Genomic DNA, 72,089 nt, shown 5'->3' with positions numbered 1-72,089 from the left:
GCAGATTCAGTGGTACCTCGTCTGGAGGTAGAGATTCATATGGTAGAGGCCATCCTCCTAGGCCCTTTCAGTCAGCTCTCCATGTCTCTCATGGTACTTCAGGTGGTCGTGGTTCTCAAACACATTATTCTGATCAGTAGCCTTATAGTGCATCGCCAGCTCCCATCAGTGCACCGCCGCTTCAGAGTTTTCGAGGTGGTCATTTAGGTCGACAGGGCCAGCAGTTTCAGCAGCCGAGGACTTGTTATACTTGTGGTGTTCCCGGTCACATTGCCAGGTTTTGCCCTCGAGCACTAGGTAGCTCTCAGCATCAAGGTTCTCGTGCTATGGTACAGATACCAGGCATTCCACAGCCCGCCCAGGCAGTTAGAGGTGGGGATAGAGGTGCTATAGGTGGAGGTAGAGGTCCTAGAGGTGGAGCTCAGGCCGCCAGAGGTGGAGGCCAGTTAGCAGCAGGCCGTCCCGGAGAGGTAGTTCAGGGTGGTAGGGCCTAGCCCCGATGTTATGCCCTTCCAGCTAGGCCCGAGGCTGAGTTAAAGGTACCATTATGGTTTGTGATAGAGATGCTTCAGTGCTATTTGATCCAGGGTCTACGTATTCATATGTGTCATCTTATTTTGCACCGTACCTGGTCATGCCTAGTGATTCATTGAGTATTCCTGTTTATGTGTCTACACCAGTGGGTGATTCTATTGTGGTCGATCGAGTCCATCATTCTTGTATTGTGGTGATTGGAGGTCTTGAGACCCATGTTGATTTGTTGTTGTTAGACATGGTCGACTTCGATGTTATATTAGGGATAGACTGGTTATCCCCGTACCACGCCATCTTGGACTGTCACGCCAAGACTGTGACCTTAGCCTTACCGGATTTGCCCCGTTTAGAGTGGAGAGGGACTCCTAGTCATTCTACTCGCAGTGTTATCTCGTACGTGAAGGCTCGGCGTATGGTCGAGAAGAGGTGTTTGGCCTATTTGGCTTATATTCATGATTCTAGTGTTGAGGTTCCCTCTATTGTTTCGGTGCCCATGGTTCGTGAGTTTTTTGATGTTTTCCCTTCAGACCTGCCGGGTATGCCACCCGACAGAGATATTGATTTCTGTATCAATTTGGTTCTGGGCACTCAGCCCATTTCTATTCCGCCATATCACATGGTCCCGCCAGAGTTGAAAGAGTTGAAGGAGCAGTTGCAAGACTTGCTTGAGAAGGGTTTCATTAGACCTAGCATTTCGCCTTGGGGTGCGCTGGTGTTGTTTGTCAAGAAAAGGGATGGTTTGATGAGAATGTGCATTGATTACTGGTAGTTAAACAAGGTCAACATCAAGAATAAGTATCCACTACTGAGGATTGATGATTTGTTCGATCAACTTCAGGGCGCCAAGGTATTTTAAAAGATTGACTTGAGATCTGGCTACCATCAGTTGAGGATTAGGGCATCCGATGTCCCTAAGACAGCTTTTCGCACTCAGTACGGACATTATGAGTTCTTGGTTATATAATTCGGGTTGACAAATGCCCCAACAACTTTTATGGATTTGATGAACTGAGTGTTCAGGCCTTATTTGGACTCATTCGTGATAGTTTTCATTGATGATATTTTGATATATTCACGTAGCCGGGAGGAGCACGAGCAACATCTTAGAGTGGTTCTTCAGACCTTGAGGGATAGTCAGTTATATGCTAAATTCTCGAAGTGTGAGTTTTTGTTGAGTTCAGTTGCATTCCTGGGTTATATTGTGTCAGTAGAGGGTATTCAGGTTGACCCGAAAAAGATTGAAGTAGTCAAGAACAGGCCTAGACCAGCATCAGCTACAGAGATTCAGAGTTTCTTGGGATTGGCAGGCTACTATCGTCAGTTTGTGGAGGGGTTCTCATCTATCGCAGCCCCGATTACCAGGTTGACCCAGAAGGTGCCTAGTTCAGATGGTCGGACAAGTGTGAGGCGAGCTCTCAGAGGCTCAAGACAGCTCTGACTACGACACCGATGTTAGTATTGCCCCCGGGTTCAGGGCCTTACACAGTCTATTGTGATGCTTCCTTTATTTCGCTTGGTGCAGTATTGATGCAGGATGGCAAGGTCATTGTCTATGCTTCGAGGCAATTGAAGATTCATGAGAAGAACTATCTGGTTCATGATTTGGAGATGGCAGCCATTATTCACGCATTGAAGATCTGGAGGCATTGAGGTGTTCACTGATTACAAGAGTCTTCAGTATTTGTTCAAGCAAAAGGAGTTGAATTTGAGACAGAGGAGGTGGTTGGAGTTGTTGAAGGATTATGACATCACTATCTTATATCACCCAGGAAAGGCCAATGTGGTGGCCGATGCTTTGAGTAGAAAGTCAGCCAGTATGGGCAGCCTTGCTTATATCCTAGTCGGTGAGAGGTCGCTTGCTTTGGATATTCAGGCCTTAGCCAATCAATTCGTGAGGTTGGATATTTCTGAGCCTAGTCGGGTATTAGCTTGCACGGTCGTTCGTTCTTCGTTATTGGAGCGTATCCGTGATTGGCAGTTTGATGATCCCCATTTGTGTGTCCTTAGAGACACGGTGCAGCATGGAGGTGCCAAGCAGGTTACCCTAGATGATGATGGAGTTTTGAGATTGCAGGGTCGAGTGTGTGTGCCAAATGTGGATGGGCTACGAGAGTTGATTTTAGAGGAGGCCCATAACTCCCGGTACTCTATTCATCCGGGCGCCGCAAAGATGTATCAGGATTTGCGACAGCATTATTGGTGGCGGAGAATGAAGAAGGATATCATTGCATATGTAGCTCGGTGTTTGAATTGTCAGCAGGTTAAGTACGAGCATCAGAGGCCTGGTCGATTGTTTCAGAGGATTGAGCTTCCCGAGTGGAAGTGGGAGCGGATCACTATAGACTTCGTTACTGGACTTCCGCTGACTCGGAAGAAGTTTGATGCAGTTTGGGTCATTGTTGATAGGCTGACCAAGTTAGCACATTTCATTCCTGTGGCAGTCTCCTATTCATCCGAGAGGTTAGCTGAGATCTATATCCGGGAGATTGTTCGCCTTCATGGTTTGTCGGTATCTATCATTTTGGACCGAGGTATGCTGTTTACTTCGCAATTCTGGAGAGCAGTTCAGTGAGAGTTGGGCACCCAGCTTGAGTTGAGTACAACATTTCATCCTCAGATGGACGGGCAGTTCGAGCAGACTATTCAGATATTAGAGGATATGCTCCGAGCTTGTGTTATTGACTTTGGAGGTTCGTGGGATCAGTTTTTGCCTTTAGCAGAATTTGCCTACAACAACAATTACCACTCGAGTATCCAGATGGATCCTTTTAAGGCTTTATATGGTAGGTGGTGTCGATCTCCGGTTGGATGGTTTGAACCGGGAGAGGCTCGGTTGTTGGTTACGGATCTGGTTCAAGAGGCCTTGGACAAGGTCAGGATCATTTAGGATAGACTGCGTACAGCCCAATCCAGGCAAAAGAGCTAAGCAGATCGCAAGGTTCGAGATGTGGCTTTTTTGGTTAGTGAGCGGGTATTGCTCTGAGTATCGCCTATGAAGGGCGTGATGAGATTTGGGAAGAAGGGCAAGCTTAGCCCTAGGTTCATTGGTCCGTTTGAGATTCTTGATCGAGTGGAAGAGGTGGCTTATAGACTTGCGTTTCCGCCGAGCTTATTAGTCGTACATCCAGATTTTCATGTGTCCATGCTTCGGAGGTATCATGGCGATCCATCCCAGGTGTTAGATTTCAGCACTATCCAGTTGGACAGGGACTTGTCCTATGAGGAGGAGCCGGTAGCTATTCTAGACCGGCAAGTTCGTCAGTTGAGATCCAAGAGTTTCCCTTTTGTTTGTGTTCAGTGGAGAGGTCAGCCTCATGAGGCATCGACCTGGGAGTCTAAGTCCGATATGCGGAGCCGTTATCCTCATTTATTCCCCGACTCAGGTACTTCCTTCTTCTATCTGTTCGAGGACGAATGGTTATTTTAGAGGTGGAGAATGTGACGACCCAAAGGGTCATCACCTGTTTTCTTACCCATTATGTGCTTTCGAGGCCTTGAAAACCTCATTTAGAGTCGTCTCGATTTGCATGCGCAGTCCGGGAGCGTAGCCGGAAAGCTTAAATATGAAATTTTGTGAAAAATGCTAAATTTGATGTTAAAATGAATAAATTTAACTTCGGTCAATATTTTGGGTAAACGGATCCGAACCCGCGATTTGACGGTCACGGAGGGTCCGTATGAAAATATGGGACTCGGGCGTATGCCCGAAATCGAAATCCGAGGTCCCTAGCCCGAGAAGTGAATTTTTTAAAGGAAATTGTTTTTCTAAAAATGTCTAAGGAAATTGAAATGAAATTTGATTAGAACGAGTTGGTATTGGGCCCGTATTTTGGTTCCGGCGCCCGGTACAGGTCTTGTATATGACTTGAGTCATTCTTGTGAAATTTGGTTAAAAACGGACGTCGTTTGGCGCAATCCGGACCTTAATTAAGAAATGTGATGTTTAAAAGAGTTTTGAGAAATTTCATTAATCTCGAGGTTTAATTCGATGCTCGTGACATTATTTTGGTAAATTAATTACATGAATATGTCCGTAGGATGTTTTTGAGGTTGTGTGTATACTTGGGTTAGAGTTTCGACGGCTCGGGTGAGTTCGAGTAGGTTCCGGGATGCCTTAGCCTTAGAAAGTCAGATGTTGCAGGTTCAGGAAGTTGCAGGCCTCTGAACCCTTTAATGCGGTCCGCGAGAAATCGCATGCGACCGCGAAGGGGGCAGCACGGCCACGGTCTCCTTTGTGCGGGACGCGGTGGAGGCTGTGCGGCCGCAGTCGCCTTTGTGCGGTCCGCACAAGGTGCTGAACTGTAGGTCTTCAGAGAGGCTTGTGCGGCCGCAGTTCGTTTAATGCGGTCCATGGTGGAGCTCCGTGGCTGCGGTCCTTTTTAAGCAGTCCGCGGTAAGGGTCTAAGATGGGTATAAATAGACGGGATTTTCAACTATTTTTCACTTTTCAAAACCCCAAAAACATAAGAGTCAATTTTTCAAACAACCTTTCTTCTCCAAATCAATTGTAAGTCATTTTTAACTAGTTTTCTTCAATCATTAACATCTTTTAACATGGTTTCAACTTAAAATCAAAGATTTTCATGGGGGATATTGGGTGTTTTGGGTAGATTCTAGGTCTTCCAAAAAAAAAATTGGGGATTTGGATCTCAATTTGAGGTCCGATTTCAAAACAAATTATACATTTGGATTCGTAGGGGAATGGGTAATCGGGTTTCAACCACGTGGGCCCGGGGGTGATTTTGACTTTTTGGGTAAAACTTTGGGAAAACTCATTTTCATGCATTGTGGTTGATTTATTTAGCACTTTTTGATGTAATTAAGTAACTTGTGACTAGATTCGAGCGGATTGGTGGTGGAATCAAGGGGGTAAAGCTATAATTGAAGCTTTAGTGGTGTTCAAAACTTCGAGGTAAGTGTTTGGTCTAACCTTAGCCTGAGGGATTAGGAGTTGAGTCTTATTTGCTACGTGCTAATTGTCGAGTACGACGTATAGGCATGGTGACGAGTATCTATACGTTGGTGTCTAGCATGACTGTGAGTCTTTATATTACGGATATTCTGATCTTGGTGTATCTTTCATGCCTTATTGATGATTTCTATATGTTGTAAAAAGCATGTGAAAGAAATTGTGATCTTTGAACTTCGAGAAGCATTGGCTCGAGTGGTAATACGAATTGTGAAAGTATATGAGATAAATGGAACCCTTTGGAGCATTGGCTCAAGTGGTAAAGTGAGTTATAAAGTAAGAAGTGAAAGAAAGAGAAAGAGTTATTCAATTGTTCCCTTGCCGGGATTCTTGTTGCTTTGTTGATTATCTCCCTTGCCGGGATGTTGAGATTTATTGATATTGTTCCCTTGCCGGGACTTGGCTGTTTAATTGTATTCCCTTGCTGGGATTTCTATTATTATTATTATTATTATTATTATTATTATTTAAATCCCTTGCCCCTTTGTTTGTGATTGTTGTTTGGGAGAGGAAGAGTGTTAAAGCACGAAGGGTGATGCCGCATTGTTTGCTATTGTGAGGAAAGAGTGTAAAGCATGAAGGGTGATGTCGTGCGTACGATGTACCACTCCGTACCGATATTCATTGACTATGTGGTGAGAAAAGAGAGTAAAAGCACGAAGGGTGATGCCGTGCACATTATTATGATACGATTGATTTGGTGAGAACGAGAGTAAAAGCACGAAGGGTGATGTCGTGCAAATCGTTGAATTCTGATTCTTCTGGATATTCTGGCTTTGTTGTTTCTTTCTTTTATTGAGGTTTTCTATTTGGAACTGTTACCTCCCCCACATCATGTTTCCCTTTTCCACATTGACTGATTATTTCCTGTATTTCTTTTCCGCTGTAGATATAGATATTTGAACTGCACAGGTTATTTGGTAGTCTGGTCCTAGCCTCGTCACTACTTCGCTGAGGTTAGGCTAGGCACTTGCCAGCACATGGGGTCGGTTCTGCCGATACTACACTTTGTGCTCTTTTGCACAGATCCAGGTATTGGACAGCAACAGTAGCGCGGGAGCCAGCCTTCAGTCTACCGAGACACCGAGGTAGCCTTGCAAGCGTCTGCAGGCCCGGCGTCTCCTCTATCTTATATTTCATTCTGTTATCTCATATATTCAAGACAAATAGTGTTATATTTCTTTCAAACGGTTGTATTTAGTACTCTTAGTAGTTCGTGAGTAATGTGACACCAGTTCTTGGGTAGAGGCATATGTTGACTTTCGCATTATTGTTTAGCTTATTTAATTTAGGTCTTCCGCTTATTTATTTAATTCTGTTGTTTTCATGCTATCACTGATAATTGTTAAATGAACTAATTTGTTAATGAAGTAGCAGTTAAGAATTGGTTTGCCTAGCTCACATTAGTAGGCGCCATCACGACTCCTGATGGTGGGAAATCCGGGTCGTGTCACGACCTATCTGCTGCCTTAACTTTAGAAAGATCATTTTTGTTCAACATTTTTTTTCTAGAAGTAGGGAAAGTAAGAGAAGAGTGAATGAGATAGACCAGCAATTCAGAATGTTCAAAATGACGTGTTGCGGTCAAAGTTCTACTCATTTTATTTACTAAAACTAAACGGACACCACCATATGTGGTATATTTGATCCTTTTTAATCTAAATATTTTTAATAAAACAACTCTTAAAACATAAAATTTGTGTAGAAATAAACAACTAATCTCAAATAAATTTTACTAATTTAAAAGTCAAGCTCTACAAAGATTTCTTCAACAAAACTCTCTATAATATACAAATTCTCTCGACTCTCTCTTTCCTTTGATTTTATGCTTATTTTTATCAGTAAAAATTCTAGTATTGTCTTTTCGTTATTTTAATTTTGATTTATAAAACAATAGTTCTATTAAAGTTTTTTATTGTTTAGCTAAATATTGTGTAGTTTGATTTAAAAAATTTGAGACACCATTCTTCGACAAAAAAATTGTTGACTTTTTTAAAGTTTGAATACTCTTGGTGGAATTGCACTTATCGCTTTCAACAATTAAGCTTTTATATATACACACACTAAAATACTATTACGATCATGGTGTATTTCACTCATGAAATAACCAATGGAATGTTGATTCTTTAAAGTAAATTAAATCACACAAATCATTTTTGTTTTAAACATACTAATTATTATTTATCATTTTAGTAAATGATAAAACAAATACATAGATAATCAAGCAAAGCAGTAGATTATTTAATACATTGCTTATTTAGGTAGTAGTTCTTTACGCTATATATAGCCAAAGCTACTACCAAAACACACACATACTTTCACCATATATGTGATAGCATCAAGTTTAACATAAATTTATTCCTCCAAATCCTTAAGAGCCCAGTTGAACTTCTGGCTCTGGCTGTACTGACCAGGGTGGCTGCCACCATAACCATGACTATGATAATTCGTCGACCCCATGCTCATGGTCGATGAGGTATGGGCAGATTGCTGCATTCCACTACCATAGCCACCATCACTATGGACCATACTGGTGCTGCTTGAAAAGTTGGTGGAGTCATGGGGCATATGCGCCCCATGACGTCCATGACTACCATAGTGTCCGCCATGGTGTTGGCCACCATGACCCATCATCATGTGATTTTGAGTGGACTGACCATATGGCATGGTGGAATAGCCCGAAGGCCTTGTCATTTGCATAGAGCCGCCATGGTTGCCGTCGGAACAGTAGTTTTGCTCGTGAGCGTAGGATTGGTGCTTGTTCAACCCAAGTTGAGTTTGAAGAACCATCTTGAATATTGATGATAATCCTAAAGATGTGAATATTTGAGTTTTTGCTTGGTGAGAATGTGATCTTAACTTAGCTATATTTATGGAGTTTTGGGCATATCACGGCTAGAGGAATGTATATTACAATCACTCCTCTCTATAACAATATCCTTATATAATAACCATTCACTATAAAAGTTGAGTTTATCTCGGAACTGATTATTATGTTATGTTATATTATATGTCCTTTATAATATTATTTCACTATAGTAGCCAAAAAAAATATCTGAACAAACGAGTCTATTATAGAAAGGTTTTAACCGTATATGGAGTAATAGACTAGAAGGATTCTATAAGATAAGAAAGACATCTCATTCCGATTTATGATATAGAAGTTATAAAATGGCGCATATTTAATGGTCATCATCTTTTATTCTTATGCATTAAAACCAGCACCAAACTTTATTCCCCAATACCAACTTGACATGCATGGAATCCCTCTTTTGCTACGTACTAATCATTGGTAAACCCCAGAAGTCAGGAATAGCAAAATATTTTGAGTGGTGCATTTTAATGATGGAGTTGATTTATCTGAAGTTTACTGAACTAATGGAAATTGGTTTGGAAAGTGACTTGACTTTGTTTTATAACCGAAAAGTCACTCAATCTTACCTTTTCTAATTGAAAAGTCACTCAATCTTACCTTTTCTAATTGAAAAGTCACTCTATACTTTTAGGAGATATTTGATATTTTTTTCACACAACTATTTAAAAAATTAACAGTGTCCACTAAAATCAAACGGAACCCGTCCATGACCCGACCCGCTAGACCTTTCTTTTTTATTTTTAAGAAAAAAAAACATAACAAAAATCACACTTCATAAAACAAATAACCCAGTGAACACTGCAAACATATTCCTTTAACATATGGCAATTGGACACTACTTTAATGTTTCACATAACTATACTACATTGAAAGAAACATTATATATTCTTTAGCACAAAAACTAATATATCAGAAATAGAAACAAAAAAAAAAGGTTACCTTCTATAACATATCCATAAGAAATAATCCCATCAAAATAAATGTCTTGTTATGATAAATATCATATTATGGTGGATGTCTACTCTTCTTCCATGATCTTCATCTCAAATGCTTAATGACATATTCAATGACATATTCTGTATGTTCAATGACATATTCCATGACATATTTTCTTCACTTTTTATGCCTATATAAAGGCCTTGTAACAGATAGGAAAATACACACAATTGAAGAAGAAAATCTCTTCCTTCTCTCTATCTCCATTTCTTGTTCATGTTTTACTAAATTATTTTTATTTCTTTGTTTCATATTGTTACTTTGAGTTATATTTCATAATACGTTATCAGCACGAGTCTCTAATATTTCATTTATATCATCATACCTACGGCATTTCATATGTCATGTTGATAGTTTGCTTATATTGTCTATTTTAGTCAAATTATGTTTTTCACTAATGTTTTGGTCATCTTCAACTTCAAAGTAAGCCACAAAATTAGGCATAAAAGTTGAAGTGTTGCAGCAAAATTTCGTTGGTCTTTCCATATCTCTCCATGAAAATGAAAAGGAGTTATATGCTAGTTTGGAGCGGATGAAATAAGGTAGGACCATCAGATGCTAATATTTGGTCCGTTAAATAGCCTTTTAGTGGTTCTATAAATTATAACATAATTACTACAAAAGTTAGACATGTATATTAGGTAGATAATAATTATTACTATATCCTAGAGGTCCCATAAAACTAAATTTCAAGCATGTTAGAGCTAAACACTGTTAATCTGGAAAAGGTGATTTTCTTACTCGTAATAATTATATCACATGATCATGTTGGAGGAATGGCCATATTACTTCAAGGATTTTAATATGTTAGTAATATTATGTTGAGATTTTATTCCGATTTTGTTTGGCTTCGTGATGTGATTCTATTGCTTCTTTGAGAAAGAAAGAATTTTGCGAGTGAAAAACTGTATACTTAGGTTTTTATTTTGGTAAAGGCAATGTTTTTCGTTAATCTTCTGCTTTAGGCACAGGAAAAATAATGTCAATTATATTATGATCCATACTAATCTAATTAGATGCAACATATTTTTTTTATGTTGATAGTTGGCAAAGTGATATCATTATGTTTTACTAGTCTATTTTGACATCTTCTGTTAACCGAATATGCTACCAATAATTATTACTCATGATTATTTGCTTTCTGAAATTGTATATTTAGTTATGTGTTTCAATTCTTGTGTACGTTTTATGTAATCAACATGCATTAGTTTGCAGTAACATATCATATAGTAATAACGCTACATGGTAACTTTCTGCTTTGAAATGTTTATATGTAAGATACTAGTGCACGAGTTTGTACTCCATCATAGTTTTGTTGATAATAGTTCTTATCATTTCTATTTACTTATTTGTGGCTACATAAAATTATATGGGTAAGACATTGGGTTTGAGTTCCACTATACCATATTAATGATATATAATGAGTAAAGAAAAATAATATATTTTTCATTAAAGGCATGAAGATTGTCCCACTTGATTTGCTCCATTCTTGAAGTGAATGTGGTGGCAGTGCATAATAAGTTTAAATGAAGAAAAGTGGTTGAACAACGAACGTAGGCATTTCAAAGATCAAAATAATAATAATCATCACTATGATTATAAAAGGAGAACAATAAGGGCTCTCAAAATAGTCCTTCAAAATGTGAAGGCAATGTTTACAATCAAATTGGTATGAAAATAATAAAGCACGTCGCTGATTATGATCCATTCCTTGAAGAGAATGTGACTTGTGATAAGCATTGAGAATGTAAACTCATTCCTAAAGTTGAATGTGGCAATATGTGATAAAAGCAATGAATAAAGACATGCAATTCATGATTATATGAATACCACACAACTCACCTCTAAAGGAGGTTTGAGTGAAATAAAGAGAATAAATATTATTGTGTGGTTACCTGAATATGTCATTGGTCACGTACATGTGATACGCCAGTTATTATTTTGTCATGCCTTATAAAAGTTATTAAAGGCAAAATTAAAGCAAGAAATAATTTTGCTTATGATAATTTTGACCATGACAATTTATTATGATATAAGTTTCTCCGTGAAGGAGACATTTACCATATGAATGGTATGATAAAAGATCTTGTAGTACAAAAGTTATTAAGAGCTCCGAAAAAACTAATTTGTTACTATCCGGATGAATAAATTATTCCTGACATTGATATTGTAAAGTCTCAAAAGAAACTTTTTGAGTTTCAAATGTATAAGTCATAGTGGTTGGCATGTTGAGACTATAAATGAAAGGAAGATTGAATATCTTCATATTTCTATAATCACACCGGGTAAATATGAAAGGTTACCCTATATTCTTTCTTTTTGTACTACACAAATATAAGCATAATAATAGAATCATATGCCACAAGTAAACTAGAGGTTTACTAAAACAAATAATAGTTGGCATAACCGGTTGACCATCCTAGTTCAATTATGATGCGAAAAATTAATTGAGAATTACATTGGCATATATTGAAGAATAGAAGATTCTTCAAGAATTATCTTGTGCTACTTATTCTCATGATATACCAGTTATGGTTGGGATTGAATCCCTTGATTTCTGGAACAAATAAAAGGTGATAAATATATGGGCCCAATCACCTGCCATGTGGACCGTTTACTATTATATGATTTTAATAGATGCATCTATTCTATGGTCACATGTGCATTTGTTATCAACTTGCAGTTTGGCTTTTGCAAGATTGCTTGCTCAAGTTATTAGAGCACAGTTCCAGAATATAAATTATGATGATTTATCTTAATAATACTGGTTTAAATCCAAGTTGGTTTAACAGAAATTGTATACCTCCAATTATAACTAAATTATTGGTTATGAGAACAAATCTCCCAAAAACAAAATTTGGTATGAGATATATTATTTACTATACAACAACACTTGTACTCATCTAGCCAAGTTATAAAAATTTCTCCCTATCGCAATCGGTTCAGAGTCAGGAACCAAATAATTTCTATATATAAATATGGATGTGCTATATGATTTAATTATGTCACCAAAATGCACAAAGATGAGTTCCCAAAGAAGGTTGGGAAATGTGTTGGTAATCCCAACATTAGGGGGACAAAATGGGCAGCTGAGAAAGTGATACGTGAAATGAATTATTATGAATACATATAGATCCTCGTACAAGAAAATAAGAACTTGAAGTTCAAGTGATAATTCATTTACAAATTATTGCCAGACGCATTTGCTGACCCAAAGCTAAATCTGCTAATGCTCTAAATAGAATAAAATCCATGAGGGACAGAGTCTATGGCACACATGAAGCGTAACAGACCAATCGGTTCCAAAGATAAAACTCCTTGAAGAAGGAGAGGGGAAAATATTTAAAATGTTCATAGTAAAGAGGCAAGTGCACTAGAAGAGCACCACGACATAACATTTCATAAGACCACATGGGAGAGGCTCAGGTACCTGAAAATAATGAGATAAAGGGATCTCAATAAGTTATGTCTTTATTAGGTAATAATGGAACCGACGTAAAGTGATCGTCGACAATATTGTTAATATAATGTAGCACTCAATATTATTAATATTGACGAGGATCTTGAGCTCAAATCTATCCTGAAATTTAGACAAATAAATGATTGGCCAAAATAAAATAAAAAAATACGCAATCAAGATTGATTTCACCTGAAAAATGTGAAGATAGACGGATAGTCCAAACACCTAAAAGTATAAAGCCAGTGGAGGTATAAATGTGTTCTTGTGCGAAGAAAGACAAGTCGATAGACATAAAGACGACTTGTGTCACAAGAAGATTTGTAAATATCCTGGCATTTCAGGTTTTAATCTAGCAATACATAAAAACTTGATATGAATATAATGGAAATCATTGAAGGATTTAGATTGTTCTAAAGCATATTAAGGTTTCCAAGAATTTATTAAATAAAGCTTCAATAATCCTTATACAGATTAAAACAATCAGGGCGCATGTGGTATAATCACCCGAGAGAGTACTTGTTGAAAGAAGGGTACAAGAAAAATTTAATTTGTCCTTATGTCTTTATAAAAGGATCTGGATTTGAATTTGTTATAATCACCGTGTATATCATTAGAACTCCAGGGGAGCTTCCTGAAGCAATCGACTGTTTAAAGAAAGAATTTGAAATGAAAGATCTTGTAAAGACAAAAATAAAATTTTGTCTTGGTCTACAAATTGAGTATATGAAAGATGAAATTTTTGTCCATCAATCAGCATACACTGAAAAGATTTTAAAGTGAATCTATATGGATAAAACACATCCATTGAGTACCCTGATGGTTGTAAGATCACTCTATATAAATAAAGATCCATTCAGACCTCATGAAAATAATGAAGAAACTCTTGGTCTTGAAGTACCATATCTTAGTGCAATTGATGTACTAATGTATCTTGCTAACACTACAAGGCATGACATAATTTTTTCAGTTAATGTCTTAGCAAGATATAGCTCTGCTCCTACAAGGAGACATTGGAATGAAATCAAACATATATTACGTTATCTAAAAGGGACTACCGATGTGGGCTTATTTTATGGCAATAATTACAATCCCGGTCTTGTTGGTTATACCGATGCGGGGTATTTATCTGACACATACAAGGTTTATCTCAAACATGCTATGTGTTTACATATGGAGGGACTGCCATATCTTGGCGATCGACTAAGCAATCAATCGTGGCTATTTTATATAATCATGCTGAGATAATTGCTATTTATGAAGAAAGTCGAGAATGTGTACGGTTGATGTCTATAATACATCTTATTCGAGACAAATATGGTTTGAAGTGTTGCAAACTACCTACAATTTTGTATGAAGACAATATAGCATGCATAACTCAAATTGAAGGTAGGATTCATAAAAGGAGCTAGGACAAAGCACATTTTACCAAAGTTATTTTTCATGATCTTCAAAAAAATGGTGATATCAATGTGCAACAGATTCGTTCAAGTGAAAATATGGCTGATTTGTTCACCAAATCTCTACCGACGTCAACCTTAAAGAAACTAGTATACAAGATTGGGATGTGAATGATCAAGGATGTGAATTGATATTCTCATCAGGGGGAGTTAATACGCGTTGTACTCTTTTTCCCTTACAAGGTTTTGTCCCGCTGGATTTTTCTTTGCAAGGTTTTTAACGAGTCAACCAAAAGGCGTATTTCTAAATATGTGTACTCTTTTTCCTTCACTATGATTTTTTTCCCGTAGGATTTTTCCTAGTAAGGTTTTAACGAGGCACATTATCTATGGACATCCAAGGGGGAGTGTTATGATAAATATCACATTATAGTGGATGTCTACTCTTCTTCCATGATCTTCATCTCAAATGCTTAATGACATATTCAATGACATATTTTGTATGTTCAATGACATATTCCATGACATATTTTCTTCACTTTTTATGCCTATATAAAGACCTTGTAACAGATAGGAAAATACACACAATTGAAGAAGAAAACCTATTCCTTCTCTCTATCTCCATTTGTTGTTAATGTTTTACTAAATTGCTTTTATTTCCTTGTTCCATATTGTTACTTTGAGTTATAGTTCATAATATGTCTCTTTTTTTTTCTCAACTAATATTGTTGAAAACGGCAAAGTAATGGTTGGAAAGAATCATTTATTTTCCTTTAGACTTTTTTTGTTCTTATTGCCAAAATTCTTTTTTTTTCCACTTTTCTTTTCTAGTAACGACATAAATTCCAACTTTTTTTTTTGATAGAGAGCTACGATACCATGAGAACATTTGTGATCTACGTAGTGGAGGGGTATCAAAAAATATTTAAAAACCGACTATATCGATCGAACCATACCGCATTGAATCGATTTTTAGTTTTTTTAATAAAATCGTAGGTTTTTGCATAAATCTATAATTGTACCGATAATTGGGATAAGTTTTTTATTTTATGAAAATATACCACATACCATACATTTATATGTGAAAATATATTCAAATATTACGTTTAAAAAAAATAAAGTATTAACTTTTTCCTTGGGCATTGAAAATTAAGCTCAAAATCCTAATTCCCATCCTATGATGTTACTCCTACTGAAATTGAATTATTTACAGTACCTTCACTAGCAAGACACAAAGTATTATAGAGATTATGAGTAGAAAACTACAATGTATTGTATATGTTTCCTTTCGTATGATTTAAATTTATATTTTTGAAAATTTAATCTTTTATAGATTTTATTCTTGAGTCCCAGCTTGGTTAATATCTTTTCACTCGTGTGGTTTATATTCTCTTTATCTTTTCTTACTATTTTTTTACGCTGGTGTAGAATAGTTGGTGGATTTACACTCTAGCCATCTTTCATGTTTTTCTAATTTATCACCCTTAAACAATAATAATATCTAGAGAGTTTTGCTAAGTCTTATAAAAGTACGTATGTTATTGCATTCTACTTCTACTAGTAACTTTACATGATATTTAACAAAATATCGAAAATTAACCGAACTGTACCGGTACCGAAGAGAAACCGACATGATTTTGTTCACGACCCGGATTTTCCACCCTCGGGAGTAATGATGGCGCCTACTCGTAGAAGCTAGGCAAGCCACTAAACATAAAAAATTTCTAACTCTTTCATTTTTAACCCTTTTTAACAATCTGAATTAAAAGGTATCCAACATTTAGATATTAACGATAAATGAAATCAAGCGGAAGACTTAATCTAATATAATAACCAAGACCAGTACGATAATGACAACATATATTTCTACCCGGAATCCGGTGTCATAATATCACGGACAGACTAAGATTACTACAACAAATGTTTGAAAGAAATACAATCTGTCTCGAAATCTAATGAAAACAGAGTACATAATAAAGTAGAAGAGAACGCCTAGCCTGCGGACGCCTGCAGAACTACCTTGGGATCTCTGGCTAGACTGAAGGCAAACTCCCCAAGTGCTACTATCCAAAAACTGTTCCAGAATCTGCACATAGTGCAGAGTGTAGCATCAGCACAACCGACCCCATATGCTGGTAAGTCCCTGGCCTAACCCCGGCGAGGTAGTGACAAGGCTAGGACGAGACTCCAGATAAACCTGTGCAGTTATATAATATACAGCGGAAAATAAACAGGAATAAACAATTAACATGGGAGTGGTCCAGCAGAAACTTAAGAGAAATATGAGAGAACAATTCAAGATTTACAACAAAACCATAATAACACTGTTGTGGCGCGCAACCCGATCCCTATCATTTAACACTATTGCGGCGTGCAGCCCGATCCATTTATATTACTGTTGCGTCGTGCAGCCTGATCCAATATAACATTGTTGTGGTGTGCAAACCGATCCCTATCATTTAACACAATTGTGGCGTGCAGCCCGATCCATTTATATTACTGTTGCGGCGTGCAGCCTGATCCAATATAACATTGTTGTGGTGTGCAACCCGATCCAACATAACATTGTTGCGGCGTGTAACCCATTCCATATATAGTATTGTTGCGGCGTGCAACCCGATCCAACATAACATTGTTGCGGCGTGCAACCCGTTCCATATTAGTATTGTTGCGGCGTGAAATCCGATCCAACATAACATTTATATACCTTTAGCAACAACCATACCAAGAGTCCCAGCAAGGGATCAACAATAAGCTACACTATCCCGGCAAGGGATTCGACAGTAAAAGTAAATACGTCCCAGCAAGGGAGAAAAAGCTATAACCAATCTTAACCCAACTTCTACTCATCTCGGCTAACACCAACACTCAATCATAAGTAATTTCCACGAAAACAAACTTAATCCTTGCTCAATATCGAGAATCATCAATTAAAGCACCCGTAGTACTATTTAAGAACACAAAATAAATTGCAATTTAATACTTAACGTATAGATACTCGTCATCATGCCTATACATCGTACTCAACAAGAAGCAAATAGCAAATAGGACACTACTCCTAATACCTCAAGCTAAGGTTAGACCGAACACTTACCTCGATCTTCCACGGCCAACTCAAGCCTCAAACACCGTCTTTCCTTTTGAATTTGACTCCAAATCAATTGTATCTAGACATAATCGACTTAATAACATCAATAAACGCTAAACAATCCAATTCCAATGCTTAATTATAGCTTTCCCATCATTCTTCCCAAAAAGTCAAAAATTGACCCCGGGCCCGCTTGGTAAAAATACGAGGTTCGGACTAAAATCCGATCACCCATTCACCCACGATCCCGAAAATATATTTTGTTTTGCAATACGACCCCAAAACGAGGTCAAATTCCAAATAATTAAAAGTCCTAACTCTACCCAAATCCCCAATTTTCTACCCTTAATCTCATGTTTTAGGCCTAGAAATCTAGTGGGTGTTGATAAAAATGGAAGAAAACGAGCTTAGGATTACATACCTATGAAGCTATGGTGAAGTTCCTCTTCAAAAATCGCCCAAGAGGTGTGGAGAAGATGAAGTTTATGAAAAATGGTGGAATTCCCATAATACATTCTGTTTTTGGAACTTAAAATAACTGAGCGAATTTGCTCTATGCGTTCGCGACAGGCTCATTGCATTCGCGATGAGCTAGGCCTGAGAGACCTTCGCATTCGCGAAAATGGGCTCGCGTTCGCGGAGAACTAACTCCTCGAGCCTTCGCGTTCGCGTCCAGATGGTCGCGGTCGCGTAGGTATAATACCCCCTGGCCAGGCTCATAAACCATCGCGTTCGCGTATGCTGGGTCGCGTTCGCGAAGTGTATCCCCCCTTAGCCTCACATTCGCGTCACTATCTTCGCGTTCGCGAAGAAGAAATTTGGTAACTGGGAGATTTGCCTTGCGCATTCGCGAATGTGCCCACGCGAACGCGAAGAGAAAAATCTCTGGGCACTGAACAACAAAAACCTGCAACTTTTATAAGTTCAAAAACCTTCTGAAACACATCCAAAAAACAACCGAGCCCTCAGGGCTCCAAACCAAACATTCGTACTAACTCAAAAATATCATATGAACTTATCCGTGCGATCAAATCACCAAATTAACCCCTTAAACAACGAATTAAACCTCAAAATCAATGAAATATCTCAAAATTTCTTAAAACATTAAATTTTGCATTTAAGGTCAAAATCATGTCAAACGGATTCCGTTTCTTATCAAACTTCACAAAATTATCTTAAATCACATATAAGACCTGTACCGGGCATCAGAACCAAAATACGGGCCCGATACCAATATGTTGTAATCAAAATTCATTTCCAAATCCTTTAAACAATTTAAGAAAATAATTTTCTTTAAAAATTTATTTCTCGGGCTTGGGACCTCGAAATTCGATTCCGGGCATACGCCCAAGTCCCATATTTTCTTATGGACCCTCCGGGACGGTCAAATCATGGGTCCGGGTGCGTTTACCCAAAACGTTGACCGAAGTCAAATTAATTCATTTTATAGTCAAAATTTATCATTTTTCACTGATTTTCACATATAAGCTTTTCGCCTACATGCCCAGACTATGCACGCAAATCGAGGTAATGCTAAAAGAGGTTTTTAAGGCCTCGGAATGCAGAATTCAGTTTAAAAAGTCATCACATTCTCCACCTCTAAAACAACAGTTCGTCCTCGAACGAACAGAAGAAGAAAGTACCTGAGTCAGGGAAAAGATGGGGATAACGGATCTGCATATCGGACTCGGACTCCCAGGTCGATGCCCCAGCAGGCTAACCTCTCCACCTATCATGAACAGAAGGAAAACTCTTCAATCTCAACTGACGAACCTGTCGGTCTAGAATAGCTATCGACTCCTCCTTAGAAGACAAGTCCTTGTCCAATTGGATAGTGCTAAAATCTAACACGTGGGATGGATCGCCATGATATTTTCGAAGCATGGACACATGAAACACTGGATGCACGGCTGATAAGCTCGGCGGAAATGCAAGTCTATAAGCCACCTCTCTCACTCGATCAAGGATCTCAAACGAGCCAATGAACCTAGGGCTAAGCCCTTCTTCCCAAATCTCATCACTCCCTTCATAAGAGACAAAGCAAAACTCGCTCATCGACCATAAATGCTAAATTACGAACCTTGTGGTCGGCATAACTCCTTTGCCTGGATTGAGCTATACGAAACCTATCCTGAATGATCCTGACCTTGTCCAAGGCATCCTGAACCAGATCCTACCCAACAACCGAGCCTCTCCCGGCTCAAATCACCCAACTAGAGACCGACATCGCCTACCATATAAAGCCTCATAAGGAGCCATCTGGATACTCGACTGGTAGCTTTCATTGTAGGCAAACTTGCTAAAGGAAAAAACTGATCCCATGAGCCTCCAAAGTCAATGACACAAGCTCAGAGCATATCCTCCAAAATCTGAATGGTCCTCTCGCACTGCCCGTCCGTCTGAGGATGAAACAATGTGCTCAACTCAACCCACGTGCCCAACTCTCACTGAACTGCTCTCCAGAAGCATGAGGTAAACTGCGTACTTCGGTTCGAAATGATAGACACGGGCACATCATGAAGGCGAACAATCTCCCGGATATAGATCTCAGCTAACCTCTCAGAAGAATAGGAGACTTCCACAGGAATGAAATGCGCTGACTTTGTCAGCCTATCAACAATGACCCATACAACGTTGAACTTCCTCTAAGTCTGTGGGAGTCTAATAACGAAACCCATAGTGATCCACTCCCACTTCCACTCAGGAAGCTCAATCCACTGAAATGACCATCGGGCCTCTGATGCTCGTACTTAATATGCTGAAAATTCAAACACCGAGCCACATATGCAACAATATCCTTCTTCATTCTCTGCCACCAATAATGTTGCCGCAAATCCTGATATATTTTCGCGGCGCCCGGATAAATAGATTACCGGGAGCTATGGGCCTCCTCTAAAATCAACTCTTGGAGTCCATCCACATTAGGCACACAAACTTGACCCTACAATCTCAAAACTTCATCATCACCTAAGGTAATCTGCTTGGCACCTCCGTGCTGCACCGTGTCTCTAAGGAAACACAAATGGGGATCATCATGCTGCCAATCACGAATACGCTCCAATAATGAAGAACGAGCGACTATGCAAGCTAACACACGACTGGGCTCAGAAATATCCTACCTCACGAACTGATTGACCAAAGTCTGAATATCCAAAGCAAGTGGTCTCTCACTGACCGGAATATAAACAAGACTGCCCATACTAGCTGACTTCCTACTCGAAGCATCGGCCACCACATTGGCCTTTCCCGGATGATATAAGATGGTGATATCATAGTCTTTCAACAACTCCAACCACCTCCTCTGCCTCAAATTCAACTCCTTTTGCTTGAACAAATACTGAAGACTCTTGTGATCCGTGACACCTCACATGCCACGTTATACAGATAATGCCCAGTATGATAACAGAAAGATCCATTAGATAATGAACTGATGGTTCTAAGCCATCTCTGACGATTAATCAACAATTCGAAGAGGGCGGACTGATGCTTCATGAAACTGACCATCAGGACCAATCTTGATTACCTGAGCACTAAGGTCTTCATCTTTTGGAACTATTTGACATCTCCTCAACTGTCTCAAAACCCGGTATGGGGCATAAGGCTGGATACTTCTGAGACCCATCAGGAGGAAGTAAGGTCCGGTAGCTGGCATGTATACGATTTCATCTATGGGAAGCCACCCGAACGTCCATTCTATTTGGTCTGCAGTGATGGAACAGAGATGTGATATCCATTCTGCGACCCCTTCTAGCAGGCTAAACCCGTCGACCCTTATATAAAATTCCTCTATGCAGTTTTTCTCTGTCGACCCATAGCTCATGTATTGAGGACGATGACATAGATGTTCAATCATCCACATCTGTAGCAACAAGTTGCACCCTTCAAAAAAGTCTCCTCCGGCTTTGTAGGCTGTGAGAGTGCGAAAGATTTCAGCTACTATCATAGGTGCGAGGGTGCTTTTGGGTACTGACGACCCCAGCTATCCGTATATCAATATTTCCATCTTTCCTAGGAAACACCAGAAGACCCAAGAATACTACCATAAAAGCAAAGCACCGGTGCTCTTCCCATTTGAGGCAATTCCCTTTTCTACAAATTTTTATTTCTGGATTGTTAAACCCTTCTATGTGACCGTGTCTCTGGTATATAAACTACAAAGTGAAAAATCTAGCTGCCAAATCTGGGTTATGGACCCCCTGCTTATCTTTAAGGATTCTAGGAATCTGTGCACAGCGATGACTCTTGGAGCGACCAGATACTTGTGTCTCAGAGGAACTTCAGCGTTCCCAATATATCCGGCTATTTCTTCCAGAGTTGGGGCGAGTTCAAAATCTGAGAAATGAAAAACGTCGTGGGACGGGTCCCAGAATGTAACCAACGTCTTTATGATGTCCCCTCTAGGCCTGATTTTCAATAACCTGGTGAGACCTCCCAAGTATAGATTGACCTTATCTTGCCCTGATTTACCCAGATCTTTCCACCACATACACATATCCAAAGGGATCTTGTTCATGACTATTATTGGCAAATTTTGACTCGTGCTCATTCTGCACATTTATTAGGGTGATTAAGCAAAAATCATGATTCATTTGACTCAAAAAAATTAATTTTTTTCAAATTGTCATTTCAAAAATAAAACCCGGCTTTGCAAATACGGCCTTTTAGCTCTTCCGGGGAGAAGATTTTAAGGATGTTCTTGCTAAAACAGTCTTCCGGCGTCCTTTTGGGGACTTTCGGCTATTTTAGACAAAAATGGCATCACCCTGCTTATTTAAAATAAAAGAAAATTTTTGTTCTTTTTGGGCTATTTTTGCAAAAGGGAAGTTGGACCCAATGGGGGTTGCCTACGTATCCCACATCTGGTGAGAATCAAACTGGCGTAGTTCCGGCAATTTTGACAAAACAAAAACCAACTATTTTTTTTTTTTAAAAAAAACAAAATTTTCTCTCTTTTGTTTTTTCAAATTTCCGGCAGAGTTTCAGTATATTTTGGGACATCGGTTTTTCCAAAAAACAGGCAATTATCTCTCTCAACCCTCACATTGACTTTCATTCTCTCAACTTTCCCCTATAACCCGGTCAACATGCAAATCCGAAGCAAATGAATGCGATGCATCAGGATGGTCTTTTCGTTTCAGGTACACCTGTCCTAGACAGACCCAACCCCTGTGTTGAGTCTCCAAAGTCAAATGCACATGATGCAAAAAATGTTCCTACTAGGGATCCGACATGAGGCTGAGTTATTCTAGGGTCAAAACCTGGGTATGTGTTCTAGACTGTGTACCCGAGCGGACAACTCGAGCTGAGGAGGGGGCAACGTACCGGGAACAAAAAGGTCATTCGGCTTAGTAACTTATCCGAGCCTCTTTCTTATTTAAAGGTATTACACTAACAGAATAAGCAATCTCGACCAGCGAGCACATCCTCGAAGATGAGAAGAGAAGGGTTTCGTAGCAGTTTATATACAGTTCAGATAATATCAAAGCGGTAAAAGCATCATTTAACACATTAGGCCCAAACATGTAATAAAATAATATAACAGATAAAGCCAAATATAACAATTCATCTAAGCTCGAATTCTGAATCCTGAACTAGAGATTCTGGGTTCTGGTCCCCAGCAGAGTCGTCGGAGCTGTTACACCTCCTTTTTCCTACACCCTCGGAAGGGTATATAATGGAGTTTTTTCTAACTTAAAGTGACAATCGAAACGGGATCATTTTATTAAATAATCAGAGTCGCCACTTGGGATAATTTACGATGTCCCAAGTCACCGGTTCAAATCCTGAATCGAGGAAAGATTGACTATGTATTATAGTCCGCGAACACAGAAATCCGGGTAAGGAATTCGTTAACCCGGGAGAATGTATTAGGCATTCCCGAGTTCTGTGGTTCTAGCACGGTCGCTCAACTGTTATAATTGGCCTATTACCTGATTTTAATACATGTTTTAACTTATGGTTCAATTTTAACTTTATTAACCGCTTTTAAATATTTTTTAGGAAGATTGCAACGTTATTAAAAACACGTCTTGAACCACATCACATAAATGCACCCGCGTTCTTCGACATATTTTATCTAACATTGTTGAGATTTGGATTTGGGTCACATAAATGCGCATCCGAGTTTAAGAAGGTAAGTTATTAAAATAACGCGCCTAAAGCAACTACGTGTTTGCAACTTTGCGAGGGCTATGAAAAATTTGCTAAATGGCGCGCCTCGATTTCTAAGGATAAAGCAATTATACGAAGGCCATAGGTTATTAGTTGTAGAGCATTGAGATGAGTCACCTCTATTCTCTAGACCCAAATATGTTTTAAAAGGGTCAGTTTTACAAGATCCGCGAAGGCCCAATTCTAAAAATGATCCTATTGGTCAAACAGCCCATTACGAATCCATCCATCGTCCCTTAATCCTTTTCCTCAATCCAGACTTCGCCTCTTAATTTTGTTAGCAAAAATGGTTCGATTCTTCTTTCAACAAAAACCGACCAACTCTGAGCAAATTTTCAGCACTAAAATTCATACTACATAAGACCTTCATTAACAAATTTATGGGACATCAAACTATGGGAAATTAAAGTGTCAAACAACGAACCAGAAATTTCAAAATCCAAATAACAAACTTGTTGATGTAAGACATTTTCAAAATTGGAAATGAATAGATTTGTTATCTTTAGCATCACTTCAGATATGAAGTATTATCCAAACATAGTAGAAATCTAACAGCAATTTGCAACATAATTCAGCAATTAAAATCAATGTGAGTATGAAAATGCTATCCATCATTTCTCATGAGATGGAAATTTACTAATTACGATAAAGATGACTAGTCACAAATTCAAGGAACAACCCCCACATAGGCCCGGGAACATGCCAAATTCAGTACCAAAGCAGACGCCAAATGAAACTGCGGCTCAGCTAGCTTGAAACTCAACAAGCAATGAAATTAATTCCATAATCACTTTCTTATTCCCAATGTATTGAGCTAATAATGAAAGACCAAGGATCAAACATTTCTCTTCAAATCAACAAAACCAATTTCTCACAGTAAACTTGTGGAACCAAAGCAGCATATTGAAATACCATATCCTACACTAAATTCATTCAAAAAACTAGATAGACACTTAAAACACAACTGATCACAAGTTTACTATCATCAATCCTTATGTTCAACTCCTGTGCATTACATTCACTTTAAACCCAAACATTTACTCTCACCTTCAAATAGCACTAATTTGTCTTTAGAAAATATTAAAGCATGGTGAAAGAAAATTGAAATAACATGTGTAATTTCAGAATCCCTACAGAAATACTATAGAAATACAAGAAATAGAGCATCAAAGTTCAAACAATTTCATGTTCAATCAATTTCCATTCGACAATGCATCTCTACAATCACTTGTCCTTCATAGTTTACAGATTTTACCTGGAAATTGAAAGAAAAAGAAGTGAGGAAAGCAGTAGACATCAGCAAACCAGAACTTCAGCAGCAGGAAATAACCAGTAAAACCAATTTCAAAACAGAAACATGATGGGCAGCAGTCTAAAAACACAGTTCAATCGAACAATAACCCAGCAAACTTCAAACCAAACTTTTACAAACCCAAATTCAATCCATTTCCACCCCAGAAGAATCAGAAATTGTTTTAGAAATTGAAAACTTTAAAAATCACAGAAGAAGTTAAATGAGACAGTGATTTTATTGAAATTTTCAGTCGTTTTTGTTTTCTCTGGATTTTGTCTCTATTTTTTCTGACTTGAGTGTCAAGTTAAGGTGCCTTTATAGGAAAGCTACTAGGGCAGCCTAAACAAAATCAGGTTTGCACTTTGCACCTTCTCAAATTTTTATTTTAGCCTAGGTGCCCCTGATGTAAATTTCAGCATTTCAGAATAGTGTCAAACCCCCTTCTAGGAAGCTTCCTAAGGTTGTTACACCCAGATTCCCTATGCTAGTTACCTAGACTACCCCTTTAAAACCCTGTTATTACCCCTAAAACCCAATGGGTCAAGTTGACCAGATAATGAAACCAAAAGTGGGATCAATTCTGACCCAATAGACCAAATCAAACCCCCATTGGGTGAGGTCTGTAATGGCTTCAAAGCCCAAACATAGATAGATTGAATCAAACCAGACAACTAACAAAGGGCAAATACTTTAAAAATTCCGAGAATTAAGCCTATACCAATCAACTGTTTACACAAACGAGCAAGAAATTAACCAAGTTATCAGAATAGCCCTAATTAAATTGACTAGGTGACTAATTTGAACAATAACCATGCCATTTAATCAAAAGAAACCAAACAAATCAAGCAGGACCGGAGAACAGACTTGGAAACAAAAAGAATAAAAGGAAAATCAGCGAAAACCAAACTGACAAATCTCAAACTTGGCCGAAAATTTGGTTAAATTTCAAATAAGGGGAAAGAAAAGAAAGAAGAGGGGCAATAAGTGAAAATGAAACCAGAAACAGACCCAAAACTGAAATGAAACTTACCGGCTAAACTCGAAATGAGCTGTCCCTTTCCACTTCTTTCCTCTTTGTGGGGGTTTGGACCGGTTCTGGGATCGGACCTAGGCGGAAATGGGCGAGGGTGTTGGGCCAATTTCAAATGTTGGCCCAATTTTAAACTAAGTTGTCCCTTTCCACTTCTTTCCTCTTTGTTTCCTCTTTTTTTTCTTTTCTTCTTTTTTCAATTTTCTTTTTAGTTTTTTTTAAATTAAAATTAAAAATAAACCTAAATTAATCACTAATCAAATTATCCTATCAAATTACATTAAATAACTCTAAATAACATTTACCACAAATAATTCAAAACTAAATTAAAGAAAAAACTAAAAAAATTCAAAATTAAAATTAAAAAGTGCAAAATAAACTATTTTTTGTGATTTTTCCCATTTTTATAAAACAACTAATTTGTTAATTAATCCTAAAATGTAGAATTAAATCCTAAATGCAAATGCAACATATTTTTGTATTTTTCATTAATTAAACAAAGTTAACATGCACAGACAAATGCAAACAATTAACGAAAAATGCTACAAAAATCTATAAAATTGCAAATAATGGGAAAATTTATTTTGTTTTGAATTTGTGGGAGTAATTAATATAGGGTAAAAATCACGTGCTCATAATGTCGATGCAAAGGAAGCCTATAAGCTACTTGAGGATGTGCATGCAGGGACCTGCGGTCCGCACATGAATGGTTTTGTTCTGGCCAAGAAGATACTCAGGGAAGGTTACTTTTGGATGACCATGGAGACGGATTGTATTCAGTATGTCCGCAAATGCTTTCAATATCAAGTACATGCCAATATGATAAAAGTGCCACCAAAAGAGCTCAATGCAACAAGCTCACCTTGGCCATTCGCCGTCTAGGGAATGGATGTTATTGGTCCGATTGAGCCCACAACTTCAAACGGACACCGGTTTATTCTGGTAGCCATTGATTACTTCACAAAATGGGTAGAATTTGCATCTTACAAAGCTGTAACGAAGAAAGTCATCGCAGATTTTGTCAAGGATCGTATTGTCTGCCGATTCAGAGTTCCTGAGTCCATTATTACCGACAATGCCGCCAACCTCAACAGTGACCTGATGAAAGCTATATGTGAAGCTTTCAAAATCAAGCACAAGAATTCCACAGCCTACAGACCTCAGATGAATGTAGCAGTAGAAGCCGCCAACAAAAACATTAAAATGATACTAAGGAAAATAGTAGAGAATCACAAGCAGTGGCATGAGAAGTTACCCTTTGCTCTGTTAGGGTACCGTACCACAGTTTGCACGGGGCAACCCCCTACATGCTGGTTTATGGTATCGAGGCTGTCATCCCAGCCGAGGTAGAGATTCCTTCTTTAAGAGTCATACAGGAAGTTGAGCTCAGCAATGCGGAATGGATAAGAAGTCGCTATGAACAGTTGTCCCTTATCGATGGAAAAATAATGAACGTAGTATGTCACGACCAACTGTATCAGAACAGAATGTCCAGAGCTTTCAACAAAAGGGTCAAACCAAGATAGTTCGCACCAGGGCAGCTGGTATTGAAGAAGATTTTACCCTACCAAGATGAAGCCAAAGGAAAATTCTCTCCCAACTGGCAAGGTCCGTATATGGTTCACATAGTACTAACAGGAGGAGCGCTCATACTTGCATAAATGGATGGAGAAATCTGGCTAAAACCAATTAATTCAGATGTAGTCAAGAGATACTATGCCTAGTATTGCGCATTTTTCATTTCTGATGTAATTGAACTACGCTTGACCTGATTCCCATTTAAGAGGAGATACGTAGGAAGCCTTATGGGTTTGGTCATATCATAATAAAATTTTTATTTCCCCCAAAATCATAAATTGGGGCAGAATTTTGAGGAGGGTCCTCAAAATTTCGAAGCAAGTCTAGCCAGCGCCATCACATGCCAGGAAGTTAGTCATCAATCAAGAACTGGTCTCAAAATTCTGAAGAAGATTCAGCAAGGTCCGCCATCCACAAACAACTAGATATCATCTACCAAACTAGGGCAGAATTTTGAGGAGGACCCTCAAAATACCAACATAAGAGAGTTGCAATGCCTTTGAAATGTGTCACAGTTACTAGTTCATCAAAAGTTACTTGATATATCAATACGCTTCCAAAACAATTCTATTTTATCAATGAACGCATATTTTTTGAAAATTCTATTTTTTTCATAATAGTCGGGTGCTACCTAGGGAAACTCAAAGGGGGCTTCCAGAGTGGAGCAAAGCAAGGCCGGCAGACGAAGCAAGAACCAACCTCCCCTCATGAAACTTACGATTTTTCTTTGAACGCAGGCACATTTGACGATAGCATTTGTACACAAAGCAAATTCACTATCCATCCAGCCATTAGACGCTGAACCTATCCTAGCCAAGATATACTCTACCCTTATCTGCTATTTTCTTTTCGCATGGGTCTAATCTCTGACTCCACATTTGCATGAGTCTAATCCTTGACTCCATATTTGCATGAGTATAATCCTTGACTCCATATTTGCATGAGTCTAAGCCTTGACTCCATATTTGCATGAGTCTAATCTCTGACTCCATATTTGCATGAGTCTAATCTCTGACTCCACATTTGCATGAGTTTAATCTTTGACTCCATATTTGCATGAGTCTAAGCCGTGATCCATATTTGCACGAGTCTAGTCTCTGACTCCACATTTGCATGAGTCTAATCCTTGACTCCATATTTGCATGTGTCTAATCTCGGACTCCATATTTGCATAAGGCTCAGCACCGCCTTCTCTCTGCATAATTCAAAGCCTTGACTCCATACTTGCATGAGGCTGATACTTGCCTCCATACCTGCATGAGTCTAAGCCCTGACTCCATATCTTCATATAGCTAAGCATTTCTTTCTATTTTCATGGGACTAAGCCATGTCCCGAATCTTCCGTGAAGTTAAGCTTTACCTCAATATTTACATAAGGCTAAACATTGCTTTCTCTTTGCATAAAACTAAGCTCTGTCTCCAATCTTGCATGAGTCTAAGTCCCAACTCCATATTTGCATGAGGCTAATCCTTGCCTCCCCGTTTGCATAAGACTAATCCCTGCCTCCCCACTTGCACGGGACTAAACATTGTCCCTTTTTGCACTAATATTGCTCTGTTTTCTACTACTATCTACCTTCTTTTCAATCGGGCTAAACTCTGCCCTCTACTTTGCAAGACTAAACCTTGTCTTGTTACATCATATTATTGCATATCATAGGCTGAAACATCGCCAATCTGTCCAAAGGCGTCATAGTCTAAAGGCATCATCCTCATAGCCAGAAGATATCATGTCATGGCCTGAGGATCTCTCAAATTTGCATATCATTATTCAAAGGCTTCATGGTTTGGAGGCATCATTTTCATGCCCCGAGAACATCATTTCATGGCCTGCGAATCCCTCGTTAAACAATTTATGGCCCAAGATGTCATGGTCCAAGGACGTCATCTTTAACCGCCTGAAGACCACCTTCATGGCCCAAAGGGAATTTGCATCATGTTTAAATTTTCGCATATACGTTTATAGCATCTTTTATCTGCAGGTAACCAACAAACAACCGCTATCCTAAAGGAGAGATCTCGCCCAGTTCCCTCCAACCGTCTTGATCGTAGCAGCTTCTACGTCTTGAGTCCGTTCTTACAATAACTTCATCGGCATACTCCGGAGGTGAATCCAAAACTACACATGGCCTGATTCCTATAAAACCAAGAATATGTAGGCAACGCGAAAACCGAAGTTCGTCCTCTTCCTTTCAAAACATCTCATCTGGTCAAATTGGCCATCATTTCTTTACCTGAAAACTCTTTCATCCTTTCCGGGTAAAGAGGGGCAGTTGTTGATACCCAATTTTTCCCTATATATTTTAAATATGCATAAATACCTTCAAAATAGCATATATATAATCATGCACAAGCTTTTTATTATTTTTCCCGGAATTTTAAGTGTTTAAATTGATTCATTTTCTCCCTTTTTATTCATAAAATTCCCAATAATTATTTTCTAAATTATTTTTATGATGATTTATGCATTTAATTTCTATACTTATGCCAAAATATGGCTAATAGATTTTTCATGCATTTTTATAATTACATTTAGTATTTTTTTAAGCTAAATTGCATATAATTGCAATGTTAGCCCATTTTAAGGTATAATCATATTTTAAATACATAAAATTGGTCCCTATATTTTTAAAATGATAATTATGTATTTTCAATCATTTTTGAACATTAAATTATTTTCTAAAAATTACCGGTTATTTATTATAAATTAAATAGGGAAAAGTGGCTATTTAAATCATAGCCAGATTGGTCTTTCAATTTTAGCCTAATTCGGACCCCTCCCCAGCCCAATCTCCTATTAAATAACCCGACCTAGGCCCCAAACACTTCCTACACGACCCAAACCCATAAGATCTTGGTCGATGATCTAAAAGATCAACGACCCTCTTTTGTTCTTTCCTTTTTTAATTCATACACCCCCCAAACCTTAAACCATTTTTTAAATCTGCCGCCTTCAAATCCTATCATATTCTCTCTTCTCTCAAACTAACCCGAGACTCTATCAATTGCCTCCCTTCTCCGGTCATCTCCGGCGACTACCTTTCAACCCCAAGCCTCCAATGGTCACTCCACCACCTTGATCATCATCTCTAAGGCCTTCAAGGGTCCTAGGCCATGCCGATTTGGGATCTAGGGTTTCTGTTTCTGTTACTCATGGCTTTTCCAGTGTGAATTTGGGCAAAATCACACCTTATATGTTACGATCGATGAAGTTTACAACAGGTTCTTTCGTTTCTATCTGTGTTCCCTTTGAAACCCTAACTCTCGTTTGAATCTCTTAGATCTGTGTTATTTTTAACGCTTTAATTCTGTTTTTCCTACGATTTGCACTATTCTCGAACTTCTTCTGAATGATCCTCAACTTTAAACCGTTTTTACTTTCTTTAAAAAATTAGGATTTTCTCGGAGTTCTTTCTACACTTGTTTTAACTGGTTTTCTCTATGATTAAACCTTTTTCCTTACTTATTTTGTCCGATCTTATGTTCTTACTATTTTTAATTTGCCTATGTCAAAAGCCCTAATTTCTAAGATTTTCTTTGCTTTGGTTCAGTGTGTTAGCCTGTTAACTTGATTCTTAATAATCTACCGTGGTTACCATGCTTCGAATGTGTTTTACTAAATCCTTAGCATACTTATGTCACTTCTGTATGACTATGCTCATTTTGTTTGTTCATCTCTTGCTTCTTTCTGTCGATATGGCTGACCTTGCCTGTTTTCTATGTCTGTTTGATCTTCTCTGTTTATATATTGAAAATACAGAATCATGACTCCCTCTTGATTGATTCTGATTTTCTTAATTGATGGTTTGATTGAAAGATTTTCTTTTAAATCCTAAAAGCTTTACGTCGTCTATTAAGCTGACTGATTTTGTTATCTTATTTGCTATGATGCTTTATTTTTACTGAGTAGTGTCCTTAGTTGAGGTTTTATGAATTTAGTCCTAATTGACTACACTATGCTTACTGAACATTGATTCCTTCCTTATTTAGTCATGTACTGAATCTTCCCGTTTGATTTGATTCCCTTAACTTAAGATAGTACTCCCTTGATTTTCTAGTAGATTGATTTTGAGTTCCTCAATTATTATACTACTATGATTCTTACCTTATACTACTACCTATTTTTCAACTATAAATACTCTAAGTCTTTCATTAATACACACGGACACTTGGTTTTCAAAAATTACCTCTCTTACTAAAAATCTCTGCTTTCCCCTCTCTTTTGTGCTATTTGCTCCTATTAGCCGACTGCAAGCCAAGGCTAATCATCTGTACTCTCTTATTCTTTTATTATGCTTACTCTCTTCACTGGTATGTCCTAGTTTTGATTTAAAGCCTCAACAACAACATGTTTCTCTTATTGTTTCAGTTTCTCTTATTTCTAGTCTGCTTCTACTTGTGGTTCTGTTGTGAAACTTGTAGTTAAGTTACATTATCAGTATGTTATAATGTCTCCCCTTCCCTTTAGATTAATGTATTCCATTATGTGTGTTTCAAAGCATGCCTTGTCAATTACTTTTTACTTCTTGTGTGCTTACCATCCTATGAGTCCCCAAATCCTATTACCCCCTTTTTATGTGTTCTTCCTAACTGGTTTGTGATTATGCCAGTATAAACTATTTCTGAGCATGTCCAAACCAGTCCTAAGACACTTGCTTGGTTATGTGTTTGTAGTCAAATGTTTGTGTATCCCCAAACCCCTTGACCCCTATGTGACTACTGAATTCATTTGGATTTTGTAGACTAGCTGTGTGTGATCCTATCTTAAGGTGTTTGAGCTTCGTTCACTACTCCAACTTCTTTTCAAACAATCTCTATTGCTTTACTAATTTCTTTCAAAATAGGCTTTCAAATCCAGTCTTTAATAAACCTCTTTCAACTTGTGTCCTGCACTTTCACTTCACTCTTAGTCAATAACTTCTTCCCCCTCTTGTATGTGTATTGCCTTGGGATCCTCTTGAGAGCCCTCTGAACTTTGGCATATTGAGGCTGGCCTTTCTACACTGCACTGGTTCAACTCTTGGTTACTAAGTCTAGGTTTAAGCATTGCCCGGGGTCCTTGAGACCCTTAGGGAACTTTGATGCACCTAGACTTTGATTTGTCTATAGGAATGAGCCTTGTGAGACCATTGGAGGCTTTGGGAAACTTGGGCCTAATTGCAGGCTCCCTATAGAATAGCTTCTTGATTTCTATTTCTACTTATGTAATTCATTCATTAGCCTGTAATAATTTGTAAATAGATATTTGGGGTATTTAGTAAAAGAGTGGGTAGATGTATGCTTTAAAGGGTAATGCGGGTAGAAATCCTGCACTTAAGACCTTATTTTTGATGTCTGCCTGCTTTACTCAATAAAAAACATGCTTATAGGGTTTTCCTCTTTTAAATCTGATTGCTTTGTCTAATAGAAATCATGCCTATAGGATCTCACTTCCAATTTCATTTGCATCAGGTAGAAATCATGTTCATAAGGTTATGCATTTTTTTCATGTTAGAGATCATGCATATAGATGTCATGATATCGTGTTTAGATATCATGCCTATATCTATTTCGAAAACATGTTTGTTCCTGCATTACATAGACACAGTCTACTGCATATAGGCAAGCCTTAGGGTGTTTTCAAAAAAACTGTATTTCCCTGAAGCTACTTCTGTCGTTTAACGTTTCTGATTCTAATAAGCTTTTAACAGGAGTCCCTAGGCAACTACTAGGTTATAACTTCTGGGTATAAAAAGGTTTGTCTGTTTCTGCATATTCACTTAGGTATCCTGCTTTAGAACTTTGATAAAGACCTTAACTGTATTTGAATCGTTCTACTTGTATGTTTGTTTTTTAGGAGGAAACTTTGAGCCTCTTAATTGCTCCTATTATGTGAAAGTCCTAAATGTTTTGACTGTCGCCTTAGAGTTTTTGCCTTTATAAACATTAGGGGTGCGTCTAGAACTACCTATAGGTAGAGGTCCTAACTCCCTCCAGGACCATTAAGAAGGGACGAGTAGCAACACGCAATTGGAATCATTGATCAAGCACCCGCTTTGCATGACCATAAGGGGATGGGAAGGGTAGAATATGATATGATGACTACGCGTTAATGTCATGTGTAGCCCCTCATCGAGGAGTGTTTACCGGACATTGCGTGGTATGATCCTATAGGACAAACAACCTAGGACCCCTCTTTACCAAATCCTTTCTTTATTTAAAACTTTCGTCTTCTACAACTTGTTCAAACCTTTATCTTACTACTTGAACTATCCTATGTGCCTTACTAGCAACTTATTTTATTCAACTGTTTATGTGGACTAATTTGTAAATATAAGTTCGGCTGGGACCCACAGTTATGGACCAATAGAGGTGCCTAACATCTTCTCCTCGAGGTTACTTCGATCCCTTACCCTAATCTCTGGTAATGCAAACCAACCCAAGAGTTAATCACTCTAGGTGTCCTAATGCACCATAATCTGTTAGGTAGAAACTCTTTAAATACCAATTCCCAAAAGAGAAATGAGTCATTACACCCCGTGAATGTCGAAATCGGGACTTTCTTCGTAGAGGAAAAAAGGGGCGCGACACTACCTTGCTAACTCCGATGACTCTGCCACTGAGCAACCAACACCTACTACCGGGTTCAGAAATACCTGAATCTGCACACACGATGCAGGGAGTAATGTAAGTACGCTAACTCAATAAGTAATAAAAGTAAATGAAAGCTGAGCAGTAAGAAAACACGTAAACCACGTCAAAACGCTACAACAAATGCAGGATATTTCCAATATGGTACAGAAATTATTTATTTCGTAAATCATGCTCGGTTTTATTAAAACCTTTTAAAACAATTTTTAATAGTTTCAAACGAGTGATAAAACAGTGAGTAAACATGATAAAAACATAAACAGCCCCTCGGGCAAAACATGTACCATAAACCGCCCCATGGGCATAACATCAATGGAACCAGCCCCTCGGGCTACCTCATAATCACTCGTAACCAGCCCCTCGGGCATAACATAAATCAAGAACCACCCCTCGGGCAACCATATGAAATAACAACAGCCCCTCGGGCTATATCATATCACTCACACTGGGTACCCGCGCTCATTGGGGTGTACAGACTCCGAGAGGGGCCCCTTACGGACCAAGTGCAATAACAAGCCATCTCATGGCATAATCAAACAGGATCTTAGCCTCATATCAAGCCACCTTGTGGCGTAACAAATCAGGCCCTTGGCCTCATAATCTTGAATCAATATACACTATTGTCGCGCGCAGCCTGATCCCAAAGTATCCTCACAACACAGGCACTCGGCCTCACTCAGTCAGAAATCTCTCATGCCACTCGGGCAATAATAAAACATGTTGCTCAACCCAAAATATCATTTAAAATGCCAAAACGGAGTAAATATGGCTGAGTTATGAAAACAGTAGAATACAGCATGACTGAGTACAAATATGAAATCAAAACAGTGAGGAATAGTAGTAAAAATCCCCTAAGGTCCAAAACAGTTGGCACGAAGCCCAAATATGGCATTCATCCCAAAATATGGTAATAATTTCCAAAATACAATGATATCAAACAGTTTTCAATCAAATACGCGACTTAACAAGTCATATGGGATGGACTAAGTCACAATCCCCAATAGTACATGACCCCACACTCGTCATCTAGCGTGTACGTCACCTTAATCAGGTGACGTTTACAATCATTACAGTAGCACAACGATGAATCATGAATCAGGTGTGAAATCACCTTACAGTAGCACAACGATGTGAAATCAGGTGTTTCATACCCTTAGGACAAACATTTACAATCATTACTTACCTCAATCCAGTCCAAACTCTAGCCTGCGATGCCTTTACCTCTCGACTCGGCCCTCGAATGCTCCAAATCTAGCCAAAAGCAGATTCATACTATCAAAATATGCTAAGGGAACAAAGCCCACTCGAAAATATCCAATTTACATCAAAAATCCCGAAATTGCTCAAACCCAGCCCCCGGGACCACGTCTTGATATCCGAAATTTTTTACATCAATATAACCCTTATTCCGCCACGTTTTCATTCATACCAAAAGTACAAAAATCGGACCTCAAATGACCCCTCAAATCACCACTCAAAAGCTCCAATTAACCAAGCCCTAACCCTCAATTCACCACTGATTTTTCCTTAAATTTTCATGCTAACAATGATAAAATAAAATCACCATAATAACGAGCTTAGGAACCAAGGACCTTACCTCAATGAATCCCTTTGAAAATATCCCTTGAAATTGCTCCCAAAAGCTTCTTCCCGAATGAAATATTGAGAAATTTGTCCAAAAATCGCGAAGGGTGGAATTTATAGTTTCTGACCCAGCAAAACCTCCACTTCTTCGAGACCACACCTGCGGTCCCCTAGCTGCATGTGCGGTTATGACAGCAACAAAAAACTTCAGCTACCAAACCCAACTCAAAATCACCCGTTAACCACCCAAAATCACCCCGAGGCCCCCGGGACCTCAACCAAAAGCACGAACAAGCCATATACCACTATCAAAATTTATGTCAATCTTCAGAACACCCAAACCACATCGAATCAACCAAATCACATCAGATTCAAGCCTAAGGTTCCAAGAATCTTCTGAATTCCGCATTTGATCAAAAAGTCTATCAAACCTCGTCCGAATGACCTGGAATTTTGCATACACATCGCATTTGACCCAACGAACCTACTGAAACTTCCGAAATTCCATTCCGACCTATATATCAAAATCTCCCCTATCAACTGGAAAATACCAAAATTCCAATTTCGCCAATTCAAGCCTAAATCTACTCTGGACCTCCAAAACGCATTCTGATCCCGCTCCTAGGTCCAAAATCACCTAACGAAGCTAACCAAATTATAAAAATTCAAATCCGATATCATCTACCAACAAGTCAAAATTTGGCCAAACCTTTCAAATTTTTAAGCTTCAAACTAAGAACTGTCCTTCCAAATCCATTCTGATTACCCTGAAAACCAAAGCCGACTATTTGCATAAGTCATAATACATCATACTGGGCTAGTCATGCCCGAGAACTGGCGAGCGAAGTACAAAAGCTCAAAACAACTAGTGGGGTCGTTACATCCTCCCCCACTTAAACATACGTTCGTTCTTGAGCATGCCCAAAGTTGTTCCGAAAACCATCAATCGTTGAGTAACCTTACCATGCACATACCTGGGGGTGATCCCAGGTCACCCTATCTCATATAGGTCCGATAACACAATATAAATGAAATTTCACAATCCAACCTAACACATAAACCTTAGAACCACATTTCCACTTTTGAATTCATCCACAAGACTAGAATCTCCCATCCATACTCCGAATAAGCCCAAACAAGCTGTAATAAACCATACCTTCAACCTCAGATGCAATTACAAGACATACTACATAACTCAAACACTCGTAGCGATAACTTCTAATCACAGCAGTTGCTCAAAACATCTGAATTTCGATAATACGCCTCTTATCAAATAAAGCCTCGTTCCAACACTTCTGTATACTAACAATGATAAAAGAAACACGTAGAAAGCCATAACAATTCCTCAAATCAACCATTCGTGAAACCACTTCTACCTTGGCAAGGACCATAGCAAATTTTTGAGCCAAACATTGCTATTATCATTCCAACACGCTGAAACCGAATCCGTTTGTATTCATTCTGGATCCCATTTATCTCATCTTATCCAACATAGCTACTCTGGTGACATGACACATCAATACCATTTAAAGCCATAACTCGTGCAATCCGCACATCAATAAGCAACAATCCGAACGTACTCAAATCATGAAAAATGTCTCAAATGAAATAAATGTACCTCAAGCTCACCAGTACCACCACAACACAATATTGGGAACCCACTGATCGCTGCCAACTCGACGCTACACTAAGGTAAGAAGAGCGGATCGCAATAGTTTTTACCTGATATGAGGGTCGGGATCGATTTCCTCAGGGAGCTAGTTGTGGAGTTGGATTGTCTGTCTAGCCTAGAGATATGTTTGTACTCCTAATGTCACTTCAAACATTTATGGGTTTTCGAATTATAACTATTTTTATAAAACTATTGATTAACACTAAATAATGCTATGAGAATATTGCTAAGTTGTATCTAATGGGAAGAAAGGCACTAGGGTCATGACACTACCTAGGTGGCTAATTGACGGGTAGATGTTACTAAGGTTCGATTGACATAATTGGGGCTTATACTATAACCGTTGCACAATTTTACCCACTCTCACACCTCTCGGCAGAGAGAGTGATTTTGCCCAATTGACTCTCTCGAGACCAAATGGGTAGGCAAATTAGACCAAGCAACTAGGGTTCAAGTAGGGTAATTACTCTCTCGAGGTTTAACCTATTAATTGGGATTATCATTTCTCATGAGTCCATCCCAATTCCTTGTTGGGTCAATTTTGGGGTCATAGACTCTCTTTCTCAAGAAAAGTTAAACCCACAAAGCTTGAATCAGTGTTTGCAACCACCAATTCTAGATTAAAACATAAAATCAACCCAAATAGCAAACACCCATAGTCAATCTAACATTAGATGACAACACCCATCAATTACCCACACTAGGGTTGAGCCATAACCCTAGCTAATGAGTTTAGCTACTCATGCTTGTAGAAGAAAATAAAGAAATAGATGGAGAATAAGGCATATTAATTAAATGATAATGCAAATACAGAGAATCGCTAATGCAAATACAGAGAATCTATTGTTAATTTGAAGCTAAGATGCCAAAAATGGCTACAAATGATGTTCCCACGAGCGCAACTCAACTCTGATATCTCTCATTACCTAACAAATGGCAAAATGTTTTATTTATACTAGGCTGGAAAAACAGGACAAAAATACCCCTGTGGGGTCAATGCGGGACGCATTAAATAGACCGCGGCCGCACTAGGCACTTTGACTTTGACTTTGACTTTTGCTTCTCTGAACTTGGACTCCGCAGACCGCGTAGAATGGACCGTGGCCGCAGAGGAAGCTGGCGCGGTCTGCGCAATCATGACCGCGGACCGCATGGCGTTGGCTTTGCAAACTTTCATCTCTTTGAAAATCATGACCGCGGTCCGCACAAAAGAGTAGTACGACCGTAGAGCCTTCACCGCGGACCATGAGATGTGTACCGCGGCCGCGTTGCCTCTAGCCTGGTTTACCAACTCTCTTAACCACCTAGTGCGGCTGCATTCAACTTTGTGCGGTCCGCACTGGGCCTTCTTTCCTTAGATTTCTTGGTCTTTGATACTTGAGCAGGTTTCACTCCTTTTTGAGCTGATCTTTGACATTTCGTCACTTTATCGATCAAAACCTACAATCAAGAACAACTTGTGAGCTTTTTAGGACTATTTTGTAACAATATATGATCAAAGCATGGGCAAGTAGGGGCATAAAACATGTTAAAATCCTAACTTATCAACTCCCCCAAACTTAAACCTTTGCTTGTCCTCAAGCAAACAAAATAAGACCCACCCCTTAAAGGAAAATCCAAGTAATTTCAGCTGTCCTAAAGTAACCTCAACAAGCATCAATTGGGACTAACAATTGCCCTCAATACGAATGGATCATTAACAAAATTTAAACTTAGAAAAACTATGGATCAAGTGTGACACAAGAGCATCACGAATTGACTCATTATATCAAAGAACTCTCTCAATTACTTTGGTCGATGTGAAACCCAAACTCACACATCCTCAACTCTCTCTAAGCAAACCTCACCTTTTAAAGTATAAGCACATAAACCAAGGTTAATGGGAATTCACTTGTCTCTCTCAAGGAAAGATCACAAGTCCGGCTCTAAGTACCATATGCTTGACCCTCATGTAAGTATCCACTAATGCGAACGTCATCCAACTCAAGATCATATAGGACTTTTGTGTAGTCAATGTGAAGGCTTTTGGTTTAGGGTAGGAAAATTTGTTGGTCTATATGGGTTCCAACTTCCCTTAACCACTTCTTTTGATTCATTTTGGCACAATTCTCTTTGACTCTTTGAGTATTTCACTTCTTTTCAAGGGGTTAGAGAGATACATTGTAACTCTTTCTTATGCAATTCAAAGCATTTCTTCTTTTTCTACTTTTTTCCACACCTTTTTCACTTTTGTTTTTCTTGAATCCCGTTTTATTCTTTGCACATTGGGCTTTCTTTTTGTCTTTTTCTTTTCTTTCTTTTTCATCGCCTTCCTTTCCTTTTGCTTTTGTACCTTTTACCACTTTGTTTCCTTTCTTGTCTCTCCCCCCGAACTCAGACTTTTGTCATTACTCAAGGGACGATTTGGGTGCCAAGAGAGGATATAATTTAGAACGGGTATAGGCTTGTAGCATTGGTTCTTGAAAGAAAAAGATTTAAGTCTCAAAAGTGTTAGCTAGGGATTGTATCCTTGGTAGGCTATGGAATTGTTCGACTATTATTTGAATCAACGAGAGCCTATAATCACTTATCAAGTCGAATTTCACTCAAAATTTTGCCTCAACAAACATTCAGGGCAAGTTCTAGACCATTGTCTCGGGACTTGGACTCACAATTCAATTTCTCACCACACACACTCAAGGATTTCTAAAGACATAGAGTCGGGGGCCCACAACAACCTTAGACATGATTGAGCACACAATAGTCCCGAAAGACCACATGATGTTTGTTTGGTCAAAACAAGAGTCTCAAGGTCACTACTTTCACCATACTAAACACAACCACTTGTCTTTGACCATGGGATCAAAGGCAAATGTGTTAGGCCCAAGTGAAGCTTTGCTTGAGGTACCCTTAAGTATAAACTACTAAAAACAAAAGAAAAATAAAAAATGGACTCAAACACTTAAGAAGGTTGTCATGCCATCCATCATCGGGAAGAGCCACCCGGTTTGCACAATACTCCACCCTTGGAAAGAACCGTGGCATTAAGAAAACCAAGGGCTTATTGAAAACGCCGAAAACGAAACAAAAAGGCTACGAGCCTATCTACTAAGCTAAAAATGAAAAATTTGTACGAAAATAGAAAATAAAATGAATATTTACAATAGGGGATTAGAATATACAATGGGGAATGAATATATACAATAATGTAACTTTATATACAAACTAAATGAAAGATAAAATGTGCGATAAAAGTAACTAAATGTAAAGTTATATACAGACCAAATAGAAAATCAACAAAAACATAAACTAAGTCAATTAATATATACATTCATCCGAATAAAAAGTAGGGTGCACCACCACAAATGAAAGTTGGCATTGTCCACAATGCCAATTAAACAAATAAGCATCAAAAATCAACATGAAAGGATATAGGAGCTCCCTAAGCCTTGTCTGTATGCATGGGAACATGAGTGGTCCCCGGGTTCTCTGTATGTACGGGAACCTCAGACTGGTTCCCGGTCTCCTGCTGCTCAGCTCCTGGGACTGGGGCCTGGACTTGGACGGGCTGAATATCAAGAACATCTTGTGGCTGACTAGAGGGAGCCTCCGGTGGATCTGCCAATTGGATGATAGCCTCATCTGTACTCGGGAGCTTCCTCTTCTTCTTTGGAAGCCTCTGTGTCTGCTCCTGCTGTGGCTCTACTACTGGTGCTGCTGCTGGGGCTGGATCCCCGAATAATAAGTCAAGAGGCATCTGGTCTGCCATCAGCTTGTCCATATCTGCTCTCAGCTCTTTCACCGACTCCTTGGAAGCCCTTGTCTTTCTCATCTTCTTGTGCTCCCGGGCAAGCTCCTTCAAAGCTTTGCCATATGAGTGCACTACCTTAGACAAGGTAGACTGAGTGCTCATAATCTTTTCCTGGTTCTCCAAGAACTTCTTTAGTGTGTCCTCAATGGACTGTGGAAGCTGAGCTATGTAAGATGCCGACTGAGCCGCAATGGTAGAAGTCAAGATGAACAACTTGGATGACGCAGTTGACATCCAGTTGTTCAAGCTATGAAGTGTCTGGCTCAGCTGGTGGACAGTGATAGGATGGGCCCAGGAAGATGGAATCCCCGGACCAGCTGAAGTAGAGGGACCAGCAGTAGTGGAAGGTCCGAGAGGCATGTCAGCGACTGTGGAGGCAGGATCAGTGGAGGGCTCTACCGCAACCAGCTTTTCAGACTGGCTGATCGGAGCAGAAGTAGGTGGTTTGTAATTTTTGTCAGGGTTGTGTGACCCCTTCAGACTGTACCATGAAAATGGAGGCACAGGTTTGACCTTGATGTCAAAAGGTCTCTTCTCCACCTCCAGGTCCCTGAAATACATAGTGAGGGTGCTGTGAAAAGGGTAGTTCCGGTCATGCTCAACTCCCACTGCAAAAATGATGCGGGACATCACATTGCCCATATTGATAAGGTATCCTGCCATAATAGATGCAATAAGAACATCCCGAGCAAGCGGAATAGTCTGATCATGGGTAGTGGGATCGAGCCGACTGCACACAAAAGTCAACCATCCCCTAGCCTCAAAGTTAAAAGTCCTCCAAAGTATTTTGACCCCTACTTGAAACCACTCTGGAACCGTACCGGGGACTGTCATGTATGAGGCTAACCACGGACGAACCTCCTCGCCCATTGCCAACTTTTCATTGTAAAGGGACTCGTCTTCTTCAATGAACCCCAGGTATTCATTTAGTGCCTTCCCGGTAAATATCACATTCTTGTTTCGCACTTTGGTCACTTTAGTGCCCTTCAAGATGTGCACCACATTGCTATAAAATTCCTTGACCATGTGCTCATTCGCCCTCACACAATTATCTTTTAAGTGTTCCCAACCCATTCGAGCTCAAAATTGTCTATGCACATTGGGGTGTACGGGTAGAAGATCTCTGTCAATGAAGCTCCTCTCAAGAATCAGCTTTCGTGCTGGCCACCATTCTCTAAACTTATGGAACGCCACCTGGCTGACGAATCTATCTTCCCACACAATAAGATTTCTAGTCCAGTCAACACCCCCAACTTGAGGCACACCACCCCCAGGTAACTCCTCATCTCCCTCATCACCTCTAGCACCCTCTCCAGATATTGACTTTGTGGGAGAGGTAGAGTATTCATCCCCACTACCTGTCGTTGAGCCCTCAGACGACCTAGAAGAAAAGTTGATTGAAGCTCGAGTATCGGGGGAAGAGGGAGGAGTGTCTCTATGTATGGCGTTCTCTGGGTACGGAATGTATAGAGGGATTGAATATGAAGAGATCTCCCGGGAGGGCTCGTACTCAATCCCCAAGTTGTCTATGGCTCTATCAGTCGCTTTGATTGCTTTTCTAATATCCTTTATGTTTTTTCTAGCCTGGGGAGTGAGTTTTACCATCTTTTGCTTCCCTTCCCGGGAGAAATTACCTCGGCCGAGTTGTTTCGAACCTTTGCCTATTTGTTTGACCAGTATCTACAAGCATACACATCTAACATGGTTAGTATCAGCACAGGCAGTGAAACAAGTGTTGAAATTGAATTGCAGATAGCAGATTAAATGTTGCAAAAACAGTTGCAGAACAGAGCACCGCGGCCCGCACAAACAAGAGTGCGGCCGCACTGGGGGCATCACGGACCGCGCAAAGGTGACCACGGTCCACATTGGGACAAAGCCCTAAAAACATCTCTCTGAATCCAACTACCGGGGCCCGCACAAAGTAGCACCGTGGCCGCGGTGGGCCAGCGCGGACCGCATAAAGTACAATGCGGCCATGCTGGGCATAGGTTCAATTTCAGTCACCGCGGTCCGTGCAAAATGGCAATGTGGACCGCGTCAGGGCACCGCGAACCGCACAAAGGCGACCGCGGGCTGCGGAGAGTATTTTGCACAGGCACTAAGTTAGGGTTTCATTTTTTGCACAATTGTTCACATTAGTTCACCTACTTTGTCCCTACTCACTTGCCCAACCATTATGCATATCCAGCACACCAACCCAATATTTAAAACTACCCTAAGCTAACAACTAAATAAAGAAGAAGAAACTAAAGAGAAGAAAAAGAAGTTATAAGCTAATGGTAATAAAATAAAACAAAATTAATCAAGTAAATGCACAAGGACTGAGTGAAACATTACCGGATGAGAAGATGAAATGTAATAGACAATCTTAAGCAAGAATCACTGTCACAAGAGGTTATGAACAGTACTTTTATTCACTTAAAGCTTGAGTAGGCAACCTCCGCGGACTGCACAACAGCAGACCGCGGCCGCGGAGATCCATCGCGGACCGCACTAAATGGAGTGTGGCCGTGGTGCAAACTTCAGAGAGCACCACTTTTGACCATCACCAGTGCGGACCGCACAAAGTGCAATGCGACCACACTGGCAATCTTCAGAGACTGTTCAACTTTTTTTTCAAACTATTTTGCACTGCATCAACTCAATCCCTGCAATATCTCACAATTAGTTAGCTCAAAAATCAAACCTACATTACCAAGAAAACACAGAAAACAACAAAAAGAAAAAGACACGGGTTGCCTCCCAAGCAGTGCCTGATTTAACGTCGTGGCACGACGCATGTTACCAGCACATCACTTTAGATGGAGAAGTGTCACCACGTGGCTATCATCAAATTTTCCAAGATAATGCTTGTCCCGATGTCCATTGACTCTGAATACTTCACCATTCTTGTTCCTTAGATCAAGAGCACCAAATGAGGTCACGAACACAACTTCAAAAGGCCCACTCCACTTTGACTTGAGCTTACCCGGAAACAGACGTAGCCGGGAATTGAACAAGAGAACCATATCTCCAACCTTGAACTCCTTACCCCGAGTATATTTGTCGTGAAGGTACTTCATTTTGTCCTTGTACAAGGACGAGCTGAAGTAGGCATGGAATCTAACCTCATCGAGCTCATTAAGTTGTTCAACCCGAAGATTTGCCGCAACATCCCATTCTATGTTCAACTTCCTCAAATCCCACATGGCCTTGTTCTCTAATTCCACAGGAAGATGGCAAGCTTTCCCAAACACCAACCAATACGGAGACATACTAATTGGAGTTTTGTAAGCCGTCCAATAAGCCCAAAGAGCGTCATCCAACTTTTTCGACCAATCGGTCCTATTAGTATTGACAGTTTTAGACAATATACTCTTAATTTCTCTGTTGGAGACTTCCACTTGGCCACGAGCTTGAGGATGATTGGGGTTCGAAACCTTATGATTGACACCGTACTTAGAAAGCAATGTGTCGAAAGCCTTGTTGCAAAAGTGAGACCCCCCATCACTAATGATAGCACGAGGAGTGCCAAATCTTGTGAAGATATTCTTTTTCAAAAATGCCACAACACTCCGGGATTCATTGTTAGGCAAAGTCACGGCTTCAACCCACTTTGAGACATAGTCTACCGTCATGAGAATGTAAGTGTTCCCACAAGAGCTCATAAAAGGACCCATGAAATCGATGCCCCAAACATAAAAAATATCCACTTCGAGAATTGTCTCATCCCTTTTAGAAATTCCGCCGGCTCTTTGGCATTCATCACATCTCTTGACCACATCACCCGCAACTTTAAACAAGGTAGGACAATAAAATCCACAATTAAGCATTTTAGAAGCCGTTCTCGCCCCGCCATGATGGCCACCATAGGGAGAGGAATGGCAAGCCTCCAAAATACCCAATTGTTCCTCCTCCGGGACACATCGTCGAATCACACTATAGGTTCAAATCTTAAACAAATATGGCTCGTCACAATAAAAATCCAAGCTATCCCGCTTGAGCTTCTTCCTTTGGTTGGAAGAGAGCTCACACGGGATGATTCCGGTAACAAGATAATTTGTGACATCGGCGAACCACGACATTCCATTCATTGACACCGCAAGGAGTTGCTCGTTGGGAAATGCATCATTTATCTCAAGGTCGTTGCAAGGCCTCCCCTCCTCCTCCAAATGGGACAAGTGGTCCGCCACTTGATTCTTACTCCCTTTTCGGTCAACAATTTCCAAATCAAACTCTTGGAGAAGCAATACCCATCTTATCAATCTTGCCTTTGAGTCTTTCTTGGTCATCAAATACCTAAGGGCGGCATGGTCGGTATGCACTATCACTTTTGCCCCCATAAGGTAAGGTCGGAACTTTCCATAGCAAAAACAATAGCTAATAACTCCTTCTCGGTGACTGTGTAGTTCCTTTGAGCCTCATTCATTGTCTTGCTTGCGTAGTACACCGGATGGAATATTTTGTTGATCCTTTGTCCCAAAACAGCCCCAACCGCAACGTCACTAGTATCACACATGAGCTCAAAAGGCAAGCTCCAATTTGGTGCGGTAATGATGGGGGTAGAAGTCAACTTGAGCTTAAGAAGCTCGAATGCTTGCATACAACTCTCATCGAACAAGAGCTTTGCATCTTTCTCTAGCAACTTGCATAACGGATGTACCACTTTAGAAAAATCCTTTATGAACCTCCAGTAGAAACCCGCGTGCCCAAGGAAACTCCTCACCCCTTTGACAGAAGTAGGGGGAGGGAGCCTCGAAATAACCTCAATCTTGGCCTTATCAACTTCAATTCCTCGCTTCGAGATCTTGTGACCCAACACTATACCTTCTTCTACCATAAAATGGCATTTTTCCCAATTGAGAACAAGGTTGGTGTCTTCACATCGGGCCAACACTCTATCCAAGTTTACCAAGCATTCCTCAAAAGAATCCCCAACCACGCTGAAATGATCCATGAAGACCTCCAAGATATCCTCCACCATGTCGGTGAAAATAGCCATCATGCAATGTTGGAAGGTCGCCGGAGCATTACACAATCCAAATGGCATTCTAGAGAAAGCGAATGTGCCATAAGGACATGTAAAGGTGGTCTTCTCTTGGTCCTCCGGGGCAATTAGAATTTGATTGTACCCTGAGTAACCATCCAGAAAGCAATAGAAAGCCCGACCCACAAGACGATCCAGCATTTGGTCAAGGAATAGCAATGGAAAATGATTTTTTCTAGTCACCTTGTTCAGCTTCCGGTAATCCATTCAAACTCTCCACCCGGTGATCGTTCTAGTGGGAATGAGCTCATTGTTGTCATTGATCACCACGGTCATACCACCCTTCTTCGGCACACATTGCATCGGAGAAGTCCACGAACTGTCCGAAATAGGATAAACCACCCCAGCATCTAGCCACTTGATAACCTCTTTCTTCACCACCTCTTGTATTGCCTCATTTAGTCTTCTTTGATGCTCTAAGGAAGGCCTTTCATCCTCCTCCAAAATGATCTTATGCATGCAAAATACGGGGCTTGTACCCCGAATGTCAGCTAATGTCCATCCAATCACCTTTTTCCGCTTTTGAAGTACCGCCAAAGTGGCGTCAATCTGCATGTTAGTTAAGCAAGACGAAAGAATAACAGGTAAAGTAGAATTTGAACCCAAGAATTCATACCTGAGGTATGGAGGAAGTGGCTTCAACTCCAACACAGGTGGCTCCTCAATCGATGGCTTTGTTGGTGGAGTTTTGCGGTTTCCAAGATCCAAAGATAGCTTCCTAGGATCATATGAATATGAGCCCATACCATGCAATGCATTCACGCACTCCACTTTACTAGCATCATCATTGACATCCATATTAAGAAGCACGGCCTCAATGGGCTCTTCAACGTGGATCATGGAACTTGTGCCATCCACTATCACAGTTGTGACAATGTCCACAAATGAACACACCTCCATGCTATTGGGTTGTCTTATTGATTTATAAACATGGAATACCACCTTCGCATCCCCTACTCGGAAAGTCAACTCACCCGGTTCAACATCAACCAATGCCTTCCCCATAGCGAGGAAAGGTCTACCAAGAATAATCGGGACTTCAAAGTCCACCTCACAATCTAATATGACAAAGTCGGCCGGTAATATAAACTTATCCACCCGGACAAGCACATCATCTATTATGCCCAAAGGTCGCTTTATCGATCGATCCGCCATTTGAAGTCTCATTGAGGTAGGTCGAGGTTTTCCAATTCCCAAAGTCTTGAAGACCGAGTACGGCATCAAATTTATGCTAGCCCCGAAGTCACAAAGGGCCTTTGCAAAATCCGCACTCCCAATGGTGCAAGGAATGGTGAAAGCACCAGGATCTTCAAGCTTCAGGGCCATTGAATGTACTATAGCACTAACTTGGTGAGTCATCTTTATAGTCTCACAGTCTATAGAACGCTTCTTTGTGACCAAGTACTTCATGAATTTTGCATAGCCCGGCACTTGTTCAAGTGCCTCCACCAATGGCACATTAATAGATAAGTTCTTCATCATATCAATGAACTTTTTAAACTGATTATCATTCTTCTGCTTCGCAAGCCTCTGAGGATAAGGTGGAGGTGGCCTTGGCAAAGGAGCCTTGGCCTTTGGTACAACCAGCTCGGGCATGTCAATAACGTGTTCCCTAGACGGGTTCATGGCATCTTGAGTCTCTACCTCTGCTTCATCATCAATATCAATCCGCACATCATTGTTCACATTCTCTTCAACCACATCTTCAACACCCAAAGGTACATTATCATCACGCAACTCAACATCTTAATCCACAACTTGCTTTTGCTTTGAGGCATTCACATCACCGCCTCTCCCACTTCTTGTTGTAACCACCATCACATGATTGTTATTCCCACCCTTTGGGTTCACTACCGTATCACTTGGTAGAGCACATTTGGGATGCGTATTCAACGCTTGAGAGATTTGTCCTAATTGCACCTCCAAGTTCCGAATAGATATATTATGAGAAGCCAATTGGGCATCGGAATCTTGGTTCTTTTTCATCATTTGCTCGAACATGCTTTCAATTCTTCCCATATCACCTCCGGAAGAACTAGGACCTTGAGAAGGGAAAGGGGGTGGATTGCTCGGTTGTTGGTACATCGGGGGCCTTGGAAAGCCCATCTCCCTATTGCCTTGGTTTCCATTATTGTTCCACCCGCCTTGAATGTTGTTGTTGCTCCAATTATTGTTGTTCCCATTCCAATTGCCTTGATTGTTACCTTGATTACCCTAATTGTTGTTTTGATTGTTGTTGTTCCAAATGCCACCACCTTGTTGTTGGTTGTTATTATCAAATTACCGCCTCCTTGTTGTTGATTGCCCCAATTTCCTTGGGGACGCCATTGTTGATTCGAAGAGTTGCCTCTATTCCCTTGGTAATTATTGACATATTGGACCTCTTCGCTTTGATCATCATAGCACTCATTTGAATAACAACCACCATCATTGTTTTTGTCATATTGTTCACAATTACCTTGAGGTTGTTGTCCTCTTTGCCTCCTTTTCAACATAGAAACACCTTCCATTGCATTGACTTGGCGCTGGTTTTGGACTTGTTGTAATTTCACCTTTGCCAGTTGATTCATAGTTGTTGTAAGCTCGGCAATAGCTTGTCCATGATCGTGCAATTCCTTGTGTAAATGGATGACCGTGGGGTCACCTTAGGGGTACATTTGCTCGGCTTTGCCATGCCGAAGAGGTGTCGGCCATTTCATCAAGTACATCACATGCCTCTTGGTAAGAAATTTTCATAAAGTTCCCTCCGGCCATTGGTTCACAATGCATTGATTCGTGTTTTTGATGCCCCAATAAAAGGTTTGTTAAATCATAGCCTCGGTCATGCCGTTATTAGGGAACTCTTTCACCATTGTTCTATATCTTTCCCATATCTCGTGCAAAGGTTCCGTGGGATCTTGCTTGAAGGCTAGAATTTCATCCCGAAGAGCTATCATATGACTTGGAGAAAAGAACTTGTCAATAAATTTATCCGTCAATTCATCCCATGTTGTAATAGAATGATTGGGGAGCCTTTCTAACCAATCCAATGCTTTACCCCGAAGAGAGAACGGGAAAAGCCTCAATCTCAACACATGCTCGGACACGTTTGTCTGTTTGCTACCCTAGCATGTATCCATGAACCCCTTCAAGTGCTTGTAGGCATTTTGATCGGAGGTGCCCGTGAAATACCCTATTTGCTCGAGCAAGGTCAACATAACATTTATGATTTGAAAGTTCCCCACCCGTATTCGGGGAGGAAGAATAGTACTGGCGTATCCTTGATTTGGTAAAACTCTGGGAACCACTTTCGGCGGTTGTGGAGGAGGGTCTGGAATATTGTTGTTCTTATTTGCATTTACATTGGCATTTCGGCATCTCCGTGGAACTTGAGGTAAAACCTCATCTTGTTCTAGATCCTCTACCTCCTCCCCCGCTATCACATTGCCGAGAGGGTCATTTGAATTAAGATCCATTTGTACTTGATTGATCGACACAAACAGAATTAGTAAACAAGAAGGAAAAAGAATCAAAACACAAAACTAAATAAACAGATAGTCAACACCGTAAGCTCCTCGGCAACTGCGCCAAAAAGTGATCGCTGCCAATTCGACGCTACACTAAGGTAGGAAGAGAGGTTCGCAATAGCTTTTACCCGATATGAGGGTCGGGATCGATTTCCTCAGGGAGCTAGTAGTGGAGTTGGATTGTCTGGCTAGCCTAGAGATATGTTTGTACTCCTAATGTCACTTTAAACATTTTTGGGTTTTCGAATTATAACTATTTTATAAAACTATTGATTAACACTAAATTAAGCTACGAGAATATTTCTAAGTTGTATCTAATGGGAAGAATGGCACGGTCGTGACACTACCTAGGTGGGCACTACGGTCGTGACACTACCTATGTGGCTAATTGACAAGTAGATGTTACTAAGGTTCGATTGACATAATTGGGGCTTATGCTATTGAGTCTCTCGAGACCAAATGGGTAGGCAAATTAGACCAAGCAACTAGGGTTCAAGTAGGGTAATTACTCTCTCGAGGTTTAACCCGTTAATTGGGGCTATCATTTCTCATGAGTCCATCCCAATTCCTTGTTGGGTCAATTTTGGGGTCATAGACTCTCTTTCTCAAGAAGAGTTAAACCCACAAAGCTTGAATCAGTATTTGCAACCACCAATTCTAGATTAAAATATAAAATCAACCCAAATAGCAAACACACATAGTCAATCTAACATTAGATGGCAACACCCATCAATTACCCACACTAGGGTTGAGCCATAACTCTAGCTAATGGGTTTAGCTACTCATGCTTGAAGAAGAAAATAAAGAAATAGATGGAGAAAAAGGCATATTAATTAAATGCTAATGTAAATACAGAGAATCTATTGTTAATTTGAAGCTAAGATGCCAAAAATGGGTACAAATGATGTTCCCACGAGCGCAGCTCAACTCTGATATCTCTCATTACCTAAAAAATGGTAAAATGTTCTATTTATACTAGGCAGGAAAAACAGGACAAAAATACCCCTGTGGGGTCAGTGCGGGCCGCATTAAATGGATCACGGCCGCACTGGGCTCTTTGACTTTTGCTTCTCTGAACTTAGACTCTGCGGACCACATAGAATGGACCGCAGCCGCGGAGGGAGCTGGCGTGGTCCGTGCAATCACGACCGCAGACCGCATGGCGTTGGCTTTGCAAACATTCATCTCTGTGAATCTCATGACCGCGGAGTGCACAAAAAAGTAGTTCGGCATCGGAGCCTTCACCGTGGACCACGAGATGTGTACTGCATCCGCGTTACCTCTAGTTTGGTTTACCAACTCTCTGAACCACCTAGTGCGGCCACATTCAACTTTGTGCGGTCCACACTGGGCCTTCTTTCCTTAAATTTCTTGGTCTTTCATACTTGAGCAGGTTTTACTCCTTTTTGAGCCGATCTTTGACATTTCGTCACTTTGTCGATCAAAACCTGCAATCAAGCACAACTTGTAAGCCTTTTAGGACTATTTTGTAACAATATATGATCAAAGCATAGGCAAGTAGGGGCATAAAACATATTAATTGACTTTTGCTTCTCTAAACTTGGACTTTGCGGACCGCGTAGAATGGACCGCGGCCACGGAGGGAGCTGGCGCTGTCCGTGCAATCACGACTGCGGACATGCGGTTGGCTTTGCAAACTTTCGTCTCTCTGAATCTCATGACCACGGACCGCACAAAAGAGTAGTGCAGCCGCGGAGCCTTCACCGTGGACCACGTGATGTGTACCGCGGCCGTGTTTCCTCTAGCCTGGTTTACCAACTCTCTGAACCACCTAGTGCGGCCGCATTCAACTTTGTGCGGTCCTCAATGGGCCATCTTTCCTTAGATTTCTTGGTCTTTGATACTTGAGCAGGTTTCACTCTTTTTTTAGCCGATCTTTGACATTTCGCCACTTTGTCGATCAAAACCTGCAATCAAGCACAACTTGTGAGCCTTTTAGGACTATTTTGTAACATATATGATCAAAGCATAGGCAAGTAGGGGCATAAAACATGTTAAAATCCTAACTTATCACCCATCACACGTCGTAGAACCAAAACACACAAATTTATCCTGCAGGATCATACCTCCACATAGCTCCGCTCTAATGCACGACCTCATCTGAACACTGGTCCACATGAAACACCTCAAGCCACTATGCTCAAATCGACAACCACGAGCAATTTGATGTCTAGAACCAAAGAAAATCATCATAACCACGGCGAAGCAATTGACATAATATTAGACAAACCCGAAAGGACACAACCGATACGCCATCCGCCGAGCAACACCCAATACTCTTCCCGCTCGAATTCCACTGAGCAATAAAACTTCACCACATGTTCCTATAACCAACAAATCCTAATGTCGCACAACACGAAAAGGTAAGCTCATAGATCTCCCCAGATCAATAATAAGCTCAATAACCATCGAATTAACATATCCCACAACAATACAACTCGGAGTCAACCAAGCCGACTCGATGTAGAGCACACATCCATATTAGCCTACCAATGAACCCCTTATCCAGGAGTCCCTGAAGCTGCTCCTTAACTCCTTTAACTCTGCCGGTGCCATATGATACGGTGCCCGACACCAAATCAATACCAAAATCAACAATCATGCCCGGCAGCAAGAGACACATCCGAAAAGTCCCTCACTACTGAAACTGAATCAATGGTAGGAGTCTCTGCACTGACATCCATCACGAAGGCCAAATAAGAAATACAACCCTTCCTAGCCATCCACTAGGTCTTCAAGAATAGAACCACCTTACTGGGAACATAATCCGTCTAACCTCGTCACTCAATCCGTGGTATTCTCGGCATAGCCAATGTTGTCGCCTTAGCGCAACAGTCCAGAATAACGCGACATGGAGACAACCCATCCATACCCAATAACACACCAAAATCTAGCATACTAAGAATCCATTCGGGTCTCCAAACCTCCAATAGTTACCACATAAGACCGATATACACGGTCCACAACCACGACCTAACCTGTTTATGAGAACTCTCAGTCTCCAAATCCATACAGCATGTGAATCACCATATCTGATCCCCAATCCACCGTCCGAATATACAACATACCTCTAATACCCAATTATTCCACGAGAGGTACTCCTATAATCCTTCTGTGCCACCAAGCAAACTCGAATATCATCAGTCGATCCAACAAGAGAGTGCCACAATACTAATAAAGTATCATCAACTTAATCACATTGCCTTTTCTGAAACGTATACCCTCATCAAGCCACACCAATAAGTAATATCATTTCTCTAATCATCTGAACTGTCCATGCTACCTAAGAATTTGTGACCTTCCTTTCAAAACTGAACTGTGATCTTACACAAGCAAATTTCAATCCTACACAACATACCGCATATACCATACCATCTTAGGATAAACATGAGAACTTCATATCCCTTCCGAGCCACAAGCAGCTACGTACTCAACTAGCCAAGAACTTTCCATTGATCCCATCTAGAAGAAAATCACTACACATCCCACGCTTCTCACGCTCGTAGAAAATATACATCTCTAACCGTGGTAGAAACCATCAAGAACTCTCCAAAATCCATTTGCACAAAACTAAACCATTAGTACTGAATCCTTCTAATTCAACCAAGCTACGCATGACACTAAAACCCAAGAGAATTGCCGCGAAACACCTGTAGAAACTCATTACCTCGTAAGCACCCAAAGAACTACTCATATCCTTACCATGTTGATCTGGACTACTACCAAGCTATCCCATCTATCCAAGTTCTTTCTGATTTACCTTCACTTGATACTCCTTCTTACTATAATACTATAATTCCTCAAGCCAGACTCACCACACGAGACCTAAGCATAAAACCACACCGTCTAGGGTTCATAAGTCGCTGGGTACTCTCTTAGATATTCCCAAACGCACCACATTCAAAATACCTACCTTGAAGTGACACCCTGTGAACCCAAAGCCATTACCTTCACTTTCCTGATACTGATATGTAGAATCCCATAATTATATAGAAATACCACGAGTCCTGACACCCTCCCATGCAAACCTCAGCTTCTAGCCAAATATACAACTTGAAAATCTGCAATTATTACATGTAAAACCTTGAACCCATTAGAACCACTCTCGAGAGTCATCCACTCTACTCAAACCGCAATTAGATCGATCAAACAGACCGGACGACCTGTGCTCCAATAGCACTCCAACATCGCAGAGTGTAACCTCACTTTACTGCAACCAAGCAACTTCTTGTCCTATGCACCGTACATCCTTTACCAATAACAACTCAAGTCATTCTGTGATTCTCATACACCCATAAAGCATAACATAACCTTTATTGAAATTTGGTTTACTCGAGCCATCCTCGGTCTCAACCTCCGTAAGCCATAATTGATTCACCAGTATGCCTCCAACTGGAACCAACATAGCACATAACCGTGCAATCAACTAATCAATAGCAGACTCCCCCACATGGCTCAAAGCCATAGATCAAAAAACACAATAAATCATAATGCATATACACTATTACTGCCATAATACCATAGTGAGATTGAACTAAATCCTTCATAAGCTCGTGCAACACAGACCATCTAGTACTTCAAATCTTTTGCAAATCCTGCATTCACCCTAGTAACAGTCAAGTCCACTCTCTTAGGCAACCCAAATTCAAATTGCAACATATATATTTCACTGGTAACAAAGACATATCTTTAGATAAAGGATCACGCAAACTTCTGAACACTCCGCAGGAGATAATCCACCTGCTTCGCCTCAAACTAACATCTCTTTATACCCTTCCACCGTCATAAATATTACGCAGTCACTTAATCTTCCTGAGTCTGAACGCATATCACAACGTGAAATCTACTTTATTGCCCAACTAGGCAACATGAAAAGATCCTTTAACACGCCCACAACTCAGGCCATACATCAAATCACGATGGAAATCAAGCACCGTATAGTTCTTACTACCCCCAAGTAAACCCTTCATGTCTCATTCAAATCATATGAACACATCTTTCAGTCACATCATACTCATCACATAGTCATCCAGCCATCACTTTCACTAATAGGGATGATACCAAACATATAAATTCAAAATGCACGTGCTCACACAATCAGCACCTCAGTGATCAAGCTACAGGCAAAACCCGGCCTCAAGTCCTCCAGACTTGCCCAACATCATTGCACATGAATCACATCCCGCCCCACGATCAGGGAATCATAAGCCATCAATGCACAGCAGATATCGAGCGCTCATGTGCGCATATGAATGCGTGGAAGGAATTCAAAGGGTTACTTTTCAAGTTGAATCAATGACGCACGATAAGAATTCAAGAATGTGAAGTTTTTCCTAAAGGTTCAGCAGCCTCCCGAGGATAAGTATAGGCGTCTTTGTACCAATCCGCGAGACTCTACTAAACCTGCTCATGACTCGTGAGACCTATGTAACCTAGGCTCTGATACCAACTTGTCACGATCCTAAAACCAACCCGGTCGTGATGGCGCTAATCATGAAACTAGGCCAACCGATACAACTCCCGAATTAACCATTTAATCAATAATAATTATTTTTAAGCCTTTAATTAATCAGATATCTCAAAATGTAAGTCTAAATGAACAGTGCGGAATAAATACACAAGCCCGACATCGGGGTGTCACAAGTCACTAGCATCTACTAAGGTCTGAACACAATAAAGAGTCTGAAAATATACTCAAACAATCTAAGGAAGACAAGAGGGAGAAGAGCAGGGCTGCGAACGTCGGGTAGCTATCATGCTAACTCCGGTGACTCTGCCACTGAGCAACCAACACCCTCTATCAAGTTTAGAAATACCTGAATCTACACACACAGTGCAGGGAGTAATGTGAGTATGCCAACTCAGTAAGTAATAAAAGTAAATGAAAGCTGAGCAGTAAGAAAACACGTAAACCACGTCAAAACGCTACAACAAATGTAGGATATTTCCAACACGGTACAGAAATCATTTACTTCATAAATCATGCTTAGTTTCAGTAAAACCTTTTAAAACAATTTTTAATAGTTTCAAACGAGTGATAAAACAGTGAGTAAACATGATAGAAATGTAAATAGCCCCTCGGGAAAAACATGTACCATAAAACGCTCCCTAGCATAATATCAACAGAACCAGCCCCTCAGGCTACCTCACAATCACTCGTAACCAGCCCCTCAGGCATAACATAAATCAAGAACCGCCCCCCGAGCAACAATATGAAATAACAACAGCTCCATAGGCTACTTCATATCACTCACACTAGATACCCGCGCTCATTGGGGGTGTACAGACTCCGGGAGGGGCTCCTTACTGCCCAAGCGCAATAACAAGCTATCTTGTGGCATAATCAAACAGTCTCTCGATCTCATATCAAGCCACCTCGGTGGCGTAACAAATCAGGCCCTCGACCTCATAATCATGAATTAGTATAACACTGTTGCAGCACACACCCCGACCTATAGTATCCTCATAACACAGGTCCTCGACCTCACTCAGTCAGAAATCTCTCATGTCACTCGGGCAATAGTAAAATATGATGCTCAGCTCAAAATATCATTTAAAATGACAAAACAGAGTAAATATGGCTGAGTTATGAAAATAGTAGAATACAACATGACTGAGTACAATTATGAAGTCAATACATTAAATAATAGTAGTAAAAATCCCCTAAGGGTCCAAAACAGTTGGTACGAAGCCCAAATATGGCCTTCAGCCCAAAACATAGTAATAATTTTCAAAACACAATGATATCAAACAGTTTTCAATCAGATACGCGACTTAACAGTCATACGGGACAGACTAAGTCACAATCCCCAATGGTAAATGTCCTCACGCTCGTCATCTAGCGTGTGTGTCACCTCACAGTAGCACAACGATATGAAATCCGGGGTTTCATACCCTCAGAACAAACATTTACAATCATTACTTACCTTAATACAGTCCAAACTCTAGCCCGCGATGTCTTTGCCTCTCGACTCGGCCTCCGAATGCTCCAAATATAGCCAAAAGTATATTCATACCATCAAAATATGCTAAGGGAACAAAGCCCACTCGAAAATATCCAATTTACATCAAAAATCCCGAAATTGCTCAAATCCGGCCCCCGGACCCACGTCTCGAAATCTGACAAATTTTACATCAATAGAACCCTTATTCCTCCACGAGTTCATTCATACCAAAAGTACCAAAATCGGATCTCAAATGGCCCCTCAAATCACCACTCAAAAGCTCTTTAATTAACCAAGCCCTAACCCCCAATTCACTACTGATTTTTCCTTAAATTTTCATGCTAAAAACGATAAAAAAAAATCACCATAATAACGAGCTTAGGAACCAAGGACCTTACCTCAATGAATCCCTCTAAAAATCTCCCTTGAAATTGCTCCCAAAAGCTTCTTCCCGAATGAAATATTGAGCAAAATGGCCAAAAATCGCGAAAGGTGGAATTTATAGTTTCTAACACAGCAAAACCGCACATGCGGTTAAATGGTCGCACCTGCGGTCCCAGGTGCGCAGAAATTCACTTAAAACTCCAAGGTCGCATCTGCGCAAAGAAATCCGCACCTGCGCAATCACAGGTGCGACCAGGACCTCGCTTATGCGGTCCCAGCCTGCCCCTCTCCTGGCCGCTTCTGCGGCTCCAAAATCCGCTTCTGCGAGATCGCACTTGCGGTCCCCTAGCCGCAGGTGCGGGTATGACAGCAACAGAAAACTTTAGCTGCCAAATCCAATTCAAAATCACCAGTTAAACACCCAAAATCACCCCGAGGCCCCTGGGACCTCAACCAAAAGCACGAACAAGCCATATACCACTATCCAAACTTATATCAATCTTCAAACCACATCGAATCAACCAAATCATATCGGATTCAAGCCTAAGGTTCTAAGAATCTTCCGAATTCCGCTTTTGATCAAAAAGTCTACCAAACCTCGTCTGAATGACCGGGAATTTTGCACACACATCAAATTTGACACAACGAACCTACTGCAACTTCCGGAATTCCATTCCGACCTCTATATCAAAATCTTCCCTATCAACCGGAAAACACCAAAATTCTTATTTCGCCAATTCAAGCCTAAATCTACTCCGGACCTCCAAAACGCATTTCGATCACGCTCCTAAGTCCCCAATCACCTAACGGAGCTAACCAAATCATAAAAATTTAAATCTGAGATCATATACTAACAAGTCAAAACTTGGTCAAACCTTTCAAATTTTTAAGCTTCAAACTGAGAACTGTCCTTCCAAATTCATTCCGATTACCCTGAAAACCAAAACCGACGATTTGCATAAGTCATAATACATCATACGGGGCTAGTCATGCCCTAGAGCTGGCGAACAAAGTGCAAAAGCTCAAAACGACCGGTCGGGTCGTTACATTTTATCCTAAAGTTTCTTTCTTTTATGCGAAATGAAAAGCTAATAGTGCGCCTTAAATGGTGTTTCCTTGACTGTTGATCAGCTATAAATTAAAGAAATTATGGTCAAGTTATCAGCTACTACATGTCCTTTTGCTTAGCTTATAGGTTTTGATACCTTATTTTACGTATTTAAAGAACAATCCAACCTATCATGAAATTTATCATTGATTTAAACCTAAGCGGGATAACTACAATTGACATATATACACGTAAAAAATTGGCAAATAGCCACTTTGTTGAACAGCTAATCCAATTTTGGCTCGCGTTTCAAAACTAATTAAACTTTAGTCACTTTTCAATAGGAAAATATTATCTGATCGATCATATACCCTTAGACTAAAACACGAAACCTTTAAAAACTGTGATTATATACCGCGGACACCATAAAATATTTGTTGAATTAGAACTGACATCTAACTCCCAGAAAAAATTGAACCTGGAGTTCCACTTATCGGACAAAAAATTAGCCATAGAGTTTCAACATGTAGCTCTCTTTCGGTTAGACTGGAATAGTCGTTTTTTAGAAATTATTTTCTCCATTAATCTTACATATTGTATGAAGTAAATGTATAGACAAAAAACTAAAGGAATAAAAAGCAAAAAAATTAAGAAAGAAACAAACCTAGAAAATGTAGATATTGCTTTCAACAATTCAACTTTAACAATATAAATTCCAACTTTTTGGGATAGAGAGCATACGATACCATGAAAATACTTGTGATCTAGTCAAAGTGTACGGCTTTTCCAAGTACAACGAACATATCAAATTCTGGTATAATATTACGGTGAAAAAAAAAATCAAATTAGTGTATTATACGTGAAAAAATCAAATTAGGGTATTACTCCCCTATTTATAAGGTTTTTTTTCAGCATGCGTTGTAAATGTTATTACTGGGAAAAGGAGAAGAAAGAAGAAGAAAAGATTTGACTAGCGTATAATTAAAATTAAGGCTAAGGAAAACATACACAGATTTAATTCACATTTGTAATGCATGGGAATTATACACGAAAACAGGAAACTTGTTTATTAAAATCCAATAGAAATCATTTTTACGTTCTGTAAAATCTGAAAATGATGAGTTAATATAACACCCTCTATTAGCTATGTACATACTGGTGAATTTAAGTAAAATTTAATCATGTCAGTGCGTACTTACCTAGACATGATTAGCTATGTAAAATAAAAGGTGCGATCCCAACGATGGAAGAGCATAATAACTTAATAAGGCTAATTGCATTAATATTTCCATTGACTTAGTAATGTCACTTCTGCACAAATTCTGATTTGCATAATAATTTTCCTCTGAACAAAAAATATATACGGGATGTAAACTTGAAATAGTAATAAATGCACATATTGATATTTAATTGTACAAATAGGAGTTTCCGTGAGCCCGGTTGCCGATTTCTTTCCGGGGAACGGGCAGCTCGGTGCACAAGGCATCCAATGTTCACACAGGGTCCGGGAAAGGATCGTTCCTTAAGGGGTGTGATGTATAGACAGACTCAATGCAAATATTAGTGTCTGCTTTCGCGGCTCGAAGTAGCCTACAGGTCACACAGAAATAACTTTAATTTACTGTTGCTCCAAAGCTCCCTTCGAGGGAACCGCAATAATTTCCACATAAAAGGAGAGAATTGGCGAATAAATTTAAGGGTCATAGGAACCATAGATTATAAGGAAATGTTATTGCTCATGAGTTATTTACATCACACACACAAAAAAAAAAAAAGGATACGCTCATACTAATTAATACTACAAACTACAATGGATTCATGATTGTATCTCATAATACTACAAAGAAACAACCAATCACACTCCACTAAAACATTACTAATACATTCATTTTATTCTTCTACGAATTTTTCAAACATGTTCTGGTGAGTAAGGTGGAGTGTCTACAGAGGAAACAATATGTTTGTTCCCACGTTCAGTTCGGCTATTCTCTGCAAATTTAACACTTCCCTGATGTAATCCTTTTAATTTTTCATCTTCAGTCCATTCTGAAACATAATAATGCTCTTCATCATATTTCCCATCTTTTGAAGCTGGAAAAAACATACTTCCCCACTGCGGAAAATGAATAAACGCCACTGGAATTGTACAAGCCACAGCCATTACTCCCATCCAAGTTAACCCCATTGCTGTCGAAAATCTTGTCGTTGAAAAGAAAAGCAATTGCGTTAAGCCACCTCCGAAATTTCCTCCAGCACCAGTGAGGCCCGAAATCAAGCCCAATGATCTTCGCGAAACGAAAGGAACGATTCCATAAGTTGCACCACATGCAGCTTGAGCTCCGATTGAGAAGAGAATCATTGAAACTATGGCTATAGGAAGAGATTCGGCTCGGCCCAACCAAATACAGAAGGCTCCTCCTAGTGTTTGTACGATCCAGAGGACCCATAATCTGCCCCTCATCCCGAATTTTCGAGCTGCTAAATCAGATGCATATCCTCCAAATGGACGTGCCACAAAGTTGGCCATTCCAAATGTTGCTGCTATCATTCCTGCTGTGTGTAGCTTCAGATTAAACCTGTCAAAATTTTGAGTAAAATGGTCAGTTATGTAAGTTGAAATTGGGATGTTTAATTTCTAACCACACAGGAAGCAGTGGCAACTTTTATCGTGCATAAAAATTGAGATCAGTAAACTAGAAAATTAGGTATGTTTCTTGCTGCAACACGTTAAATATTACTGATAAAGGGCTGCCCGGTAACAAGGCATCCCGTGTTCACACAGGGTCCGAAAAAGGGTCGCACCCCATGGGGTGTGACGTAGACAACATATCCTAATGCAAGCATTAATGGCTGTTTACACAGATCGAACCTGTGAATTATAGGCTATGTTGCGCGGACTCTCCAAAATACTGTCGCACCCGTGTCGGATTCTCCAAATTAAAAGTCCAAAAATACACTGCTTTTGGAGAATCCGACATGCACCCGACGACATTTTCGGAGAGTTCGAGCAACATATAACCTATAGGTCATACAACTTTACTGTTGCTCCAAAACTCCCCTTTTAAAATACTACTGATAGTGTAAAAATATTTTATTACTGATAGCATAAAATATAAAATATTACTAATATTTTTACACTATCAAATATATAAGTTAAAGAGCTTACTTGTCGTAAAAGTACTCTGCTATGACATTGTTGATGCATAGCTCAACTCCCATAGAAAACCCATAGAGAAGGAAAAAGACCCATGTCCTATAATTTGTCACTGCATACCGAAGAACCTATACAGAAAAAAGAATATAAAAGAAAATCAGTCAATTTGAGCTAATAATTAATTTCATTAGTTTATACTATATGTATAGGGGCAGAGTTTAATTACCTTTGAAAATTGATCTTTGGCAACATCACCCCTTTTCTGTAGAGTACTAAGGTTTCCATCAGGGAAATCTTGACCAAGAGTTAAGACCATAAGTCCTATAATAATATGTAACCATCCCGGTATAAAAAAGGCAATACGCCATGCTGTAAATGGAGTAGCCCCAGTTATTTTAATTATATGAAAAAGAAAAGGCATAAGGAGTTGAGTAACACCACCCCCCATATCACCCCACCCCCCTGCAACACCATTAACAAGTCCAATAATCTGGCTATTAAACATAACACTTGTCCAGTATTGACATGACACAAATGTAGCTAATGAAAATCCCACTAAAAATCTCATAGCTAAATATCCTTCTGCATTTGATACAAAAGCAACAGAGAAAACAATAGGAGCTGTTAAAAGGTTGAGAAATGCACAGCCATATCTTGGACCTATTAAGTCACATAGTACACCCATTACTAGCCTAGAGAAAATACTACCAGAAACTGAAGCAACCCCGGCATTGCCAATATCTGCTCTCGTTAGGTTAAGATTATCGCGAATAATGGGAACTAAAGGAGCAGCAGCAAAAGTCGAGATAAAACACGCGAAAAACGAAATCCAGGCTAAGTGAAAAGATCTCATGTGGGGTTGTGCAAATGAGAAGATTTTGATAGCTTTTGCCTTGTGTTCTGAATCAACTGGCAAATCAAATTTCGTGGCTAGGCCATTATTATCAGGGTTATTATGGCTATGTGAAGAAACAGAAAATGCAAATGTTTGTTCCTTGCCAGTTAATCCATGCACTGAGCTACCTAGGGGACTTTCAAAAGTAGCCATTTTTGTCTATTAAACAAAAATTAAAGGCTTAGAGAAGGGCTAGTGGTTGAGTAGTAGCAAATTAACGATATATTAGGAAGATAATTAGCAAAAAAGCTTGATGCTGTGGTGATTATGGGAATGCAAAATGGTACGGTATTTATAGAGTTTCAGAGAGTTGACATTAAAAAAGCACACGTATTGTACACATTGGCATCACATGGTTATGCTTTTGTAAAATAGAAGAAAATAGCAAAAGTACTGTTATTTATCTATTTGTTTAATTATGATGTGTTTAAGTGTTTAACAACCCTTAATTTGTACTCCATTTAATGTGCAATAATTAAAATTACTAGAATGAACTGATCAACTTAAAGGCAGCAGCTTAAACTTAGCTGAATGCAGTAATTTTTTTTCTTTATTTAAGCAAGCTTTGTACGGTGTTGCTGTGCTATAGTTGCCCCATCCTAGTGGCTAATATGCAGAGGCAGGCCAGAATTTGAAGGAGGCGAAGGCACATGAGCAGACAACTCAACCAGTGCACATGTGTTATGACTCGGATTTTCCATCCTCGAGAATCGTGATGGCGCGTACTGGTGAAAGCTAGACAAGCCAAATTATTCTAATTACTTAACCTTTTCCAGTTTTAAACAATTATCAGTAATGGATAGATATCGTGCAAATAGCAAAAATAATTAAGCGGAAGACAAATTCAGATAATTTATCTTAATACAAAACTGCGGAAGTCTAAATACAACTCTACCCAGAATTTGGTGTCACAGCTTCACAGACGGTCTAAGAATACTACATACAAAGTTTAAAAGATAAAATATACATTGTTTCTGAAATGAGTAAAGGAAACAGGATAAAGAAAAAGATAGGAGGTGACGTCAAGGCCCGCGGACGTCTGCAGGACTACCTCGTGTCGCCTGTGTGTGCTGAAGACAACACCCTCACTGCGGTCCAAGCACTCCGGTATCAGTATCTGCACACAGTGCAGAGTGTAGTATCAGCACAACCGACCCCATGTGCTGGTAGTGCCTAGCCTAACCTCGGCGAAGTAGTGACGAGGCTAGGACCAGACTACCAAATAAACATGTGCAATATAGCGTACAAAAATAATAGGAAGCAGATAACAATGATGGAAACAATGATCAACCAGTGATATAAATAGCAGGCAACAAGAACACCATAAATGTTTCTCAACAAATAATAGATATAAGTACAATCAATTTATCAAGTCCTTCAAATATAAATCTTTCGCCTATAAATCCTTCAAGTAATAATCCTAAGATAATATGCTTTTCAATGAATATATTTCGAATATATTTCCTTTAAATAAATATCTTTCAAATAAGCATCTTTCGAATATAATTCTTTCAAGTAAAGGTCACCTTGTGACGCCTCATTCACTTAACATAAAGTAGTGTACAGCTTCCAACCCAATTAGGAAATCAACAAGAAAAAATAAAGTTATATTTAGAAATCATTTGATAAAGAAGATACCCTTTTCAATTAAAGTACAATATCGAATGAATCATTACTTTTAATACGAGAAATCAATAAATCAAAACATAGTAGAAATTTCTTTTTAAGTAAAGTACAACCTCAAACGGTTTAAGGAAAATTTAGTTGAGAAATCAATTGAGTTAAAAAAATGTAATAATTGTTGAAATTTGAAGTATTGAACAAATAAAAAAAGGGTAAAAACAGATTATCAAGAGAATTATAAAGGAATCAAAATCCAACTACTAACAAGAATAAGGAAAACAAAGGCAGATTTCACTTTTTTTTCACATCTTGTTGCAGGCGTGCAACCCGATCCCATTTCCTGTATCTCGTGGAAGGCGTGTCACCCGCTCCCATTTCATGTATCTCGTGGTAGGCGCACCACCTGCTCCCATTTTATTATATCTTGTGGTAGGCATACCACCCGCTCCCATTTCATTATATCTTGTGGTAGGCGTATCACCCGCGCCCATTTCATTATATTTTGTGGTAGGCGTATCACCCGCTCCAATTTCATTATAACTTGTGGTAGGCGTACCACCCGCTCCCATTTTATTATATCTTGTGGTAGGCGCTCCCAGTTATAAGCCAACAATAATCACAAGGAATCCCGGCAAGGGAACAAGAGCAATATAACAACTTCCCGACAAGGGAACAATGATATTCAACAACATCCCGGTAAGGGAACGACACTATCAAAACAAACATCCGGGCAAGGGAACAATAATATCAAACAAACATCCCGGCAAGGGAACAATACTATCAAACAAACATCTCGGCAAGGGAACAATGGTGATAATAACATATGAAACGCAATAAACCACAATGGAGTCATAACAATTATAATACAAGACTCACGGGCATGCTTGACACCAACGTATAGATACTCGTCAGCATGCCTATACGTCGTACTCCACAATTAACATGTAAAAAATAAGACACAACTCCTAATCCCTCAAGCTAAGGTTAGACCAAACACTTACCTCGCTTTGCAACTAATTCAAAATTCCAACAAGTATTTGCCTCGAGAATTCGTGCCCGAAATTCTCAAATCTAGTTATAAACAATTCGATTCAATCAATAAAAATTATAGGAATTAATTCCATATGAAATTCTACATTTTTTACTAAAAATCCAAAATTGCATTAAAAATTTGCCCGTGGGGCCCACATCTCGGAACCCGACAAAAATTATGGAATATGAAACCTCATCCAACCACGAGTCTAACCATACCAATTTTACCAAAATACGACATTAACTCGACCCTCAAATCTTCAAATTAAACCAAGAGGGTTTTCAAAATTTTCTCAGCTAAATTCACCAATTAAATGCCAAAACTAGTAATAGATTCGGGTAATCTAACCAAAATTAAGTTAAGAACACTTACCCCATTGTGTTCTCTGAAAATCTCCCGAAAATCGCCTCTCCCCGAGCTCCAATTTGGTAAAAATGAAAAATCCCATTTTCAGAGCTTAACATTCTGTCCAGCACTGTTCACGGGCACTGGACATGAGTATTGTTTATGGGCACTATTTCCGGGAACTGTTACCACGCTGTAAAAAATATCAGCAGCTGTCCAAAGAGAAAATTCAGCAGCCTTTTTATATCCGTTAACCTTCCGAAATCCACCCGAGGCCCTCGAGACTTCAACAAAATACACCAACAAGTCCTAAAACATGATACGAACTTAGTCGAAACCTCAAATCGCATCAAATAATGCTAAAACCGTGAATCACACCCCAATTCAAGCCTAATGAAACTAAGAACGTCCAACTTCTATATTCGATGCAAAAACCTATCAAATCAAGTCCGATTGACTTCAAATTTTGCACAAAAGTCATAAATGACAAAGCTATAAAAATTTTCAGAACTGGATTCCGAGCCTGATATCAAAAAGTCAAATCTCCGGCCAACTTGAGAAATCTTTAACCTTAGATTTCTAGATTTCGTTAAATGGCGATAATTTAATCTAGGGACCTCTAAATTCAATTTCGGGCATATGACCAAGTTCCAAATCACGATACAGAACTACCAGAATGGTCAAAACTTTTATCCGGGTTCGTTTGCCCAAAATATGACTGAAGTCAACTCAGTTGAGTTTTAAAACTCTAGTTCACAACATAATCCATTTTTCATATAAGAACCTTCCGGAAAATTATACGGACTGTGCACGCAAGTCGAGGATTTATTGATAGCGCCTTTCAAGGTCTTAAAATACCGAGATAATTATTTAAATTAAAGATGACATTTTGGGTCATCACATTCTCCGCTTCTAAAACAAACGTTCGTCCTCGAACATACTAAGAATTATTCTCATGTTACCAAATTGATGATTTTACTTTTACACAATTATTCGCGGTTGATCCCACATTACCGCATTCGACATAAGTCCGATAATACCATTTTAATTGAGATTATTTTCTTTATCCATATTTGTAAACTTTGAGACCAAATTTCTTGCACTCCAATTATTTCCAGAAAGGTCCGATTTTTCACGTCTACACTGGATATTAGTCCTGTCTAGCTATAACAACTCGTGCCTATGCACCCATCAAATACGGGGTATTACATTCTCCCCGGCTTCGGGTCATTCGTCGTCAAATGAGAAGTAGAGTCTGTCCTCAAACACATAATGTAGCTTATCTCTTTCTTTGCACATCTCAATATCCCAAATTTTCTAACTCCCAATTTTTGCAGAAATTTTGGCAGAGTCTCCCCTGTAATTGGGCCTATCCACCTGTCAGAGTAACACCAAAACAACTCCTAACAACATATCCACAACCCAACAAGGCACCACAAAGTATATATCAATAACACTAATCTCCGCATTACAAGCACAACATTATCACCATGATATCTTGACATAAAACGCATCATATGTATGACCATAACCACATCTTTTGTCTTAATGGTTGTTCATAATAGATTACAACATCGCCAATTAACCTCATGTTAACAAAATTTCGTTTTAAACCTCTAGTTTACTAACAACAAGGCATGGAGATCTTATAATTACTTACCCGAATTAACAAGTCAAAATTTAACGCCACATGCGCTCTCACCTCGTAGGCTAAAACTCAATGGTTACAATACAATTTAGCAAATTATGCACAGAGATATTCATACAAGAATTTTCAAATAAGCCTCATAGGCATGTCTCCCTATAAGTACTATATTACAAATTTTAATTTCACAAAGGGAGAATTTAAACACATAAACTTTTCACCACAAGGACCTCGTCCTTATATAACATCCATCATAGCTTGTAGCCCGGTTTGAATATTTCACATCATATAAAAGTACGAGGATCTCGCCCTCAACTCCGTACACAAGTAATATGCACATTGTGCCAACTAAAATTTTCCATTTCCTTTCTTTCTTCTTCTAAATAATTTCCGCTAAATAAAATCATAACATATAAAGAACCCTCACACCAATAGGGAATAAAATTCGCAATTTAAATCAATTTTCCTGAAATCACATCAAAACCCACATCACAACTATTTTTAGTGACTAACACATAATGATAGACATAGCTATCTCCATATAATCTCCCAACAGGAGTATTCACATAAGTAAATTTAAGATTACGAAGCTCACTCATGAGTAGAGCATATTAGGAGGACTTGCTCGATACTCATAACCGAATCAAGTTAAGGAAATTTTTCCTTTATAATAACTCAAGATCGTACTTGTAACGACACCATCTGGTGTAGCGACCTTAGCTATACCATAGCAAATATATCAGTAGGTCGGGTCTCCACCTCTTAGGCGCCATCTACCCGCTTTTCCTCCACCCCTAATTGGTAGTGTAGGTAGAGTAGTAACTGTAATGGAGTACGTAGATCCCAGATCAAATAAAACTGAAGCATCTCTGCTACAAACCAGAACAGTACCTGTACCTCCACCTCTAATACCTCTACCTCCACCTCTAGCTGACAGAGCGGCTGAACGAGTCCCCATATGAACCTCCTCACTCTCTCTCTCTCTCAGTGGGAAATATAAGAAGAGCATGACGGGTCAAATCATTAAACCTGGTCTCGTACTGAGTAACAGTCATAGAACTTTGCTGGAGACGCACAAACAGCCTCAAGTAGATCTCTCTCTGAGGGACAGGACGAAACTTCTCCAAAATAGCTGAGAAAACTGATCCCAAGTCAAAGCTGATGACCTAACTAGTCTAGCCAAACAATAATCTCTCCAACAAGTCTTGGCAGATCCAGACGAGCGAAAAGTAGCAAAGTCGACCCCATTGGTCTCCACTGTCCCCATGTTCCTAGGAACCTCGTGACAGCTGCCTAAATAATCCTGGGGAACCTCAGAAGATGCACCGCTGAAAGTGGTAGTGAAAGGATTGGTAAAACTTATCCAACCTCCACAAAGCCTCTGAAGACGTAACTAATCTATCACCGGCCTGTGCTGCTGCTAGGCTGAAGAAGTGGTACGTGACCTCGCCATTCGTGAAAGGACAAGAGTAGAGGTTTCAATTTAGCATTGAGAGAAACAAATGGCATGGTACAGAAGAATAAAAGTGAAACTTTTCCTAACTCTGTATCCTCTGGGGATAAATACAGACGTCTCCGTACCGATCCCTCAGACTCTACTAAGCTTGTTTGTGAACTGTGAGACCCATGTAACCTAGAGCTCTGATACCAACTTGTCACGACCCGGATTTCCCACCCTCGAGAGTCGTGATGGTGTCTACTGGTGAAAACTAGGCAACCCAAATTATTCTAATTAGTTAACCTTTTCCATTTTTAAACCATTATCAGTGATGGGTAGATATCATGCAAATAGCGAAAATAATGAAGCGAAAGACAAAATCTAATAATTTATCTTAATACAAAACTGCGGAAGTCTAAATACAACTCTACCCAGAATTTGGTGTCACAGCTTCACAGACGGTCTAAGAATACTACATACAAAGTCTAAAAGATAAAATATACATTGTTTCTGAAATGAGTAAACGAAACAGGATAAAGGAAAAGATAGGAGGTGACGCCAAGGCCCGCGGACGTCTGCAGGACTACCTCGTGTCGCCTGTGTGGGTTGAAGACAGCACCCCCACTGCGGTCCAAGCACTTCGGTATCAGTATCTGCACACAGTACATAGTGTAGTATCAGCACAACTGACCCCATGTGCTGGTAAGTGCTAAGCCTAACCTCGGCAAAGTAGTGACGAGGCTAGGACCAGACTACCAAATAAACCTGTGCAATATAGCGTACAAAAATAATATGAAGCAGATAACAATAATGGCAACAATGATCAACCAGTGATATAAATAGCAGGCAACAAGAACACCATAAATGTTTCTCAACAAATAATAGATACAAGTGCAATCAATTTATCAAGTCCTTCAAATATAAATCTTTCGCCTATAAATCCTCCAAGTAATAATCTCTAAGATAATATGCCTTTCAATGAATATATTTCGAATATATTTCCTTTAAATAAATATCTTTCGAAATATAATTCTTTCGAGTAAAGGTCACCTTGTGACGCCACATTCACTTAACATAAAGTAGTGTATAGCTTCCAACCCAATTAGGAAATCAACAAGAAAAAATGAATTTATATTTAGAAATCATTTGATAAAGAAGATACCCTTTTCAATTAAAGTACAATATCGAATGAATCATTACTTTTAATACGAGAAATCAATAAATCAAAACATAGTAGAAATTCCTTTTTAAGTAAAGTACAATCTCAAACGGTTTAAGGAAAATTTAGTTGAGAAATCAATTGAGTTAAAAAAAATGTAACAATTGTTGAAATTTGGAGTATTGAACATATAAAAAAAGGGTAAAAATAGATTATCAAGAGAATTATAAAGGAATCAAAATCCAACTACTAACAAGAATAAGGAAAACAAAGGCAGATTTCACTTTCTTTTCACATCTTGTTACAGGCGTGCAACCCGATCCCATTTCCTGTATCTCGTGGAAGGCGTTCCACCCGCTCCCATTTCATGTATCTCGTGGTAGGCGTACCACCCGCTCTTATTTCATTATATCTTGTGGTAGGCGTACCACCCGCTCCCATTTCATTATATTTTGTGGTAGGCGTACCACCCGCTCCCATTTCATTATATCTTGTGGTAGGCGTACCACTCTCTCCCAGTTACAAGACAACAATAATCACAAGGAATCCCGGCAAGGGAACAAGAGCAATATAACAACTTTTCAGCAAGGGAACAATGATATTTCAACAACATCCCGGTAAGGAAACGATTCTATCAAAACAAACATCCCGGCAAGGGAACAATAATATCAAACAAACATCCCGGCAAGGGAATAATACTATCAAAACAAACATCCCGGCAAGGGAACAATAATATCAAACAAACATCTCGGCAAGGGAACAATGGTGATAATAACATATGAAGCGCAATAAACTACAACGGAGTCATAACAATTATAATACAAGACTTACGGGCATGCTTGACACCAACGTATAGATACTCGTCATCATGCCTATACGTCGTACTCCACAATTAACATGTAGCAAATAAGACACAACTCTTAATCTCTCAAGCTAAGGTTAGAACAAACATTTGCCTCGCTTTGCAACCAATTCAAAATTCCAACAAGCCTTTGCCTCGCGAATTCGTGCCCGAAATTCTCAAATCAGTCATAAATAATTCAATAAAAATTATAGGAATTAATTCCATATGAAATTCTACATTTTCTATTAAAAATCCGAAATTGCACTAAAAATTCGCTCGTGGGGGCCACGTCTCGGAACCCGACAAAAATCATGGAATATGAAACCTCATCCAACCACGAGTCCAACCATACCAATTTTACCAAAATCCGACATCAACTCAACCCTCAAATCTTCAAATTAAACCAAGAGGGTTTTCAAAATTTTCCCAATTAAAATCACTAATTAAATGCCGAAACTAGTAATAGATTCGGGTAATCTAACCAATATTAAGTTAAGAACACTTACCCTGTTGTTTTCTCTGAAAATCTCCCGAAAATCGCCTCTCCCCGAGCTCCAAGCACTGTTCCCATGCTGTAAAAAAAATTCAACAGCTTTCCAAAGAGAAAATTCAGCAGCCTTTTTATATCCGTTAACCTTCCGAAATCCATTCGAGACCCTCGGGACTAAACAAAATACACCAACAAGTCCTAAATATGATACGGACTTAGTCAAAATCTCATATCGCATCAAATAATGCTAAAACCGTGAATCACACCCCAAATCAAGCCTAATGAAACTAAGAACGTCCAACTTCTATATTCGATGCAAAAACCTATCAAATCAAGTTTGATTGACTTCAAATTTTGCACACAAGTCATAAATAACATAACAAAGCTATTAAAATTTCAGAACTGGATTCTGATCCGATATCAAAAAGTCAAATCTCCGGTCAAATTTGAGAAATCTTTAGCCTTAGATTTCTAGATTCCGTTAAATGGCGATAACTTGATCTAGGACCTCTAAATTCGATTTTGGGCATATGACCAAGTCCCAAATCACGATACGGAACTACGGAATGCTCAAAACTTTTATCCGGGTTCGTTTTCCCAAAATATTGACCGAAGTCAACTCAGTTGAGTTTTAAAACTCTAGTTCACAATTTAATCCATTTTTCACATAAGAATCTTCCGGAAAATTATAAGGACTGCGCACACAAGTCGAGGATTTATTGATAGCGCTTTTCAAGGTCTTAAAATACCAAGATAATTATTTAAATTAAAGATGACATTTTGGGTCATCACAACATGTCGCATCAGACTTTTGATTTTAAGAGTTCCAAGCTAAATATATTACCGTTTTAACCATATATGCACATACATATCTAGAATTTTTGCCGATGTTAACGGAGTCCGGTGACCAGTGGCGTAGCCAGAAATTTAGCCAAGGGTGTTCAAACTTTAAACAAATCAATAATTTTTTTTGTCGATGAATGGTGTACCAATATTTTGAAATCAATTACGCAACATTTAGCTAAAAAATAAAAAACTATATTAAAACTACAGTTTTATAAATCAAAATTAAAATAACAAAAAGATAATATTACAGATTTTACTAATAATAGTAAACATTAAACCAAAGGAAAAAGAATAGAGAGAATTTGTAATTTGTAGAGAGTTTTTGTTGAAGAAATTTTGTAGAGACTGACTTTTAAATTATGAAATTAATTTAATAAATAACTTTTAGTCATAATATTACTTATTTCTCACAAATTTTAAGTTTTAAAAGTTATTTTATTAGGAAAAGTTTTAGATTGGAAAGGAATCAAGAGACCACACATGATGGTCTGCGTTTAGTTTTGGCAAACACAATGATGAACAGAACTTAACCCATGAACAACATGTCATTTTAAACATCCTAAACCGTTGGACTGCCTCACTCAATTACGTTAAGGGTGTTCAAAATATAATATATA

The 72,089-nt window shown here is 39.4% G+C and overlaps 3 protein-coding genes across 3 annotated transcripts; all 3 read right to left on the bottom strand.

Annotated features, from left to right (window-relative positions):
* Positions 1-42,148: 42,148 nt before the first annotated feature.
* Positions 42,149-44,883, bottom strand: LOC138881744 (uncharacterized). Its single transcript, XM_070161996.1, has 2 exons — positions 44,218-44,883; positions 42,149-42,748 (listed from the first exon to the last, which is right to left on the bottom strand). The coding sequence occupies exons 1-2, from the start codon at positions 44,881-44,883 to the stop codon at positions 42,149-42,151; spliced, it is 1,266 nt and encodes a 421-aa protein (XP_070018097.1).
* A 114-nt stretch (positions 44,884-44,997) lies between these two features.
* Positions 44,998-47,693, bottom strand: LOC138881743 (uncharacterized). Its single transcript, XM_070161995.1, has 5 exons — positions 47,399-47,693; positions 47,072-47,155; positions 46,749-46,954; positions 46,464-46,646; positions 44,998-45,408 (listed from the first exon to the last, which is right to left on the bottom strand). The coding sequence occupies exons 1-5, from the start codon at positions 47,691-47,693 to the stop codon at positions 44,998-45,000; spliced, it is 1,179 nt and encodes a 392-aa protein (XP_070018096.1).
* A 12,216-nt stretch (positions 47,694-59,909) lies between these two features.
* Positions 59,910-62,202, bottom strand: LOC104238367 (high affinity nitrate transporter 2.4-like). Its single transcript, XM_009792704.2, has 3 exons — positions 61,381-62,202; positions 61,167-61,282; positions 59,910-60,576 (listed from the first exon to the last, which is right to left on the bottom strand). The coding sequence occupies exons 1-3, from the start codon at positions 62,200-62,202 to the stop codon at positions 59,910-59,912; spliced, it is 1,605 nt and encodes a 534-aa protein (XP_009791006.1).
* Positions 62,203-72,089: the final 9,887 nt, after the last annotated feature.

Source organism: Nicotiana sylvestris, chromosome 11 (genome assembly GCF_000393655.2).
Source record: "Nicotiana sylvestris chromosome 11, ASM39365v2, whole genome shotgun sequence".
Classification (NCBI taxonomy): Eukaryota; Viridiplantae; Streptophyta; class Magnoliopsida; order Solanales; family Solanaceae; genus Nicotiana; species Nicotiana sylvestris.
Note: the sequence above shows the minus strand (reverse complement) of the source record. Positions and strands in the feature narration are given on the sequence as shown.

Bases quoted from the DNA above. Each gene is read 5' to 3' on its own strand.
- LOC138881744 (XM_070161996.1), bottom strand. From the start codon at position 44,883: ATGCTTAATTGTGGATTTTATTGTCCTACCTTGTTTAAAGTTGCGGGT. The intron at 42,749-44,217 runs GCAAATCTTCGG...GTATGCTTGTAG, and splicing joins ACATAGAATGGGATGTTGCG to ATACTGGTCAAACAAATAGG.
- LOC104238367 (XM_009792704.2), bottom strand. From the start codon at position 62,202: ATGGCTACTTTTGAAAGTCCCCTAGGTAGCTCAGTGCATGGATTAACT. The intron at 61,283-61,380 runs GTAATTAAACTC...TTTTCTGTATAG, and splicing joins CCAAAGATCAATTTTCAAAG to GTTCTTCGGTATGCAGTGAC. The intron at 60,577-61,166 runs GTAAGCTCTTTA...AAATTTTGACAG, and splicing joins GCAGAGTACTTTTACGACAA to GTTTAATCTGAAGCTACACA.
- LOC138881743 (XM_070161995.1), bottom strand. From the start codon at position 47,693: ATGCCCGAGCTGGTTGTACCAAAGGCCAAGGCTCCTTTGCCAAGGCCA. The intron at 46,955-47,071 runs GTGAGTTGACTT...CAACTGTGATAG, and splicing joins ATTGGTTGATGTTGAACCGG to TGGATGGCACAAGTTCCATG. The intron at 46,647-46,748 runs GTGTTGGAGTTG...ACTAACATGCAG, and splicing joins CATCGATTGAGGAGCCACCT to ATTGACGCCACTTTGGCGGT.